This window comes from Podarcis melisellensis (assembly GCF_964234715.1).
Source record: "Podarcis melisellensis genome assembly, chromosome: 1".
Lineage (NCBI taxonomy): Eukaryota > Metazoa > Chordata > Lepidosauria > Squamata > Lacertidae > Podarcis > Podarcis melisellensis.
In genome coordinates this window covers 99,867,012-99,939,100 of record NC_138528.1, presented here as the reverse complement: position 1 = coordinate 99,939,100, position 72,089 = coordinate 99,867,012, and the positions used below count along the sequence as shown (strand labels likewise).

General features: G+C 42.2%; 1 long non-coding RNA gene across 2 annotated transcripts; it reads left to right on the top strand.

Annotated features, from left to right (window-relative positions):
• Positions 1 to 17,317: 17,317 nt before the first annotated feature.
• LOC309380338 lies at positions 17,318 to 48,256 on the top strand. 2 transcript variants are annotated; one of them, XR_014172839.1, is made up of 3 exons: positions 17,318 to 17,583; positions 30,452 to 30,631; positions 48,152 to 48,256. It is a non-coding gene; the product is annotated as an uncharacterized lncRNA (long non-coding RNA). The 2 variants fall into 2 exon arrangements; XR_014172840.1 differs by lacking the exon at positions 48,152 to 48,256 and having other exon boundaries at positions 30,452 to 30,721.
• The last annotated feature ends 23,833 nt before the right edge of the window (positions 48,257 to 72,089 follow it).

Genomic DNA, 72,089 nt, shown 5'->3' with positions numbered 1-72,089 from the left:
TATAATAAGGCCAGGTCTATCAATATACCATGAAACATGATGGAACCTCCAAATCCAGGGGAAGTCTATTTCTGAATGTCAGAGTATGTTATAACTTTTATACTCTACTGCTCACATGTTTCCCATAGGCTTCCCACTCTTGTAAATAGCCTGATGCATCGGGATAACTTGCATTTTTTTTCTGTTTAAAAATAATAGAATGCACTCATTTCTTTCTGTTTAAAAATAATAGAATACACCTATCATCTATTCCTTGGCCTGTTTGAAACTTTATATGACAAATTAAGTATAGTGGGTTATATTGGAAGCAGTGTGCAGTCTGAAATCGTTAAATGTTGCATTGCCTTGGTGGTGGTGGTTTTACAAAAAAATAAAAAGTTTCTAGTCCTAAAGATACGAAGATATGCTCGCAAATATTTGTGCAAAGCCTAATCTGAAACCAGGAAGATGTTGATGAGATTGCCAGAGGATAGAGCTTTGGTACTTTGAACAGCTTATTGTTTCCTTGAAGAAAAGACAAAATGAAATAATATGCCCAGACATGGTGTGGTCTATAAACAAAACAACATTGTTTTCCCTTTAAGGTTTTGTTGCTTTGCAAAGTAGCTGCTGCTATTATGCACGAAACTGAGGCTAGACTAGGAATCAGTGATCACCGTCTACACTGTAATATGAGCAGGGGTTCTGTCGCTCTTTAGAAGGCACTTTCCAGTAAATGTACTTGGGAAGAGGTGGAGGTATGCTTGAAAAGCAGCCCTACATAACTGTTCTGTGCCCCACTGAACAATTAGTGCCCACATCAATGATGGGTAGAGCACAGGGCCAACCGCCTCTCTTGTAACCCAATATCTAAACGACACACATTTTTGTGTGTGTGGTATTTTAATTGACTTGTTCAGGAAAACAGCTTTCTTTCTTTTGCAAAATAGGACACAAGAACACCCGTAGCAAAAGATGCCATTATATGTGAGAGCTGATTGCAACTCATCTGCACTCTTCCCTCTTTGGGATTGACTCACTTCGTGGTTCCCTTTTACTTCTGAAAAAGTAAAAACTGCAATATAAAGCTTTCCCTCCCCCTTCCTCATCTTGTGTACCATCAGAAGGCGGGGGGAGACTGACTATTATTTTATCCATTCCTGCCTATCATCAGTGTCACACTGTCTGAAGCTCCACACAGACTAGATCCTAAACTATTTTACTTGAAAATAAAATCTGCGGAGCTTCTCCAATATGCTTTTATATGGTTTTTTCCCCAGCCACACACCCCTTTTTCTCCCATAGGATGCATTTTTAAAGCTCTATTTTTATGTTTTCAAATGCATGTAACAAAACAAGGAAACAAAGATGCAAGAATCCGTGACACAGTCCAAGAATTACTACAAGTTCTGTATGTGCAAACCAATAGGTTTGTTGTCATGCTTTGCTTAGGCTATCAGCCCAGAACATCTCTATGTAACTGACCATGGCTAGTCTGCATCCATGCTGGTGGTATAGCTAATTAAAAAGGTTCCAAAGCTGCCCCTCAAAAATTGTCAGACTGTGTTCCTTTTCATACAGTGCCTACTAAGCATGTAAAAATACGCATTTGTGTACTTGTTTTTGAACCATTCTGGGAGGGGTGTTTCTAGGACTGGGTTCTAGGTGAAACAGTTATTCTCCGTTGTTATTTTAGCTATTGGATGTTGCGTGCTGTTTAAAGAATCTTGCTATATTTATAGTATTGAAATTTGGTTTCTGTATGTTGTTATATTTTTGTTTTCCTACGTTACTATGGAATTTTAACTATGTTACTGTTTTGCTAAGTTATTATGAAATTGGTTCTTAGTGTTTGCTTGAAAATGCAACGGTGTTTCCTTGCTGTAAGTCACTTTGAACATGACTGTTTTGTGGAAAAGTGGCATATAAATGAAATGATATGAATGAATGAACTAATTCTTCTTCACAAAATGTGAAGAAAGGCACCACCTGATTTGTAGCTGTGTTCATGACCTGCGTTTACGTTCATGCCTGGCACATGAAGTTGGTGTGCTTTAAAATGTAGACTGGGCCGATTCCTCCCAGGCTGTCCCTGTTCAAATGTATGCAGATCTCTGAAAGCTTAACCACATCCCACGTTCTATTCTCTTATTGCAAAGTGAAACACTGATGCTGTGTTTTTCTCTAACTTGTCTTATAAGTGCTGTGGCTTGATAATTTTGCAATAAAAGCTGCGGTGCTGTTTGTTACGCTGTGTTCCCATATTTGTAAGAGAGAGAGAGAGAGAGAGAGAGAGAGAGAGAGAGAGAGAGAGAGAGAGAATATTGAGTTCTTTCCGTTTCCCGGTGGCTGAATGCTTTTGTAATAAGGCACGTGCAGCCTCGCTGCAAGTTCACCGAAGGAAGTGAGCATTAGAGCTGTGGAGAAAGGCTCATCCTGCCAGCAAGTGAGCCCAGGTAAATGAGTGACTCAGTGCCAAACTGGAGCACTTAGCACCATTCACTCGGCAGTAGCGTGATGTACCACAAGCTGAAAAGTGATCATTCAGGCAGCAGGAAATCTAAAGGTTAGCAAGCACTGCAAAGAAAGCTGCTGTGATGTTAAGGCAACAGATGTGACTGAAGGATTTGGAACTGGCATGGCTGTGAATAGAGGTGAAAGAAAAATGGTTTGATTTCCTAGTAGAGCTGAAATTAATAGAATCTCCCCCTCCCCTTCCCTTAAATCATTCATTTCCTTGGAGGACTGCTCAGCTTTGAATTGGCATCATGTTTTGCTCTATAGCACTCAAACCAGTGATGGTTATCAGACTCACAGCTAAATAATTATAATAATATTGATGTATTTGTCAGCTATGCCATTCACATTTGCAACATGTAACCTCCTGCGGAAGGGCTGACAGATCTGTGGCCCTCTAGATATTGTTAGGCTACAACACCCATTACTGGCAGTGCTGGCTACAGATGATGGGAGTTGTAGTCTGGCATCACTGCTGCCAGAGGTTAGAGAAAGGTCTTTCACATTTTTCTGTTTGATTTGAGAGGAAATGCTATAGGAGAACAGGGAAGGCACATTGATTTTATTTTGCTAGGGTTGCCATATTTCAAAACATAAAAACCAGGACACCCCATGATGCTGAGATTAAGTGTCTCATTCTCTATCCTAGCTCAGCTACTGGAAAAGGGTCCTTTAATGGAGGCAAAATTTGAAAGTTGATGAGGGCTGGTGGAGGATTTTTCTAGTACTTTATATGTTGTTTTTTTTTAAATGCCCAGGTGAATATGACAGGTGATGGTCAGCAATGGCAGTACTGAACTTTGGGAAGACCCCAAAATTGTTGAGCTATTTTTTAAGAAACCACCAAAAATGTTGAGCTTTTTGTAGACAAAAAACACAAATTTTTGATGGACTTGCCTAAGATCCAGGGCAAAGCTCCGCCTTTTGAAAATTCCCCCTGGGTGTCAATTCCACATTTGAAATCTTGGTACAGTCCAGGAAAATCTGAAAGTATGACAGCCCTAATTTTGCTTGTTTAAAAGGGGAGGTTGTGCACCAGATTTGGTGAGACCTGAACTGAAATTGAGCTGATTAGTGGGGGGATCCCTTGAGTCAGGTTGAGGCAGCCTCAGATCACCTTGTGATCAGGGGAAATCCAGGGATGTCTATGCATCAGGCATGGAGGTGGCAGGCAACAAGAAGGAGAAACTGTGAAACAGCATAGGAGAGTGGGAGGTGCCTATGTGACCATGTCGTCCTGTGAGAAGGTAGGGATGGATGCTTTTGGATGAGGGGCTGTGAGCTTGGAAGACTTTGGATGCAAGGCTGGCTTCCTCACCTGACCTCTCCTCCTTCCCACCTAATGCCTCTTCCCCTAATGCAGCACCATGCAGGATGGAATCCTCTGCTTACCAGCTTGTTTAACTGCTCCTTCACAAGGGCCTTCCTTGCATAGAAGGCACTTGCGAAGGAGAAGCAAAGGAGAAGGTGCCAAGGATGAATCAGAATTGGGGGAAGAGGAAGAGGAGAATGGGAAAAAGACAGAAGATGAAGAAGAAAAGGAAGAAGAAGAAGATACAGATATATTATAGAGGAATGTGCATATCTCAACTGTGGCTTGCACAATCTCCGGGCAATCTGCCCACTCTTCAAGAAAAAGGTCCTTGGTTTCTATCTCTAATTCAGAGGTGAGCTAACCATTGCCCACAGGCTGAATGCAGCCCACTGTCTGATTCTTTGTGAGCTGAGCAGTGAGGGAAAGTGGTCAGGACGACAGCTTCCATTCCTCTGCTGTGCTGCACAGAAGTGACCATGGAGAGAGGTGAGGCTTAATTCATCTACCCCATCCTGATTTTTAAAAACCCATCCTGGCTATTAAGCTTAGGAAAACAATTAATAGCATTGTGGTGTGGCATTCCTTGGGGTTGCACGGAGGAAAGAGTTGACCTCACTGATTATCAGGGAACAACTGACAAGCTGGAAACAGGAGGCTGCAGCCATGGACTGTCTCCTGTTTTGCAAAGGGCTGCCCAGTCCAAGTCTAGTTTGCAGATAACAAATAAGGTCAGTCAGACCCCTTGAAGTTGCCTATCAACTGTTAGCAAGATAGCAGACAGCACAGAGGTCATATGGGCACTAGGCTTCAAGGAGAAGCTCAGTTTTGTTTACATTTTAATGAGAAACTGTCTTCTTCTTGAACCAACACACAAAGCAAAACACATTATCCTTTAAAAAAAAATTCCAAAGAATGTGTACAAACATGCAGATACCAAAATGAAGCGTGCAAAATAATGCATGCAGTAGTGAAAACCGTGTACAAAAATGCATTGTATCAGAAATTCATTGTAAGATTGTGTATATTGGGAGAAATTTGCAACTAAATGCTGATGACGTTGGGGTTATACTGCATCAATAGGCAAGCAAGCCACCTATTGGAGCATGCTGCCCCCTGCACAACCTTAGAAAATGATGTCCGCATTGTCTGACGGAATCACACATTGTCTTAAGTCAGTCTATCCTCAACCTTTTCGTAAACCACGTTGGTTTCTTTTTCTACAATCAAGCAGTAGATAATTTTCATGAAATAAAATAAATAAATGAATAATCCTTCCCTTGAAAATCAGTTCCTAGTGTCATAATAAGAGAGCCAGTGTGCTGTATGGTTAGAGTGTCGGACTATGACGTGGGAGACCAGAGTTCAAATCTCCACATGGTCATGAAGCTCACTGGCTGACCTTGGGGGAGTTGCTGCCTCTTTGACTGATCTACTTCACAGGGTTGTTGTGGGGATTAAATACAGGGGCAATCACAAAGACCACCCTTACCTCCTTGGAGAAAAAGGTAGGATATGGATAAATAAGCAGCCACTTTTGATCAGCTCTTCACCTTGGCTTCCTTGCACCTCAGCCTCGCCTCACACACCTTCTGATAATGGTTTGCTATTAACAATCTCCCCCCCACACACACTTTTTACATGGGGGTGGGGAATGAGTTGGACCAGAAGCAAGGTAGGGCTTCAGAGCTGGCGAAAAGAAAAGTCAGGCATGGATCTGATGCAAAGCTTTGAATCTGGCAATGGGAGTTACCTAATAATTATCTCCAGTGGATTTGGACAACTCACTTTCCATGCAATGACTGCGGCTGATTCCCCTGTACGCTCCTAAAAAATCTGTCTAGCTAACGAGTCCAAAAATCAAACACCTGTGTGTCAGGATGAACAGCTGCACGCTTGCCACCGCTCTCTCTCTCTCTCTCTCCCCCTTCTCTGTCAGCTGAAGATGCCACACGCCAGTTGCTGTACTTGGAGTGTTTGGGGAGGGCAATCCATTAGAGAGAGAACACAGCATAATTAAGAAGCAACATGCTTTCTGCTTCCTGCTGCCCTATTTTCTCTCTCCCCCCTCCCTCCCTCCCTCTCCCTTTTTTGCTTTGTTTAAACATCCCTGTCAACTTTATTGTGCTGTGCTTCAGGGTAGCAGCCAGGAGTAGCACTGAGCATATTTCTAACCCCTCTCCCAAGTATTTTTTTTTTTTTTTTTTGGTCAGCATGGATAAGTGGAGACACTTTCCACTTGTGGTTAGTTTTATGCTTGGCCCTCTATGTGGCGGCAGTGATGTGGTGTATTGGGGGGGGTGTAATAAATCACTGGAGAACCAAAAGATCCTAGAGATATACATCTTGCAAGCTGTAAAAATTACTAAGCTGAAAGTCCTTGCAGCAAAATATGGACAGCTTTCCTGAACTTCAAAACATTCCATGCAGCAAGCGTAAACAGCTATAGATTATGAGCATTATTTAATGGGCATGTGTCGAAAAGGAAAGCATCGCGCTAATAATGCATTAAAGCTGCAGTGCCAAATGAATTTGTTTTAAACTCCCTTTTTCAGATTGTATGTCTTTTTTTACTGTCTTTCACCATAATGTCTCTTGGTCCTACTGAACCTGCAACACACTTATTTTCTTATGAATAATTTGCACTCCCGATTCCTAATTTGCCAAGTGCAGGGCTTTGCGAGCCACAGTACCTTTTGTGCTCTTAATTCTCTCGGGGCTACCTATACTTGTCTTTTCTGCACGCTGGATCACTGCTAGTCGAGGCCTGAAAAAGCATCTCTAGCAATCTTTAATTCATGTGATTAAAAATTCAAAAGAAGCCCTTGTACCAGCTGTTAAACTATGTTAGTAAGCTGTAATTCAGAGTTCAAATCCCAGCAAATTGAAGGTTAGGTTAACAGGATCATTCAGTGGAACTGCATTATATCGTAGCAACTAGAACAGTAGGTGGACTGTTTTATACGTGCTCATTTGCGGCAGATAAACTAACGATGAGCAAAGGCATAGCCCAGCGAACCTTGCCACTAGATTTGATCTCCTCCTCCCTTATTTTCTGCAGCAGGCTTTAATTTCTCTTAAAAGAATGGCAGACGAAACTAACTGTGGACTTTGTTTAATCTGTGCACAGATAGGAGTGGAATAAAAATTAGCATGGAGTGTTTTGTTTAAGATTATCTGGAATCTTAGAAATATGTGTTTCATCTCTGCAACTAATTAGTTTAAATATAACAAAGGTGGAATGAGTTTGATGGTCTTAACTCTAATGCACTTTCCCCTTCAACTGAGAGTAAATTATCTGTATGAGACAAAAAAAAAGCCATGCTATTAGCACAGTTTGACTTGATTATTCTTTACTCAAACTGCTCCCAAGACAAATTTCTGGGAAACTTCTGCTGTAATTCCACATCATCATCACCAAAGCCATTTATTTCAGCTTCGAAAAATGCATAAATTAGGTTACAAAGTGATGGCGGCTATAGGTGTTTTTTGGCAAGCAGATACAAGGCAATGCAAAACTAGCTAATGGTCCATTTCCTTCGAGTGATTAAGCAAATGCCTGCTACAACTTATCTTGACTGCTCTTGCCATGGTACAACCTGGAGCAGGAGCAATAGGCTAGGTGAAGTGATGCCCCAAGCCAAACAGAGCCCATCCGCTGTGTGTTGTAGCCAGCCAGGTGCTTGGCAATTCATCTCCTCCTGCAGTTACTGTCAGGCAACAAAACTAGAAGGTTTTTCAAATCCCCCCGGCCCACTATGCACAGCTAGTAGGCTGTGTTCAGCTTGGTGGGTTATATACGAAGCTGTGGAGGCTTGGAAGAGTCAGATGGCAGGCAAAGCAGAATAGCAAGCAAACATGCCAGCCAATGAGGGCTGGGCGTAATGCACCGCCAGAGTTCATTTTGGTAGGCTGCAAAGATTGATCCCTTGCCGTGTGCTCAGTAGGCTTAAATCCCACAAGTGGTTAGGGAATGGCGATGTTGTTTGGCTGTGCTTTGCCAATTCTGTGAAATTCGGAGACGTGAGTCACCCAAAACCTCTTGGCATGCCAGGAAGTAAGTTGATACAATCCAGGTTGCCATTTTACTCCTGGTGAAGCAGTCATCTGAGTCACAAACCTTGGAGGAAGTGTTGACCCACAATCCATCCTTGTGGTCAACAATCATTGGTGTTATTTTTCACCACAAGTAAAACAGCAAGGCTTGCTTTCTTTCTTTCTTTCTTTCTTTCTTTCTTTCTTTCTTTCTTTCTTTCTTTCTTCCTTTCTTCCTTTCTTCCTTTCTTCCTTTCTTCCTTTTTTCCATATATTGCTCAGCAGAGCCCATCCATTGCTGAAAAGTTAATCTATGTTCAGATAATAGTCAATCAGTGAAAAGAGCACAGCAATTTACCCCTCTTGCTTTGCTGTGTTCATGTTGCGTCAGGAAAAAGAGAAACCTCGGGGATAGTACATTGCTAAGGGTGCTGGGAATTGTAGCTTTGTGAGGAGTCAACAGCCATACAAACTACAGTTCCCAGGATATTTTGCAGGAAGACGTGACTGTTAAAGTGGTATAAGAGTGCTTTCAATGTATGGTGTGGGTGTGACTTAACTCAACGGACCCAATCCTTTGGTAGAATGTTCCAGCTTGCTTCAAGGAAAGAACATGGAACAGTCTGAAAACAGAACTGAAAGTGCAAAAGTGAAAACTGAGAGCAGACCCTACCCTACAGCAACGCACACTTGCACTGCCCTTGGAGAGTTGCACTGTTATCTCCATGACAATTCTGATTAGATCAGTTACATTATTCTCACATGAAGAAATGCGGAGGCAGTGGAGGCGCATATGCTTGCGCTGCCCAGGGCGGGCGCTCTCCCAAGGGGGGGTGGGGCACGGAAGGTGCCCTCTCAAGCGCAGGATAGCCGCTCAGGTGCACGGAGCGGCACATGCGCCCTGCAGCCAGGGGTGGAGCAAGCCGCCCATGGGGATGGAGCGAGCCACTGATGGAGAACATTCAACGCACCACCTGCCTGCAACTGCCAAATGTCACCCCCTCAGTGAAGACACCCAGGGCGATCCACTCCCACTGCACCCCCCTTCCTCCGCCCCTGTGTGGAGGTGTGTCTTGCCAGCATACAGATGCCTGCTGCATATTTATGTGTGCACACTTATCAACCAAGAGTTGGATAGATGAGAGTCACTAGGTTGTACGGTCACCTTTTTTGCCAGATGGAATACGTAAAGATGATACGATCAGAGAAAGGCCACGTTGGTCCTTATATGGCAAACACAATGGAAGTACCAAGTAAGGTTTTTGTCTTAAGTCTCTTAGGGTAGCATTGGGGGAAAAAATGGTCTGGTGGTAACTTTACCAGTTCCCTGATGATTTAACCAAAAAGGGGGGGAGGTACAGGTGAGGATAACCTGCAACAAATGTTACTAATTTGCAGCAGTTCAACTAATGTGGTGTTGTTGTTGTTTAGTCGTTTAGTCGTGTCCGACTCTTCGTGACCTCATGGACCAGAGCACGCCAGGCACTCTGGTCTTCCACTGCCTCCTGCAGTTTGGTCAAACTCATGCTGGTAGCTTTGAGAACACTGTCCAACCATCTCGTCCTCTGTCGTCCCCTACTCCTTGTGCCCTCCAACAACAGGGTCTTTTCCAGGGAGTCTTCTCTTCTCATGAAGTGGCCAAAGTATTGGAGCCTCAGCTTCAGGATCTGTCCTTCCAGTGAGCACTCAGGGCTGATTTCCTTAAGAATGGATAGGTTTGATCTTCTTGCAGTCCATGGGACTCTCAAGAGTCTCCTCCGGCACCATAATTCAAAAGCATCAACTAATGTATCAACTGATGTAGCTGTAAAAGCATCAACTAATGTAGGTAAGTCCGAATAATAAATCTATATAACACATTTATTCTTTACTGGACCAAAATCCATGAACTATCTTTCAAAAGTCACCTTCATACCAGTTTTTCCAAGTCTTGCCTTTGCATTTTAAGAATGCAGCAACTGTATTGGAAACCTTGCAGGAGAGTTTCTCTACACTCTCTCAAAACATACAAGGGGAAAAGAGGTCATATCTTAATTTCCTGGGCTTTAAAGCAAGTTCATCTAACATGAATTGATCTTGATGGAAACTCCTGAACAACAAGTCACAAATTCTTGTCATAGATGATAGGGACATTCTTCTGGACAGATGGCTTGGACAGGAAAAGGGGGAGGCCAAAAGATATTTGGCCCATTGAGGTCACCAGGGATAGATGAATTATACCCAGGATATTGAAAGAATTAGGTCAGGACAGTTCCACACCCTCTGCAATACTATCCGAAAACTCAGGGACCACAATGAAGGTCCAAGATAACTTGAGAGGAGGAATGCTAATCTGTATATATGTGGGTGTGGGAACTGCAAGGAAGGCCAGTAAACCCAAAAAGATATTGACTTGACTACAGACACGGGGAAATTAATAAAATTAACCCATTAAACAATCTGGATGTGATAGATATTGTAAAATCAAACTAATGCTGAACAGAACCTCCCACCCATCCTTGGAAATATAAAATATGAATAGGATCATGCTGATGATGTAATATACCATGTTTTCCCAAGTATTTTGAAATCACTTTACTGAACTTTTTTGTTATCTTACCTTAAGGCAGGAGGAGACCAGTGTAGTGCCCTCCAGATATTGTTGAACCACAACTCCCATCATTCTTCACCATTGGCAGTGTACATCATCTGTATGGAGTGGATTATATGGGCTATTTATATTGTGGGCAGGAAAATGTGTAGAGCATTTTCAATATTTGGCAGAGAGGGTTACTGGACCTTTTCCATATGGAACTAAAGGCTGGAAGAATCTACTATTAAGCTAGTGCCTCAGTACCTGAGATGCCATATACAGATACTTACAGTGGTACCTTGGATTACATACGCTTCAGGTTACAGACTCAGCTAACCCAAAAATAGTACCTTGGGTTAAGAACTTTGCTTCAGGATGAGAACAGAAATCGCGCAGTGGCGGCATGGCAGCAGCTGGAGACCCCATTAGCTAAAGTGGTACCTCAGGTTAAGAACGGTTTCAGGTTAAGAACGGACTTCCGGAACAAATTAAGTTCTTAACCCGAGGTACCACTGTATTATGAATGACTCATTGTGACATGATTATAACCCTCAAACAGTGTTTTACCCACATAAAAAGGCCCTGGGCTCAACACTGGCCTAGAAAGCATTTGTGTTTGTTATCACTTCTCTTATAACTAGGGCACAACTCTGACATTCAAAAGTGTTTTTGAGCAGACACCTAAGCCTTTTTCATATGTTACTCATATGAAAGGGCAAGACAGAGACAGGGGGACCACAGAGCCACACCCCTGAGGTCACATGGTTTCTCCTGGCTCCTCACATGTTGAGGAATAACTTCCAGTATATAAAGTCTTCTCTCCCTGTAGGCTTCCTGTGTGATTTAGGATCCTGAAGTGATAGGGTTCCATGTTGTATGAGGATCTTATCTGGCTAGAACAGGCTCCTCATTTCAGACGTTAACCCTCAATTTTTGAGAGGAAGGGAGGAGTCATGTTGCACCTTGGGACAAGAAACACCTGAAGAATAATAATAATAATAATACTTTATTATTTATCCCCCGCCCATCTGGCTGAGCCTCCCCAGCCACTCTGGGTGGCTTCCAATCGAGTGTTAAAAACAGTATAACAGCAATACTGAAGAGGAATCTAGAGACCCCCAGTTCAGAAACAAGACTATGTCACTGGTTCAGTCCATTATTTTTATTAATGACTTCAATGGGAGGAACAGGGTGGTGTGCACATGCAGATTGAAAAGATCTGAACATTCTTTTTTTATTAAAAAAATGCAGAAGTTAGTTACAAAATTAAAAATTAAAATGGAAAAAGAATTTGAATAAGATCCATAAAACTTACGCTGCATTTGAGTTTACAACACAAGGCATATAAAGTCATTCTAAAGGAACTCAATATCTTTAGACTTGTAGGAAGGGGATGTTTAACAATCTTCAAATGTGTGCAGGGTGGGAAGAAAAACACCACAAATGAAAGGCAAGAGGCAGCGAGATACATGTGGGAATATTGCTAACTGCAAGAGACAATGGCCAAGGGACATGGTAGGATGGAATTGCTTCCCTTGGAAGTCTTTAAAAAGCATTCGGCAACCAAGAAAGGATTAGCTACATACGGAGCAGGGTGTTGAGGGTTAGATAAGATGCTCTGCCTTCCAGCTTTATAGATCTTTGACTCTCAAGATCACGGTGGAGTCCTAATCTGTGATCCCGCTCCATTTCTTCTGAGAGCCAATTGCTAGCCTTCCAATTTCCTTCCAACTTCAAGCTGAGAATCAAATCCTTCAGATACCAAATCAGGAAATGGGATGAAACTGCTGCCCAGATGTTCCAAGCCTATGCACCATGGTGGACTTCTACAAGCTGTTTTTACAAACAAGTGTGGTATCTTAAATAAGAATGTCATACCTTCCCTCACCCGCTCCTTTCCTTTTGTTTAACAGCACCAACCTCCTTTTTCTTGTTTTAACAGCGTGGCCTAAAATTGCATCTAATACATAGCTATAACTCACGCCACCCAACATCTGTCAGGTGAAAATTGATATAGTGTCATTATATTCACCAAGACAAGCTTTATATTATGGGTTGGCATGGCATGAAAGTGGCATAGGTACACTGATTCCATCAAATCCTGTGGTTGCCATCCCCTGTTAAACAAACAAAAATATCTTCAAACGTATTTTTCAATGCAGACAGACTTACTTTAAATATTTGGATACTGCAAACTGACTTTATCTACTGCCATCCCTTGGATGTAGCAACAAACATTCCAGTTGTGTTTTATGATTTGTATTACTATATCACTCTCTAGAGAGTGCCCTCCCTTCAGATGTCAAGGAAATAAACAACTATCTGACTATTAGAAGACATCTGAAGGCAGGCCTGTTTAGGGAAGTTTTTAATGTTTGATGTTTTCACTATTCTGCTGGGAGTCACTTTGATGGGCAGGGTATAAATAATAAACTTATTACTATTATTATTTCCACCTACTATTGCCTATTTCCAATCATCTAAAACTAATCACACACTGTTGTATTGAGCCAAACATGCCCAGTGCTGACATGATGTTCCATTTCTTCCAACTGGAAGTTGGGCATTTGGAAGCCCCTCAAGACTCGTGCTCCTCCCTCTTACACCTCCTCCTTCCTTTTTCACCTTTCAGGCCTAAGCACAATATTACATTATAGGTGCACCATGGCTGATGAAAACCATGGTTAGCATCAAACAAGGTTTGCAAATCTGCTTCCAACATTGATGTAAACCCTGGGTTTGCCTAATAATTATGTCTTAAAGGTAAAGGTACCCCTGCCCATGCGGGCCAGTCTTGCCAGACTCTGGGGTTGTGCGCTCATCTCACTCTATAGGCCAGGAGCCAGCGCTGTCCGCAAACACTTCCGGGTCACGTGGCCAGCATGACAAGCTGCATCTGGCGAGCCAGCGCAGCACATGGAACGCCGTTTACCTTCCCGCTGGTAAGCGGTACCTATTTATCTACTTGCACCCGGAGGTGCTTTCGAACTGCTAGGTTGGCAGGCGCTGGGACCGAACGACGGGAGCACACCCCGCCACGTGGATTCGAACCGCCGACCATGCAATCGGCAAGTCCTAGGCGCTGAGGTTTTACCCACAGCGCCAACCGCGTCCCATAATTATGTCTTAGCTGATGTTAATTCTGTGTCATTGTTAGCTCTCATAAAGGAATGGGAGGGAATTCGTGTGTGAGGAACAAGGAGAAGCGAGCGTGAAAATGGGGCATTCCTGGTGCAATGGGCAACTGGATTAGGCCACTTTGCCGGCTAGCATTTTGTATTTTTATGCCAACCATAATCCTCCTTCTGAATATTTGAAACTTTTGGTTTTCATATTGATTTTAATGAGATGAAAGTTGCATTCCCCGTTGTGTTACAGATGATGTGTTTTTAGTCATCAGCATGCTTCACTGCCGCACAAACAGTTAAGGTTTTATCAGAATTCCAAATAAGTGCAGTAAAGCAAACCCACCCCTTTGTTTGTAAGAACAGCATTGGCAAAATAATGTTCTAGCATATACTGGATCAAACCCTGTGTTTTTCACGGGAAAGCTTTGCATAGGATCTGAGTCCTTTACTGCCTTCATTGTGTTTAGTACATCCCTGAAACTATGGCCATGGCTAGCTTTTCGGTCATACCTTCCTTTATCTTACCTGGAAGTCATTGGCTGAAGACTTGCAACAGAGTGTATTGCACAAAATCAGCAGGTCACAATTGGCATAGATAGATGATGATAGATAGATAGATGATAGATAGATAGATGATATAGATAGATAGATAGATGAATACTGTGTATACATATAGAGAGAGAGGGAGAGAGTTACTACAGGTGCTCCTTTTTTGTGCCCACCTCCCTCAGCAACCCATAACAGTTGCATTGGACTGCAATAATATAACTGAAAAAAATTTGTCCTGGAAACACTGAAAGCGTACATACAAGGACACTAAGGTCCACACAGCAAGGATTGTGAAATAACCCATTAAAAATAAACATTTGCAACCACAGATAGCTGGACTGAAATCCCTGCTCTGATACAAATAACATCTGGACAACTTTTTGCATGCATCTTTTGGCATAAAACACCCTGGAGGGGAAAAAATAGAAAAGACAAAGGGCCACTAAAAGATTTTTATTATGCTTTGGGTGTGGTGCCATAAATTTCAGGGGATTCAGGCAACAATTGCCAAACCTGAATTTAAACAGCATGTTGTTTTTAAAAGCTGTAACATTAGTGATGAACAAGTCAATATTCTTACATAATTAATCCAGCGTGAAATAGAGGGACTCGAAGCCATCCAGTGGTTTAAAAATAACTCAATCATTTATAAGATCCCCAGTACTATAGGATTTAACATGAAGGCACAGGAAGTGCAGGCATGTTGGCACTGAGCAGGCTGTTTTAATTCTGCAAAAGCTTTATAAAGTCAGCTTAAACAAGCCAGCTTGCGCTGCAGAGAAGCAACTTGGGGGTTTCTCAATGGATAGGCAGTTTAATGATCCAGTAATGCCCCCCCCCCATGAAATGTAGAAAGTGTCAATATCTAGAGATGTCTTTAAATGGACCAAAAAGAGAGAGGATATAACAGGAGTGTGTGTGTGTGTGTGTGTGTTTGTGCATGTATATTTATTAATACTTAAATGAAACACTGAAAGTAACATGTAGGGAAAGGACTCTTGAACTGGATAGTTAATGAGAAGCTTCAGACAGTATGTAATAATAATGCTATGACTCTGAAAGCTTTTTAACTTTTAGTGTTTAGTCATTAGCCTTGTTTCCTATTGACCTGAAGAAGTAACAAATGTATGCCAGCGATGGAAGACAGCTGTGAATCTAACCTTAATGGTCAAGTAAATAACTAAACAGAAATGCTTATTTAGAAGTTGCTCTGCAATGCCACCCGCACTGGTGTTTTGAGTCTGAGACTTCTGGAAGCCGCAAAGGTTTCTTCTAAACAACCCAAGATCCCAGTGTGTTTAGAAATGGGATGCCTTGTGGATCCCTGGCACTAGCTCATTACATACCAAGGAGCCATCACCACAGACCTTCCCCATTATGTTTGTGATTCATTCCCAAAGGCTGTCATGGGTTCATGTCCTGAGTAAAATGCTGACAGACTCAGGAAAGGACATTATCCTTTGGGTACTGCCTTGTGTTGACTTCTAGGCTACCTTATTTACTAGTCAAGTCCAAGGAGTCAACATCAGTCAGGTTGTTGGGCAAGCATCGCTTTAGAGACTTTCTTCATTTCTCCCATGCCTACATAACTGCTGGTGCTTAGTTATACCGACATTGCCTATGTATTTCACAGACTGATTGTTGCTTTTATTCCAACCAACACAGGGTTGCAGTTGGTTTTCTCCCCTCCACTTTAAAAACAAAACAAAACCTGGGAAAACAGGGGCTGTCCTATCAGAAATAAACAGGACAGTCCAGAGACCCCCACTGTTGCCTGGAGAATGACGCTATTTAAAAGCACTTTTTGTTATTGGAGCAATGCAAATGATGGAAGATGTCACTTTTATTCCAATTTAGTTGTCATGGCTACCACCCCAAAAAAACCCCTTGGGAACTGTAGTTTTGTGAAGCGCTAAGAAATTTCCAGGAAAAAAGTCAAAAGACAACCATTCCCATTGCTTCCTAGGAGAGAAGGATGGTGATTGAACTGGCTTTTAAGACTGCACTGGGCATAATTGAGGGATCCAGTTCACAAGGAGTGACTAGGCATATGAAACAGACTTCCCATCTATAGATATGACCTCAATGGCTGGACAGCATGAGGGTGGTTCTGGCAGAAGATGTGATGGCAGGGAAGAAGTCATCAGACAGAGCTCCAGTATTTCTCCACATTACGTTAACTTTGTGGAGTAGATGACAAATGAAAGGGTCATTTTGGTGAGATACCTGTGAAAACCAGGTCCTATAGATTTGGCAGAAGTGCCAATCACGTCCCATGTTCAATTCCTGGCATCTCCAGGTATAGCCAGGAAGATGCCCTGACTGACATTCTGGAGAACCCCTGTGAGTCAGTGTAGATAATACTGAGTTAGATGGACCAATTTTCTGACTCGGTATAAGGCAGCTTCATATGCTCCTTAGGCACTTACTAGGCCTGAGATAGGCTCTCTGTATCCTATCTAGGCTTGGGCTAAAGCTGAAAGTGGCACGAATTTTTCTAATTCTTATTCACATGGCCAATGAATGGAAGTGGGCTCATCTCCTCTACCTGCACACATCAGTTGTAAGGACAGAAAAGATCTATAACTCAGGTGAAGTTAATGTTACTGTGTCTTCAGGATTTTGTTGCTGTTGTTTTCAAAAGTACCAGTAGCTGTTTTCAAATTCTGGAAGTTATTTCTCTGTAGGTTTCTATCCTCCACATTGTTTTCCAAAATGAATCTGTTGCATAGAGCGTCTGTGGGCTTCCTCCTATCCCATAAAACATCTCTCACAGATGTGAACAGAAGCTCCACATATGGGAAACCTGCATGATTATATTATGGGGCTAGAAGAAACTGTGTGTGACTTCGAAAGGGCCTTCCTGATGACAATACAAATCTAATTTAATTAAAACACTCCAGCATCTTGCACTAAATCCAACAATAAAGGGGATGAAAGAAGGGGGGATACTGAATGGGTACGCATATAACCACCAATATGATTAAGGGGGGGGGTGCTTGAGATATCTATGGGTTTCTACTTCTGAGTGAAAATGCTACATCCACTCCTGTGATTAAGTGTTCTGAACATGCTACAGAATCAGGAACATTTTTGTCTTTCCATGTGCAGGAAGACAGGTGTTCCATCTGGAACCTGTTTGATGAGAGCACAATGGATTCTGTGCCTCATTCTCTTGGCCCTTGGAATCTGCAGTGGGGGGAAATAATCCTTCTGTGTCAATAGTGGTCCACACTGCACCCATTTCAAGGGCCTTAGCTATACACAGGATTCTACCCACTGAGGTCCCTAAGATCTAAATTCCCCTTTAGGATCTGGATTTTAGTTTTAGGGCTTTGATGGTCTATGTACGAAATGTGCTTCAGACGGTTTCAGTTTTGCTGCATGCAGCTATTTCACAGGCTTACTACTGCTGCCTTTGATCCTCTTTGAGGTTGGCGTGTGGAAATCTCTGGCTTTCATGTGGGGAGAATGCAGCCAACTGTACAAAGGTAAGCGTCACATTCATTCCCCTATCCTCTTTTGCCTCAGGTACCACTCCCTACTGTCATACATCCCCAAGAAGAGGGCTTGTGATGGAAAGTCGACTTTAGGCTGAAAAATGTTGCCCAGCCCATCAATCAACCAACGAATGTACATGCATGTGTGAACCATACCTAAGGAAGAACGGGGAAGTATCCACTGAGTATTCTGTCATGTGACGAAGGTCTTTGAGAGCAGAAGCAGTAAAGGAAGCAGTAAAGCAGTCTGGAAATGTTGAGAAATGCTGTAAAGCTGCACAATCACTCTCTATGCTGAACCACTGTGACTCATCTTGAAGATGACTCATTCTCTGTATAAATGTATCTGCTTGCAGGCAGGCAGTTTGGAGCCTGTCAGTTTGGAGATAGCTTGGAGCAGGGGTCAGCAACCTAAGGTCCATGGACCACAAGTGACCCATGGGGGGTTGTTTAACCGGCCCATAGACCCCCGCCACCAGCTTGGTAGACTCTCCTGCAGCCAATGGGAAGCTGCGGACACCTCCTCCATGCCGGAAGGAGCGCCGGAAATAGCATTTGCACATGCGTGCATGCATACGCACACACTCCGGCCCACCCCAGCATCTGTGGGACCGTGAACAGCTCCAAGCCACAAAAACTTTGCCAGCCCTTGGTTTGGAGACTCTGTGGAGCCATGAGTTACAGTGGAGTCAGTGTGTGTATATGGAACCTGACTCAGAAGTGAAGCCTGTACTCTGTGTATGCACTGAAGCTAGTTTAAATCTTCTGTTCACTCTGCTGCTTATTTGCAAACAAGTTTTAACTCAGTAGAGCTTTTATTGTTTTACTGAAGAAGACTCTGCATTATTAATTTACACTGCGGGTCATATTCAACTGAAGTTTTGTGGCATAGATCCTCACTGCCACAGTCTGTGTCTCTAATAAAGCATTTTGAATAAAGGATCTCTGAAATACATATATAGCCCTGTGTAGTATTTAAATAAATGTGTTAGGAACTTGAGGTATGTGTATATGTATCTGTATATCTCCACTTTAAACAAAGCTGTAAAATGGCTAATCCTTTAAATTATCTGTGGTGCCAGCTTTAGAATTTGCCATCTAGTGGCATACAGCAAGTGATTTCATTTAAAAGTTGTCTTTTTGCTTCTGATTGCATCACATGCTGGAGTCTTCTCCCCCCCCCCCACCCCCATGTGATTATTAGAGTGACAAGAGATTAGTCTAACACAAATAATTTGTGATACTTGGTAGAGGCCAACCACATATTGCAGAGGGCTAGCTTGTTAAAATAACTTTCAAAACTTTCTGATCCCCTTCAGCCTTAGGAAACCTTTAACAAGCAGCAGCATACAATAAGGAGTAGCTCAGACTTGGGAAAACAAGAAACAAAAATGGTTAAGTGCAGCGTGGGAAAATAAAATGCACATATTGAAAAGGGGAGAAGACATGATGGCCAGGTATGTGAGTGAAAGGTGTTTCAAAGGAAAATGGAAACCACTGGGATGTAAAGGACGCCAGAAGTCTAACCACTTATTGTTGAAACTGGACAAGTTTCTCTGTTACTTCAAGGAGACCAGGTAACTCTGGTTAATAGCATCATTCCGACATTGTGTGCAACTTGGAAGGATGTGTGCATAACAGGTGCATAACAGATTATTATTTTTTAATCTTAAAATTATTGTTTGATTATCATCCCCACTAGTACAAATTGCTAGAAAACCTCTGTTAAAATTATAGTTCTAGACGTTTTGCTGGATGAAATCCAGTGCTACATTTCTGAATAGTCTTTTGCACTATTTCAAGAGTGACCATCATGTGATGCGGAAAAATGTACACCCAGGCCCTATTAAATGTGATAAATGCATCTGATGGGGATGGGTCAGGTGCAGTGCAAGGTATAAATAAGTACTAGGGGTGGGCATGGACTCCAGCATTGCCTTGTGTCTGCACGGTGTTTGTGTGTTTTAAATCTAATATATTTCTGAGTCGCTCTGTGCTCTCTCCACTTCAGTTTGCATTTTGGGTTCTGAGTGAACCTGTATAAAACAAGGCTATTAATGGAAAAATCTAAAAACATATATAACTTTTTTCTCTTTTGGCTAAAGTGAATGAAACTCACAGGTATAGGAGCCCCTCCAGAGTTGATTATGTCTGACAAATTGCAGACAAACAGGTCCAGGAGCTTTTGGTTGAGCGAAGTAAACATGATTTATTTTCCTTATGGGGGAGGGAAACAGGGGTTTGTCTCTTTTTTCCTTTATAATAATTAGGAGGCAGCTGAGTAGTACATATTGTTGCTTCTACTTTTGAGGATTTTTTTTTAACTCTGTAGCTTCACACCAGCCCTATTATTATTATTATTGTTATTATAATTATTAATTTGTTTGTGTCCTCTGATAGTCCTTTACAGGTATTGCAATAGAAGAGTTTGGATTTGATATCCCGCTTTATCACTACCCGAAGGAGTCTCAAAGCGGCTAACATTCTCCTTTCCCTTCCTCCCCCACAACAAACACTCTGTGAGGTGAGTGGGACTGAGAGACTTCAGAGAAGTGTGACTAGCCCAAGGTCACCCAGCAGCTGCATGTGGAGGAGCGGAGACGCAAACCCGGTTCACCAGATTACAAGTCTACCGCTCTTAACCACTACACCACGATAGGCTTTTATTGGTACCTGAAATACCTTACAATGCAAGCTGGCTGTCTAGAATGCTGCCTGACAAGTTCTGAAGAGGTCTGAGGTTCTTTTTAAAAAACTAAAGCAAAGAGAGGGCTGTGGGTGGGTGGGTGGGTGTTACCCTCTCTTTTAAATTTTTACTGCTCTGTTTAGCAACAACAAAACAGCCCACAGCTCTTTAGTGCTTCACAGGCAATACAACTCACATAACAACAGGCACTACCAGCACCAGGTTTCAGGGGACCTTTGACACAGTGCCATCAATGGGCCCACACCATCGCAACAGACATCATATTTTCGGTGCCAACACCACCACTTAGTGCCCTCCTAAGTGCAAAAAAGCAGAGACATCACCTTACCAACAAAGGTCCGTATAGTTAAAGCTATGGTTTTCCCAGTAGTGATCTATGGAAGTGAGAGCTGGACCATAAAGAAGGCTGATTGCCGAAGAATTGATGCTTTTGAATTTTGGTGCTGGAGGAGACTCTTGAGAGTCCCATGGACTGCAAGAAGATCAAACCTATCCATTCTTAAGGAAATGAGCCCTGAGTGCTCACTGGAAGGACAGATCGTGAAGCTGAGGCTGCAATACTTTGGCCACCTCATGAGAAGAGAAGACTCCCTGGAAAAGACCCTGATGCTGGGAAAGATGGAGGGCACAAGGAGAAGGGGGCAACAGAGGACAAGATGGTTGGACAGTGTTTTTGAAGCTACAAACATGAGTCTGACCAAACTGCGGGAGGCAGTGGAAGACAGGAGTGCCTGGCGTGCTCTGGTCCATGGGGTCACGAAGAGTAGGACACGCCTAAATGACTAAACAACAACAAGTGCACCCCTGGGTGACTGTTTTAGTGGTGGGTAGAAGGCAGTGTCACTTTTGAACAGGATCCAAGCTCAACTCCCATCCATGTTAGCCACCTGCCATTTTAATTTACCCAAAGCAAATGCCCCACCCACATGGCTGCCTGGAAGTCCAGCAAGGGGGATGCTGGAGTGATACAGCTGGCTTGGGCCAGCGTGGGACTCTGTTGAGCTCTCAGTCAGTGCCCAACCTGGTTGCACAGCAGTGCCAGAGACAGGGGCACACTTCAGACTTTCCCATAATGCCTGGGTGCCTTGAGGGCACTTGATGGTGGAGCATCTCTCCACATCTCTCCACCACTCTCTTCTCCACATGTGATGGTAATCTCATGAGGGGAGAATGACTGATAGAGCTATAAGCTGAAGCTGGTTCCAGTCATTTTTGTTCCTACACAAAACAGTCTTTTACAATAAAATTCTATACTTGGTAAAGAAGGGGTATCTCTTGAGGAGTGCAGATGTGTGTGTGTGTGGCCAGTAACAACCATTTTAATGTAATTGTATTAATTCAGAGCTTATTTATATTTTATCATCTTTCACCTCCAATAGCTAATTTTTTTCATACTGTCTGCTTTCATTAAATCCAAAATCTAGGCCAGTTTAGCTAGGTTTTATGGATCGTTTCATGTGACATTTGTAACTTGGCAGACACCGAGAGTGCGGATGTACGAAAACAGCATCCTCTGAAACAATAATGCATTAAGGTGTTCCTGCTTGTTTTGTGTGTGGTGGCCTTTGCCAGTTTAATATTGAAACCATTGCATTTAAGCTACACTCTGAACTTCATTAGCTCCAATATAGAGACCTGCCTTTTGGTGGGTCGCCTTGTGTGGGACAGTGGTCACCTTTTATTTCCATTGATTTATCTGGATTTTCCAAGCATATTATCCCATCGTGCAAATTTTCCAATTCTCACAAATCAACAAGAGGTAGAAGATTTTTTAAAAGGACATAACTTCTCTGCCAGTGAGATACGCTAGATATCCAAGTACTTTAGTTTTCCACCCCTTTTTTTAAAAAAAAAGGAAAAAAGGTTTAAATACTTGCCGTATAAGCCTAGACATCTTTAGAATACATTGCAAAGAAAAATCTCCAGGTTGGCCTTTGGGGTGCAACTGAGTGGATTTGAAACTCACTTGTTCCCATATGAAAGTTTTGTTTGCTTATCTCCTAGGAAGAATTAGGGCCCCGCAGAACAGATCAATAATTATGTAGGATACCAGAAATAGTTTCAGTTTTGCTCAAGAGTCTAGATTGTGTGTGTGTGTGTGTGTGTGTGCGTGCGTGCGCACACGCACACACATGCACACAGACACACACACACACACACGGGCATTTGCATATACACACACTTCACAGCAGAGGTCCACATCTCATTTTGTGCTTCTTTCACCTCACTTTATTTATTTTTGAAGCATGGGGATACCTGGAGACAAAATCTATGTAACCTGAGTAAAAGCATGTTTCTTTCTTTCTTTCTTTCTTTCTTTCTTTCTTTCTTTCTTTCTTTCTTTCTTTACTTAGTGTAGTAAACCATAACTTTTGAGTTTGCTCACCCAGCATTATTTGTTTAATAGAAATATTTTCCGTACCACCTGGTTCTGGCACAAAGTCAAAAATTTGCATTTATATGAGGTAGTTTATCAAATATAAGTCTGTTAAATACACATTGCATTTTGTTTGTGAGAAAATCTGTTCATATTTAATGTAGTTTTTTTAAAAAAATTAACCTTAATGAAAGCTTCTGAAAATTGTTGTTCTAAGCATTTGAAATATGCAACATGAACTGGTTGAAGACATAAACATGTTTTCCATTATATGTTATCAGATAGCCCAAAATTACTTCAAAGAAGAAATGTGGGACTATGTTAAATTAAAAAGATAAGAAAGCATTTAGTTTAAAAAGCAAAGGTTTTTAGAAGAGTAAAGCATCTGACAGTTAACCCCAGCATTTCATAATCTCCTACTGGGTGGGACAGCAAAGGAGAGCAGGGAGAGAAAAGATATTTTAGTTTTTATATATGCATGCTCATACCATCTACACCAACATACAGACATGCTGACAAATATAGCTGATCAGATATATACAAGGGGGGGGGGAGACACATTTGTTTTGTGTGGTGATTTCAAAATGTAATTATTTGCACATGGTACAATATTGCTACCTTTGAGCTCTCAGGTCCTATTGGCAGTGTGTGCCTCTGCAGAGCATGCAACAACCCCAAGAGATTCAAGAGCAGCTTTCCCCTGAAGTTCCAGCAACTGATTTAAACTTCTACCACGAATCTGAAGTCATCAAAATATCCCCAGCCATTTAACACACCCAAGAAGAGAACCTTAGGTGTTCTCTTCTCTGGAGTGATCTTCCATGACATTGTATGTCTCATCATTGTTGAGTTGTTCTATTTTGTATTTGAACATTTTCTTACCACAAATTAAAAAAAACTTTTTGGAAAATATCACCAGTTGGAGATTGGTCAGGAGAGTCAATAATTTTCTGGTTTTACTGTTTCCATGCTGAATCTCCTAAACTCCTTGTCAAACGTAAGGTTCTCTGCGCTCCTAAGAGAGAAGGCCACAAATGTGATGTGCCGCTGCCCCAGTGTGTTGTATCTCTTGGCCACAGTTCATGAGTTCTGATGAACATGTAGAATGCTGGGCATTCAGGATCTACACAATCCTTCCCTGTCGGCAAAATAATCCCCACAGTTATCATTTTACATGAGAGATGCGGGTGGCGCTGTGGGTTAAACCCAGAACCTAGGGCTTGCCGATCAGAAGGTTGGCGGTTCGAATCCCCGCAACGGGGTGAGCTCCTGTTGCTTGGTCCCTGCTCCTGCCAACCTAGCAGTTTGAAAGCACATCAAAGTGCAAGTAGATAAATAGGTACCACTCCGGTGGGAAGGTAAACGAAGTTTCTGTGCGCTGCTCTGGTTCGCCAGAAGCGGCTTAGTCATGCTGGCCACATGTATGCCGGCTTTCTCGGCCAATAACGCGAGATGAGCACTGTAACCCCAGAGTCGGTCATGACTGGACCTAATGGTCAGGGGTCCCTTTACCTTTACCAGCTAATGAGTACTGGAAGAATTATAGGCAGGGGTGGGCATCGAGAAACAAGAGCAGATGCCAGCATGCTCATGGGAAATCCAAGTTGCAGAAGTACTAATATTGTTAGGGGGAAAGAGGGTCCAATGCAGGGGTCAGCAACCTTTTTCAGCCGTGGGCCGGTCCACCGTCCCTCAGACCATGGGGTGGGCTGGACTATATTTTTTTTGGGGGGGGGGGAATTATAATGAATGAATTCCTATTCCCCACAAATAACCCAGAGATGCATTTTAAATAAAAGGATACATTCTACTCATGTAAAAACACACTGATTCCGGGACCGTCCACAGGCCGGATTTAGAAGGCGAATGGGCCACATCCGGCCCTGGGCCTTAGGTTGCCTACCCCTGGTCCAATGAGCACTGAATGCTGAATATCTCTTGGATAGAAGGCAAAATATGGAAAACTAGGAGTGGGTGAAACTGGAGTTTCCTAGAGAAGGGCATGAATGGCCAGAACCAGTTGTAGGAGTGCCCCATAAAGAAACATTTTGTTGCAGGACTTGCTTGTACAGTGGTACCTCAGGTTAAGTACTTAATTCGTTCCAGAGGTCCATACTTAACCTGAAACTGTTCTTAACCTGAAGCACCACTTTAGCTAATGGGGCTCCTGCTGCCGCCGCACCACCACCGCACGATTTCTGTTCTCATCCTGAAGCAAAGTTTTTAACCTAACCTGAAGCACTATTTCTGGTTTAGCAGAGTCTGTAACCTGAAGCGTATGTAACCTGAAGTGTAAGTAACCTGAGGTACCATTGTAGATTTGACGACCGAGAGGATTTTCTTTTGTGGCTGGCATCTGGGAGTCTAGTCACCTTAACAGACCTCATTCATATAATAACATTTGCTTCTAGAAAAAGCACAAATTACCGTGAAGACATATTAAAAGAGTCAATGCCTTCAAAAAACAATGATGGTATAGTGGTTAGCTCATAATATGCCCTGGATTGCCAGGTCATGTGTTAAATCCAGATGAGGGTCACTGATGCCTGGTGTTAGCCCAAATGAGTCCAATGTTAATACTGAGAAATCCTTGCAATGAGCTCACCACCTGTCCAGTGGATTGCAGAAATCCTACTTGTATAGGTTCAGTTTAAACCTGATGCTTACTAGGAAGCTTAAATTGGAAGTAGGTAATCTGGCTTTTGATTTTCATTACTGCTTGCAAGTATTTAAACTCTTTCCTCTTCTACCTAGATTTTTATGTTTTAAAAGGCCCCAAATCCTTTTTTTTTTTGCTATTATACACTGATATTCATATCTATGCTTTAAATATATAATCCATAACCCCATACCTTTCAGATCTATGTTATGTGATATGTTTGTAAACATGTACCTCTGGATAATTGTGCTATAATCAACCCCCACTTTCTGACAGGGGTAAACACCATAGATCTTGGTTTGATCTTGTCTGTATTTGGAATTAAATGTAGCAGGTACACTTGTTTACTTCCCCTAGGCTTCTGTGTGTGTGCATGTGTGAAATTATATGCACTTAGTTCAAACTCAATATGCTACCACTGCAGCTGTGATTCTTGTTCCAGTTCCTGAAATGAATATTTTTTTTCTCTCCAATTGGTACATATGATGATCTCTGTGTTCTGAGGGATAATCTCAGCAGTATTTACAATCCATAAGGATTCTCTCCCCCCCCCCTGTTTTGTTATCATATGTCCAAAGTTTCAACCCACTAAATACACACTTTTTGTAAGTGTATAATAGCTAACCTCAGGCCACTAATAGATTTAACCTTGCACGTTTTGTAGATCTTTTAAAGTGTTATGGTTTGAAGGTCAACTTCTCTGTCTTACTGTAAAGGAAAGCAAAGAAAGGAATAAAATTAGAAAGAATTAATTCTTCAAAAAGTTTATACAAATCAAAACCCTGCAGTTTCACACTGAGAACAAAAGAAGCATATTAAACACCAAAGTTTATCAAGACAAATTAGGTCCCAGTTTCAAATTTTCTTTAATCTTTTGCATCTGAACGTTTTTTTGCCTCATGCTGTTTTCCCTAGTTAAATGTTAAAATGAATTCTAGCCAATACCATTGACTTCCTCCTTTAAAAATATTGAGACACATAATAAAAAATTAATTACTTCCCCTAATTTCCGTGTGATTCTTTAAAAAGATGTAAAATTCATTTAAAGTAAGTGGTGACTTTGTCTTTGAAGATCACGACAATTAACATGGATCAAAGCGTAGGTTCTGTAACGATGATAGCTTATTAGCATAATGAAATTAACTTAGAGACAAGAATCTTTAATAGGTACAACAAAAACGCTTTAATAATACTTGAAGAAAATTATGTATTTGCTAGAAGTACAACAGTTTCAGACTTTCGATCCAATTAATAAGTTGTTAATTAGCTTTTTTCCCCAAACAATGTGCACTTTAAGTTAACATCTGGCCACTGGATAACACTGTTCTGTGGTACTTTTTGAGATGGACAGTAGAATTGTAAATCTGTTTTACTGGAAACACATTTGGGGGCTCATCTTTGGGAAACAGATCTCATATTCCATAATCTATTTCCTCCTATATCCAAGCCAATTAAAGGGGAGGATTAATTCAATGATCTAGAGGGAGGAATGGGTAATGTCCTTAATTGTAGCTGTAGTGTCTGGTACATATGTCTGGGTTTCTCTGTTATATAGTTTCTATATTCCACAGTTTGTGTGCTTTTATATGGTGCTTTTGTGCTCATACCTCCTATGGAAGTAATTCTGCAATGATAATACAAACACTTTCAAACATTTATCCAAACTTTTTTAAAACGTAAAAATACCCATTGGTTTTCATTTTTCAAATACTTCACAGAAGGTTTTGCTAAGCAGCTATCAACAGACTAGACTAAAAGCTGTTTGGGAGCAATGAACTTTTAGGATAACAGAGCAATTTAGCCTCTTTGCCTTCTGTACATCATTATATATAAACATAAGCCCTGTTCGCTTATTTCTTCTGATATGAAGAAAGGCATGGATGGAGGATTGGGGCCCTGCTGCAACCTCTATGCACTTATAGGCCCTTTGGTCACAGAACCTATCCAAAATCCATATCTTCTATTTGTCTAGGGCCTAGGCTAAAGAATCTTCATACAAAATCCTACATGCGGTGATATTGCTCCCCCCGCCCCCAACATGATGTTCTGCGTTTGCCTGTTAAGGATTAATCTGTAGCGCAGCGAAGTCAAACGCAGAGTCAAAATTCACAGTAAAAAAGAAAAACTTTACTGAGGCAGACAGACTTCTTTACAAACACTGTACAAGCAATAATGGAAGAGAGCAAAGTAAAAAGAAGAGCACACTGAGCCCATGTATTTATCCTTCCTTGCTCCATGTGACTTCCTGTAATTGAAACAATATCTGTATAAGGAATGAGTCAGAGTGAGTCAGCTAGAAGAATGAATCTGCACTTTTCAGCATTTCCCAACATTTTACTGCTTCTACTCTCAAAGACCTTTGTCACATGACATAATTTACCTACTGTAAATAGAGTACCAGGAACACAACGTTTTTAACCTACTATGATGGAATTCAATAAAGTTTTCCTCAGACTCACTGAAATCAATGGCCCTCAGACACGTCCATTAATTTCAGTAGGTTTAACTTTGAATAAAACTTAGTTGAATGCTGCCCTGCATTTATAAATCATTGATATTTTCCTTTTCAAATATGGCACAGCAAATTTATGATTGCTGAATTATCCCCAGCAGAATATTCTGCATTTGTTGGCTTCTCAAAGCAATGGAGCTACTCCCTGCAATCCAATAGCAAGCTATGTAGTGAGGCACCACTTTGGTCAGTCATGTCAGTCATGTCCCCTGGAGAGAAGGAGTGAGGCAGCAGTGAAATCAATGTGGTGCAAGCACACTGGTGGTGCCAGTCTGGCAATCCTGCCACTGTATTTACACAGCATTGACCTCACCACTGCCCCGCCCTTGCCTTCCGGTGAGCAGTAGCAACCTTCCCAACAGATTCCCCCCCCCCCTTGTGGCACAGCTTGTTTCTTCCCAATATGCAAACTAAGCAGGTGAAACTATAAGATCCCGCTTTTGTATACATAACTGAGGTTGGTGAACCTCAATAGATCAATATGGCTTCCTTTCAGTCTTTCAGTCCTTTGATTGAGAATGTAATCAAACCTCATGTGGGCAAGACATTCCCACCAAGAGGCAAGCTCCAAACCAGAAAGGAGATCAACCCAATTGGTCTCCTTTTTACTACGAGAGAGGCCAACCACTGTCCTTTCCAGTGGCCACTTCTGCAACCAACACAACAGCTACAAGCAGGCCAAAGCAGTCTAGAGTAATACAATCTCTGCATCTGATGGATTATTCCGCCAACTGTGAAGTACCATGGGTGGAAGCAACAGAGTCATTAAAACAGTACAGTGCCATTAGCTTCTCACTGCAGAAACGGGGGAGCCAAATAAGTTACTTCAGCCACCAGCCTAACCAGCAGCAGCATCTGCACAAAAGCCAATAATGAGTTAATGTAGATTCATAATAGGGGTGTCTTCAACCTTAGCATTAACAGTGCCAAAGACTCACACATGTGAAGAAATTGACTACGAAAAATCTTGATCAATTTCTACAAAATCCTGACTAGAAGTCCAATTCCAAAATAATTTCTTGCAGTTGAGAAATATTTTAGGTCAGTTTTTCATTTCCTATTCCCTTTGAAATAACCCAATTTCCCTGTTAATATGTTGCTGTTGATGTTACTCCCTGCCTTCTGTGGCTGCTCTTAGTTGTGTCCTGGATTTGACTTTTCCCTGATGGCTCCATTCTTTTAATGCTGTTCTTTTCTGTTTTTGGAATAATTCATGTTGTGTGCTCCCATTTGCATGGAGTGAAAACAACCACAAGTAACTTTGAGAAGGATTTCACACACACACACACACACACACACACACACACACTTTTCCTGCCATAAACTAGTTTCAGGGAACTTCCACATTGGCCCTTGTGCTGGCATTGATGCTAGGCTAGGGTATCTTAATTTGGACCTTGTAAGCCCATAAATCATGCTCAAATTAAGTAACAGGCCAAGCCTGGTTCAGGATTCCCATGGCTGGCACAGACTGATTGATGCACCATATCTGTAAACAGGAAAGCAAACGTCTCTTCCTGCACACACGAGTTGTCCAATTTGGTTCCTGGTTTTCCTGCAAACAAACCTGAAACAATGGATATCGCCCAAACACAAACACTTCTTCTAGCAGGAAGAATGGGAAGCCATGAAAAGTATAACTGGGTATGGAGGATAAAGCTGTAAGGGAACCAGAGGTGCCGAGTTGTGCCCAACATTGGGGAACCCCAACATGCACCTATAACACGTTTGGCTGTTGCATTGGGAGGATGCCGAAAGCGGGAGGAGGCTGAGCGTGACTGGCCCTGTAGAAGAAGTGAGCTCAGTAGAAGGGGCAGACTGGGGCGAGGCATGATGGGACTTGTAGTCCCCACTCACCCTGCCCCGGAGGCTGGACTGGGAGGTGCGGCAGAGGCAGAGATGCCGCAGCAGCATTGACAGGAAGGGGAGCTTTCCTTTTGCCGCCACTCCAGGCTTTGGGGGTTCAGGTATATGGTTGCCTCCAACTCAAGAGGCCCGTGCTCGGCCTCCTCTGCTCCCTCAGCATGTGTGACTGTCACATCAGGAGGAAGCTGATAGTTGGAAGGGGGCCCCTCAGCCCTGGCCTAACAGACATGGAGGGGGCTGAAGACCCCTCAGCCCTATAGAGTTGGCATCTGTGAAGGGAACAGACTAACACAGGGAATTTTTATCCTTCTTCCTGCCCAAAATCAAGTGCCTCAACCTAGTACAGGAAAGTTATGTTAACGTGAATTCTGGCCTGTGTGACAGTACTGTGGAGCAAAGGTGAACTTTGCACTAGAAGTCCTTTCCCTCCCAGCGTCCATGCGCAGCCATTCTGTCACATTCTGTCCTCCTATTGCAGACTTTAGCATATGGAACTAGGACTTTAGCATTTTGAAACAGGTTATAGCTCTATGGTAGAGCATCTGCTTGCATGCAGAAGGTCCCAGGTTCAACCCCCAGTTTTTCCAGGTAGGGCTGGAGAATTTGGTGAAATGGTGCCCTGCCGATTCTTTGCCTGCAAATAGGATGGAGACTTTTGAGAGTCCACTTCTGCACCGCTCCAGTACTAAATATAAACTAATGTCTTCCCATTCCCCCCCCCCCCCGGACTTCTCACAGGATCTCTTCTGAAAGCATTCCAAACAAGGATACAGCTACTACTGCAAAACATTTGTTCCACTGTCACCACTGCCAAGAAAGGACTGAAGCTGTGAAATCAAAACTTCAGAATCAAATTATGAAGTGAAAGCATTCCTGCAGTGCAAATCAGCTGTTGGGTGCTCTTTCTTTTGAGTGCAGGTAGGTTTGAGTGGGCAATGAGAGTAACTTGCCCAGATGCCCCCAGAAACCTAGCTCAGATTAAAGGAGATTAAACAAATTCAGACAGCATAGGTCTGTTACAGCCTCCCTCAGCCTGAAGTTTTGGTGTCCTGCTGATGTTTTGAACTACAAGTCTTATCACCTTTGACAGTTGGCCATGCTGACCAGGACTGGTAAGAGCTATGGTCCAACATGTGGAGGACACTAGGCTGAGGAAGCCAGATCTATTTGCTGCTGTTTGCCAGAACAGCTGAATGTAATCTCCAAAAGCAGAGACAGCATACTTCTGAATGCCATATGCTAGGGTTGACTTCCCCAACTTGATACCTTCCACATGCTTTAAACTACAACTCCCATCATCCCCTGACCTTTGGCCATGCCGGATAGGGCTGATGGGAGTTGCAGTTCAAACTTCATGTAAGGCACTACTTAAGAATCTTCCTCCAACTCCAAGCCACTATTTCAGAGCCCCAATAGTATAGTTTTCTTTACTACAATGGACCAGATAGGATAATATACTTGTGGGCTTGAGAGAGAGACTGCACCTTTCTTTCCTCTGCACCCTCTGTAACTATCCTCTGAAGTAGCTGGGCACCCCCAGATTTGCATGCTATTTGAGTGGGTAGTATGTGTGTAAAATCTGATGCGCAATGCCCCACATTCACAGCCAATTTCTCAATTTTACATGGGGTTTCAATTATACAACCAGGGTGAATGCATAATGGTTTTCACATGCACCTTTTTGACTGAATAAGTATGACAATGCCAATAGAGAAAAAGCAGGAAGACAGGGAAGGAGTCCTGTGTGTTACATAGCAAATCTGACAATACAGTCTGCCACCCACCTTCCATTTTACCAGCTAGGGTGTAGCTTGCAGCTTCGTTTCTAATACAAAAGGAATGTAATTGTTGAAATGTGAAGTTATTTAATCCCTCTGTATTTTCGTGTTATGTACTGGCATACCAAAAATAAAACAAAACATTGGGGGAAGCATTAAATAGCAAACCACGCAAGTTTCAGATATTGTTTAGTCCATGTTTTTAACATAACGACTCTACACATTTTCCAGTTAAGATGTGCAGAGCTGTAGTAGGATCATGGCCCCTGCTCTTGATTCCACTCCATACACACGTTAAGCATAACTTCTGGAAGGATCTGTCCATGTGCTCTGGAAAAGGCAAAGTCAGACCTGCATACACACACACACACACACACACACACACACACAAACACACACCAAAACAAACACAAAGACACATGTCTGTCTATGTGTATGGCGTTAGAGAATATCACAGTCTGGCAACTGTACTCCTTACTGATCTTCCCAAGTACCACCAGCAAACATTCAATTGTGGAAAGGTAGTTGTTAGGACACACGTGTGTTCGTGCATGCACACACATACACCCCGCCCCACCCAATAGGTTTCTCAACTGACAGCTGTAATAAGAAAATCCTCTTGGGATGTCCCTCTTCCCCTTTCGTGGCTTAGCATCTGAATATTAACTTACAAGTATCAAAACAAACCTTAATCAGGCAAGTTTCTACTATTCCCTTTAGGCCATGAAGAGACTGAAGGTGAGAGGAGAATAAACACTGGGTGGTATGGGACAGTAATTAACTCCAGGCGTAAGGTACTGAATAGCAAAATCCTTCAAATGCAGCTCACAGCCAGCTTTTCTTCTTTACGTTATAATAAGAAGGAAGTTGAATGGAACAAAAGCAGAATGGTCCTGAATGTCTAATGCAGCCTTGCAAATAACAACTCACAGTTACTAGCCCATTTTTTAAAAAAATAAAAAACTTTCCTGCTTGTCCACACACACTGATCTTCAGTTTTATGTGGCTCTTGAAGAGCTTTCCTATTTAATTGCCTGGAAGCCCATCATAGGCAAGTGGCTATTTGCAAACCTAGATTAATTCCATGGCCGTGGAATCTGTTACATAATGCTCCTAAAATGAATAATCCTGATCAGGGCTCCAGGCAGGTTGAAACAGGAACCTTGTAGCACTGTTCAGGCCTCTTTAGGCTGAAGCTTTTCAAGATGAAAGAACACTCTTCCAGAATAAAAATGACTACATGGTTTTACAATAAAGGGGCTACCTTGGACAACAGGAATCTGTCAGTGAAACAAGCAGACAGAATAGGGACTCATTTTTCTCTGAAGAATTTAGTGGTTGGTCAAATGGAATGTCATATATGAAATGTTTTGCCCATTTTACATCTGAAAATTGTTTTATTAGTGTGAACAAGCTGCTTCTTTAATGGAGGAATCCTTAGTAAATCCTAGCCCAGGTATCTTTTCCTTTTTTTGGACTCACAACAAAGTGTGAGGGAGGACAAAAGCTCCCAGTTATTTCGCTTTTCCTTTCAACATAAAGAGACGGGTAAATGCTTGGTTTCATCATATGCAGAGCCCACATAATATTATCTGTCATGTGCAATTTTTGCAAAAGTACAGTTGAACAGGCAGAAATAACCTCAAGTGCTTTTTACAGACAGAGCTCATTCTTTTAAAAAGTATCTCTAAATGATGATGATGATGATCATAATAAGAAGCACCTGGGGGAAATTATTCCTCCACTACCCCTGGGTCTCCTCACATGAATATTCTTCATCTGGCCCCAGTTCTTGGCATGACTAAAGGCCCACTACGGGAGTCTGTATTCCTGAGATTTGTTCCACACTAAGAGCTAGCATAGAAATGTCTCACCAGCTATTGATCTACAGCTAATAACAGGCACACAAATATTGAAAGTTGGATACTGTTAGCAGAAATGCGGTTGACCTCATCACAGCCAATTCAATGTGTTGGAAAACTGGTCATTCTTGGGAAATAAGTGTAGGGCAGCCACTTGGTTAAGTTCTTGAAACTGCCCCCGACATAATGTGTTTCTCCCCAGGATTTCTGTTGGAATGATTCCTATGGGGAGAAGCTTGCAGGAAATGCCAGGGCTAGCGAAGCCTGAGAGTCCAGATGGATTCTTAAAGAAGGTTTGGAAAGCGGGAAACTGGGCTCCTGCTGTTTCCTGCTTATGGAAGATTCCTGAAAGATACATGTGGATTTACAGCCATGTGTGTTACTCCGTGGGAATGAAGCACTCCTGTGGAGGGTAGAAAAAAACTTTTTATTTTTTCAGAATTGGCCCTCTGACAGTGCTTACTCACAAACGTGCACATTGCCAAAATGGCAAACTAGTTTAGAGTTTGAGCTGCTTTTAACATCACCTCTTTCACTTTTGGCATCTGAAAAAAGTTATAATAAAACAGTCTCAGAAGGGTTCCTTGCCTCAGGTTTTAAACAACTATAGTGTGAGGCATCAGTCTTGGCAAACTTTAACCCGTTGATGGACTGGTGGCATTCCAGCACCCTTGGGTTGGTATACAGATTCCTATAATTTCCAAGAAACCATTATTGGCACCAGAAATCAATCAGTACTGTGCCCAGAAATGGGGAAAGCAGCAGTGTGCTTGAACAGTGTGCTTCACTTCCTCTGACCAAGAGGCAGTTGTGGATTTTTGCTGTCCTGAGCCTCGGATGATCTGAAATATGTCCTGTAGAGGCTGGGGAAGCAGAATCAGAAACTCATGTTTTTAGCTTTCCTCAGGTCTGTGTTGACATGCAAACTGGGATTGTTGAGGATTCCAGAAAGATCAGTTGATTGCAAAGCCCAGTGTGACTGATTCCAAGTGCTTGGAACAATAATTCACCAAAAATGAATTTGCTTGTAGTTTATGACACTGGAAACTAAAGCAAGTAAAGAGTTCTCCTTTTAGGACATACCCGTCTTGCATTTTTTAAATGAGAGGCTTTCGGGAGAATCGCAACCATATAAGCCATGTGAAGAAAGCACTCCCAAATTCTCTACATGCAGAGTAGACTTTCCTCAACAGCAGGATTTAAGGCTTCTGGTGTAAACTGCTTCCTCAGCTGCTTTCCACATCTCCTTGGTGTTGCTGCCCATTGTGTTCAAAGAGGCCAAAGGAGTGACAAGTTTTATTACTGCTATAAGGAATGCCACAGAAACGGGACATAGTTCCCAAACTGAAACATTTCTTCATTATTTTGTAATGCTGGGAGTCTATCATTATTGCACTACTTGGCACATGTACACCTGGAAAGGATGAGTGACTCCCAATATTTCATCTTGACTTTACTTCTCTTCTCTCCCACACAAAAAATGGACATGCTGAGAATGATTTCTGGACTGTAATGTAGGGGAAGTTTGTTCATTCTCCACCTTGATGGCAGAAGTATAGCTCTAAAAGGACTTTCATTTTTTTTGGCTGGATTCATAGTGGCTGAACTGAGATCAGATTTTTGGCTCAGATGAATGACAAGTTTATATATTACAGGATAACATTGATTTTGCTTCATAGTTTTTGAGGATTATTTTTTTCTCTGTGAATTTTCCCTTTTGAATGAGAGACTGATTTGTTCTATGGAAGCCGAATTGTATTCCAAACTACATGTTTATTTCAAGCAGGCTGAAGTATCTAATAGAAAGTTTTCAGTTCTAGCATTCTTTTTCATTTTCATGCTATCCTCTTCCAACATTGCTGTAGCATGGCTAAGGTCCAGTGGTGTTACAGATTAAAGGTAGGTATATAAAGCACCCCGGATGGTTAAGTCCAGTCAAAGGTGACTATGGCGTGTGGTGATCATCTCGCTTTTCAGACTAAGGGAGTCCGTGTTTGTCCACAGACAGCTTTCCAGGTCATGTGGCCAGCATGACTAAACCATTTCTGGCACAATGGAACACCATGACAAGTGCCAGTGCATACGGAAACACTGTTTACCTTCCTGCCACAGTGGTACCTAATTATCTACTTGCACTGGCATGCTTTCAAACTTCTAGGTTGGCAGAAGCTGGAACAGAGGAACAGGAGCTCACCCCATTGTGGAGATTTGAACCACTGACGTTCCAATCGGCAAGCCCAAGAGGCTTAGTGGTTTAAACCACTGCTCTACCCAAGTCCCCTAACCCATGTTACGGATTAGGAATGCAGGGCTGCATGGCTCTAGGATTTTTTTCCCCAGAGCTGGAGTGATAATATCTGCTGCAGTAGGTCAAGCAGACGCCTGTGAATGTGCTACAGCCTCAGCCCCACCTCCTCCTCAGCTGCCTCTTCTTCCTCTCTCCCACTCAAGCCTGTTGCTTGTTCAGCATCCAACCACTTGTCTCCTCATGAAATCAGGTCTATGGTTACAAGGGGAGCTAACATTAGACTAAAGCAAGGGACCTAACAGGAGAAGAAGGGAAATGGGAGAAAACCTCTAGCCTTCCTCAACCTACCTGCAAATAGATAAATAGAGATAGATAGATGATAGATGATAGATAGATAGATAGATAGATAGATAGATAGATAGATGGATGATAGATAGATGATATAGATGATAGATAGATAGATAGATAGATAGATAGATAGATAGATAGATGATATAGATAGATTAGATAGATAGATAGATAGATGATAGATGATAGATAGATAGATAGATAGATAGATAGATAGATAGATAGATAGATAGATGATAGATAGATGATAGATAGATAGATAGATGATAGATAGATTAGATAGATAGATAGATAGATAGATGATAGATAGATAGATAGATAGATAGATGATAGATGATAGATAGATAGATGATAGATAGATAGATAGATGATAGATAGATAGATAGATAGATAGATAGATAGATAGATAGATAGATAGATAGATGATAGATAGATGGATATAGAGACAGACAGATTTGTTAGGGTTTTGCAGCCAGGTCTACAAATGGTTTCAGATTCCACGTTTACCTTGTAACACAGCAGCATTTAATCTATTTGTAGCATTCTGATGATGTCACCTATTTTTTCCATAAATTCTTAAGCAACCACAGTTAGGCTGATTAATTCCAAATTATTCTCCTGCCACCATATTTCACCTTCTGCCCTGTCTTAATTTGTTCTCTCAGAACAGCTGGATGTGTCCACTGGTTTTGATGAACAGAAAGTTCTGTTCTTTTTCATGCAAACCCTTTTCTTCACACACAGAGTTCTCTTACTAGTTTTTTTTTTTGCTTTGTTTTGTTGTTGTTTTCTGTTCAAACTCTCTTTTGTCTTCTGCTCCTATTCAGTCATTGCCAGACCACGGGCACTTCACCAGCACCAGGGATAGGAAACCAGTGGACCACCAGATGTTTCAGAACTTCCACTGCCATTCATCCCAGCCTCCATGGCCAATAGCCAGGGATTATGGAACTTGTAGTCCAGAAACATCTGAAGGGTCCAAGGTTCTCCATCCCTGACATGATCAGCTCTTTCATCTCCCCATCTCTTGCAGAAACTTCCAGGCAATTACTTGAACTTTTGCTTCTGCCACCTCTTCTCTCTATGGTCAGTTCAGTGGCAAAGTACACATATGGTGGAGATTCATAAATGCATCTCTGTCTCTTTAAAACATTTTCCAGTAGCATCCATGGGAGCAGTCTACTTCAGATTAAGATTGTGGCATGAGGGAGTGGGGTTCAACTCATGCCATTTCCTTGATTTAGAAATCCCCCTCAAGTGAAGCTGTTGTTGTTGTTGTTGTTGTTTAGTCGTTTAGTCGTGTCCGACTCTTCGTGACCCCATGGACCAGAGAACGCCAGGCACCTCTGTCCTCCACTGCCTCCCGCAGTTTGGTCAAACTCATGCTGGTAACCTCGAAAACACTATCCAACCATCTCGTCCTCTGCCGTCCCCTTCTCCTTGTGCCCTCCATCTTTCCCAACATCAGGGTCTTCTCCAGGGAGTCTTCTCTTCTCATGAGGTGGCCAAAGTACTGGAGCCTCAGCTTCACAATCTGTCCTTCCAGTGAGCACTCAGGGTTGATTTCCTTCAGTATGGAGACGTTTGATCTTCTTGCAGTCCATGGGACTCTCAAGAGTCTCCTCCAGCACCATAATTCAAAAGCATCAATTCTTCGGCGATCAGCCTTCTTGATGGTCCAGCTCTCACTTCCATACATCACTACTGGGAAAACCATAGCTTTAACTATACGAACCTTTGTTGGCAAGGTGATGTCTCTACTTCTCAAGATGCTGTCTAGGCCTGTCATTGCCCTTCTCCCAAGAAGCAGGCGTCTTTTAATTTCGTGGCTGCTGTCACCATCTGCAGTGATCATTGAGCCCAAGAAAGTAAAATCTCTCACTACCTCCATTTCTTCCCCTTCTATTTGCCAGGAGGTGATGGGACCAGTGGCCATGATCTTCGTTTTTTTGATGTTGAGCTTCAGACCATATTTTGCGCTCTCCTCTTTCACCCTCATTAAAAGGTTCTTTAATTCCTCCTCACTTTCTGCCATCAAGGTTGTGTCATCTGCATATCTGAGGTTGTTGATATTTCTTCCGGCAATCTTAATTCCGGCTAGGGATTCATCCAGCCCAGCCTTTCGCATGATGAATTCTGCATATAAGTTAAATAAGCAGGGAGACAAAATACAGCCTTGTCATACTCCTTTCCCAATTTTGAACCAATCAGTTGTTCCATATCCAGTTCTAACTGTAGCTTCTTGTCCCACATAGAGGTTTCTCAGGAGACAGATGAGGTGATCTGGCACTCCCATTTCTTTAAGAACTTGCCATAGTTTGCCGTGGTCGACACAGTCAAAGGCTTTTGCATAGTCAATGAAGCAGAAGTAGATGTCTTTCTGGAACTCTCTAGCTTTCTCCATAATCCAGCGCATGTTTGCAATTTGGTCTCTGGTTCCTCTGCCTCTTCTAAATCCAGCTTGCACTTCTGGGAGTTCTCGGTCCACATACTGCTTGAGCCTTCCTTGTAGAATTTTAAGCATAACCTTGCTAGCGTGTGAAATGAGTGCAATTGTGCGGTAGTTGGAGCATTCTTTGGCACTGCCCTTCTTTGGGATTGGGATGTAGACTGATCTTCTCCAATCTTCTGGCCACTGCTGAGTTTTCCAAACTTGCTGGCATATTGAGTGTAGCACCTTAACAGCATCATCTTTTAAAATTTTAAATAGTTCAGCTGGAATACCATCACTTCCACTGGCCTTGTTATTTGCAGTGCTTTCTAAGGCCCATTTGACTTCACTTTCCAGGATGTCTGGCTCAAGGTCAGCAACCACACTACCTGGGGTATACGAGACATCCATTTCTTTCTGGTATAATTCCTCTGTGTATTCTTGCCACCTCTTCTTGATGTCTTCTGCTTCTGTTAGGTCCTTTCCACTTTTGTCCTTTATTATGGAAATCTTTGTACGAAATGTTCCTTTCATATCTCCAATTTTCTTGAACAGATCTCTGGTTCTTTCCTCTATTTCTTTGCACTGCTCGTTTAAGAAGGTCTTCTTGTCTCTCCTTGCTATTCTTTGGAAATCTGCATTCAATTTCCTGTATCTTTCACCATCTCCCTCGCATTTTGCTTGCCTTCTCTCCCCCGCTATTTGTAAGGCCTCATTGGACAGCCACTTTGCTTTCTTGCATTTCCTTTTCATTGGGATGGTTTTCGTTGCTGCCTCCTGTATAATGTTACGAGCCTCCATCCATAGTTCTTCAGGCATTCTGTCCACCAAATCTAAATCCTTAAACCTGTTCCTCACTTCCACTGTGTATTCATAAGGGATTTGACTTAGATTGTATCTTACCGGCCCAGTGGTTTTTCCTACTTTCTTCAGTTTAAGCTTGAATTTTGCTATAAGAAGCTGATGATCTGAGCCACAGTCAGCTCCAGGTCTTGTTTTTGCTGACTGTATAGAGCTTCTCCATCTTTGGCTGCAGAGAATATAATCAATCTGATTTCGATGCTGCCCATCTGGTGATGTCCATGTGTAGAGTCGTCTCTTGTGTTGTTGGAAAAGTGTGTTTGTGATGACCAGCTTGTTCTCTTGACAGAACTCTATTAGCCTTTGCCCTGCTTCGTTTTGGTCTCCAAGGCCAAACTTGCCAGTTGTTCCTTTTATCTCTTGACTCCCTACTTTAGCATTCCAATCCCCTATAATGAGAAGAACGTCCTTCTTTGGTGTCACTTCTATAAGGTCTTGTAAGTCTTCATAGAATTGGTCAATTTCAGTTTCTTCAGCACAAGTAGTTGGTGCATAAACTTGGATTACTGTGATGTTAAAAGGTCTGCCTTGGATTCGTATCGAGATCATTCTATCATTTTTGAGATTGCATCCCAGTACAGCTTTCGCCACTCTTTTGTTGACTATGAGGGCCACTCCATTTCTTTTACGGGTTTCTTGCCCACAGTAGTAGATATGATGGTCATCCGAACTGAATTCACCCATTCCCGTCCATTTTAGTTCACTGATGCCCAGGATGTCAATATTTATTCTTGCCATCTCATTTTTGACCACCTCCAACTTACCCAGGTTCATGGTTCTTACATTCCAGGTTCCTATGCAATAGGAGTGAAGCTGTAATTTTTACCAATAGAAGAAGAAAAAACATTTTCTAGGCTTATTTTTTTGTGCCTGGCTGAATTCCAGTTCATCAAATAGTTTAGCCCACAGATTGTCCCTCCCAAACACATCTCCTTCCTCTTCCGCTATTCCAGGTTAGAGATAGATAACAGCTTTTCAGAGTGAAGGGTTTGTGAAACAGCTAGTTGGCAAACATGTTTGGGAGTTTTGCATTGCTTCAAATATCTCCGTGACCAAAATTGATAGTCCGACAAATTTCAGTTATCATAAACTATTGTCACAACTATTATCTATACTGTTTTGATGCCTCGTTGTGGATGAATAGACCAGAACAAGACTAAAGTGTGGTGGGTCCTTATCCAAGAGATGTTGCTATCAGATGACGCAACCTTGACACTCCAAAGTAGCTCTACAGAGACTCATCAACCATTTTGTCCAAGCCTGCAGGGCATTCGGCCTTACCATCAGCCTGACAAAAAACAGCATCCTGGGTCAAGACATCACCAGCACTCCATGTATCAGCATATACTCTGTGTTACAAAGATATCTGCAAACATGACATGATGCAAACATCAACCCACCGTGTGAGAATCCATTGTAGACAGCTGACTGGAGACAGGCAGTCAGGTTGTGTATTCATAGCAGTGACCAGAGGAGGAATGACCACACTGGGAGGAGCTCATAGAGAAGAAATACCATGGTGCATCTGCAGCAGCACAACCAGATGCCTTCATCTGCCCCAACTAAACATCTATCTCCCATATTGGTCTCTACAGAAACAGCAGATGCTGCAACCTTCCAACAGTTTGACTTCACCCCCAAAGGCACACTCCTCCATTGTTTCTTGAGACAGACGGATGCCAACAAGAAGTTTGGGATAATGGGTCAGAAAGGGAATGTATCTCCTTTCCCTCTCCCTCCCTCCCCCCCAAAAAATAGAGCTTTCAGATTTTCTTTTTCCTTCCTTTGGGGCATCAGAAATTTAAAACAGAATGAGGGGTGGAGTAGAGTTGTAGTCAATAAAAAGGCCTTTGAGAAGATTAACCAAAAATTTGCTTAATGCCTAATAGCCATTTCCTAACCACATTACGGTTATTACCCCTGAGTGCTGTGGTTTTCTTTCCTTTTCTTAAGTCTTCCCTGCGAGTGTGTGGCATGCCTCACTTGTCTGAGTCATCTGTTCTGCAAACACCCTTAAGCAGTGCATCTTCCTCTCCTGGCTCTTTGCTGTGGATTGCATCGGTTGGGTGATGCGAACCCAGACCTGCCTTACTCAACGGCCACCGTGCACCCAATGGCCTTCTGGACCTTTCCAACCTGATGATTCTAATTATTCTCCAGATGGGAGAGCTATTCATTTCCTTGGAAGAGCAACTCTGCCGTTTGAGGCTGCCTTTATAGGACTCGAAATTTCAGACATATGACTTTGCTGGCACCTGGTCCTGCTCTTTGAAAGACCATAAGAAAGAAATGAACTGCTTTTACGGGTTGCCAGTGCCTCTTCGCCCCCACCCACCCCCTGTTTGCAAACATTTCTTTAGCCGGTTGTGAAATAGCGCTAATAGTCACCAGCTAATATAATGAAAAGCAAACAGTTCTGATTTCCCAGTGTGGGTGGAAAGAACCTAGAGCACTGGTTTTGCTCTCAACAGTCAGAAAACTCTGCCATCTCTGAGCTGTTTAATTATTGAAATGAGCTGTAACAGGACACTGAGTTGGTTGCCGAGGTCACTGTAGACTACTGGAAGTCAACTGACAAGCCGTTCTTGAGAGAGGGCCTTCAAAGCCTGGGGCACTCTTTTAAAACCCACACACTGTTTCTCAAGCATTCAATCGCCGATAGGTAGTCTGATAAGTGGGACTGATTTGCATCGGGGAGGTCCAGTGGTGCTTTTCTTTTTTCTTTGAGGTTTTGTTTTAAGAGAAGCCAAAATACGCTCAAGTGGTCACCGTGATGCTGTGATTCCCATGCCCTGTCACATTCCTTCGGAGAAGATCCCAGGCTTTTATCCTCCCCCCCTTCCAGTTCACCCATCCCTCCCTCTGACCACGTGCCATCCAGGATGTAGACAAATTAATTCCAAGTGACCTACGTTTGTGGGAGTGGACTATTTGGAAGCAAACAAGGAGGGAGAGGGAGGACGTATCTCTTGCCTTCACATTTTCATTAGCTCGTTCCCTGGATACAGTTTATTCGTGGCAATAAAAATTAAAAAACTACACATTGTGTGATTCTGGAACAGTCTCGCTGCATTTTGTGTCGGGGGGGGGTAGGGTCGGTTATTTAACATATTTAAGGTAACACTGAACCGAAAGTCTCCTGGTAAGAATCTGGAGGTTAAAATCCTAGAACTGTAGAGTTGGAAGGAAAACCAAGAGTAATCTAGTCCTACCCTCTGCAATGCAGGATTGGCCAGGGCGGCAGTGAGGTTGGCTGAAAGTGGTTGAAGGGAGACCTCAGAGGCATATGGGGGAAAGTTACTCAAAGATTGGGGGTGGGTTACCCTGTCACAATGGCTTCCTTCTACCCCTTCATTTTTGAAAAAAATCAATAGTTGTTATTTTTTTTAAAAAAAATGCTCTTCTGCTGCTGCCACTGCCATACACAAAACCACAGAAAGTTATGCAAGGAAGAAGAGGGTGGAGTCTGCTGTACTCAGGTAAATTTCCCACAGTCCTTGGGGGGAATTTTCACCTGGCCCCTAAGTACAAGTCTTTCTGCTTGCACAACGGAAATTTCCCCATTCTCCTCCACCTGGTGCACCTTCTACATATGTTCTGGAGGTTTTCCAAACCCTTTGGAGCAGCTTTCCAGAGGATGTGGGGTGATTGCAGTAGGAGGAGAGTGAGGAAAGTTATTGTGCAAGCATAAGTCCTTGACTCTGGCTACTCTGGCCTAGCTCTAAGATAAATAGGAGGAGGAGGAGGAGTTTGGATTTGATATCCTTCTTTATCACTACCCAAAGGAGTCTTAAAGCGGCTAACATTCTCCTTTCCCTTCCTCCCCCACAACAAACACTCTGTGAGGTGAGTGGGGCTGAGAGACTTCAAAGAAGTGTGACTAGCCCAAGGTCACCCAGCAGCTGCATGTGGTGGAGTGGAGACGCAAACCCGGTTCACCAAATTAGGAGTATCGCTCTTAACCACTACACCACACTGGTGTATAGCAAAACTATAACCCTCTACAGGTTATGTATGAAGGTTAAATAACCACATGCGAGGGTGGGGGGGCATGGAGAGGTGCTAATTCCACCCTGTCACCATTCCAGTTGACCTCCACAAGTTTGAAGGGGAGGGGTCCTGTACTTGTAGAGGCCCCTTGTGCATTTTAAAACCCTTGCTTTTCCGGGTCTTTAAAATGTAGGGGGAGCCTCCAGAAGGATCCCTGCTTCAGAAGATCAGGGAGGGCTCACAAAAAGTGACGAGAGCACAGACAAGGTCAGAGCTGGCACACTAATCCTCACAGCCCCCTCAAGTGTTGGCTTAGTACTAACGCAGAATGTCTGAAGAGGGCTCAGGACCGTTGCCTGTGGGCCAGTGGCCTAGAGGAAAAGGGATCTGGTCCTAGCACCCAGGCACCGCAGGCCTACTACATTGGTGCTACGGCATTCGTGCCACATCTCACTATCGTAGCATCATAGGAACAGGTTATACAAATGTTTAAAAGTTAGTTTCTCATTGCAGCTGGACTAATAAAACCCTGCATCCATACAAGGGGGGGGGGACACCATCTTTCCACACAATGAGATTTAGAGAAAATTAGGGGGAAATGCAATTTCAGAATCTTCTCAAAAAGTAATGAACCTGTGGTTGTTTGACGGCACAGTAAAGTCTTCCAGGTTATCTAGGTGTGTGACATCAAGCTATGCGTCCACACTGGAACTTCTCTTGGACACTGGAGCTGCCGAACAAAGCCTTGAAGCCATGGAGAAGTGTACTGTAGTACTTCCTGGTGTCTATGAATGGGTCTACACTTTGAAAACCAATGGGTTCCTCGTGAAAGTACAAATCTGCAGACTTTGCTGTATCCCTAAGTAACTCCTACGGCTCATTGATTAATATTTTGGAGGTCCTGCCCTAGATAAATGAGATTGCCTTTAGGTTTTGACCCTGGCAAAGGGTAATGATTATTTTGATCGTGCGCACACTTCAATCCTGCGTCTCAAAATAAAATAAAATTACATTAAAGCTTTTTAATATCTGCAGAGCAGTAGTGAGTGTGCCAGGATTGGAGTGCTAAGGTGCTCATTTAGGTCTTGTACATCAGGCTCAGTGCTCAAATGAATCTGCACATTCTAGATATACTTAATAAAAAAAACCCCACAACAGTGCAAAAAGTCACTCCAGTAGCCCACAAAAGCTCAATAATGCACCTCGTTCATTTATTGAATTTTGCACTTACAACTTTTAAACACATCCAACATCCTGAGAAGTTCCAAAGTGATGGTAGTACACTTACTATACAATGGGATGTATATTTCATTTATGTTCAATGTCCAAGCCACACATTAAGCAAGACCACATTTTACCTCTTGTCTTTCCCCTCAACCGTAGTTTGGGATTCCCCTCCTCCCAAAGGTTTTAGCTCAGCACTGAATTTTGCACTTTTCAGGTCTGCCTATTAAAGGCAATAACGACCCGTATATATTTAGTTTTTCAAAGGAAATTAGGGTAACCTGATTTTTATTATTCCCCTAAGTCCTACAATCTCCAGAGTAATAACTTTTCCTGTTCTCTAATTTACTTTTACATTGCTGGAAACATTTACCATTTAGCTCAGAATCTCCCATGACCAATTGGGGCCTGGTGTTTGCTAGGTTCTGTGGAATGTAAGACCTTCTTTGCACAAGTTTACAAGAGACATAAAGGAGCTAATCTCTTTGTAAATTATGTGAACTGGAGTAAGTTCAATGCTTCATTCCCCCAGGTACCCAGTGACCACTCTTTGTCCCTGTTATTTAATCTGACAGTTAACCTTTCAAGGGCTGGTAGTCATTTTAGATTAACCTTTGTTTCTTAAAAAAAAAATTAGCAGGCAATTTCCTTCTGGTTAATTTTTTGTTAATTGCTAATTTTTCCATAAGCATCTGATGGTCACCTCAATTCCTAAACTTCCATGCACTGTGATGTGCTACAGTTTTTGCTAATCTTATTGTTTTTGCTTGGTAAGAGCTAGGGAGAAAATGTTTTTTAATGATATACATGTATTTATGGCATAATTTCCATTTATGATAAAAATTAATCCAGAAACCATTTCATATGCTAGAGATAGCACGTTAGACACAAAAATGAGTTTTTATAACAGATAGCCATCTCGAGAACACCAGAATCTTAGTAATTTATCAGTTTTCCTTTTAATTAAAACTCAAGTATAGTTTATGCACTGTTTGATTCAATGTCAACATATGGGATGCTTGCAAAGAGGGGGGGGGTTCTGGCTTTCTGCTATATTTGCTGCAGTTTTCAGGACGACCAAGTTTGATGGGGTTTTCTAAATTACACTGCTGTTGTCTCAGCATTCTCCGCTTAAAGCTCTTCTTTGTTATTTATATTTTATTAAAGCTTTTGACAGAGGTTAAACTTTTTTTTGCATGAAGTACAGAAATGAGAAACATTTGAATCATGCTCTTTGGTACCTGCTTCCTGCCTCCTCCACAGACCTTCTTTCTCTTTACCTGCTTTTACGGCATTCAGTTTCTTCAGTGAAATAAATGAATGAAAATAAGGACAAAGAGTGTGTACTTGCACACAGAGAGAGATTACAGAGTGGGATGGGGGCATATTCACATATACATCTAGTTTGATTCATTCAAGGTCTGTAAATGGACACATAGCAAAGTAGTTGACTTCAGCCCAAAGTAGACATCACACAAAAATGAGTGACTCATGGATAGGGTGTCTACTACCCTGGGTATGTTGTTGGACTTCAGCTGCCAACAGCCCCAGTCCAATGGAATGGTTGGAGTTGTAGTCTGGCAATATCTGGAGGGGATCATAAGACCCGACCCCTCCTTGATTTACAACAACATGAGAGTGGCCACCAATAATTAAACCCAAATCCTTCAGTGTTTAAAGCTTCCTTACTACAGTGGTAACTTGGTTTATGAACTTAATCCATTCCGGAAGTCCGCTCTCAAACCGAAACCGTTCTTAAACCAAGGCGTGCTTTCCCTAACGAGGCCTCCCGCTGCCGGTGCCCTTTCACTGTTCGAATTTCGTCCTTAGACTGAGGTAAAGTTCTCAGACCAGGACACTATTTCCAGTTTTGAAGAGTTTGTAAACTGAATTGTTCTTAAACTGGACTGCTCTTACTTCCCTTCCCTTTTTTATCCATTGTTGCCTTTACTGAATAAGCATGCATAGGGCCAGACACTATATTTTTCGATAAACAAATCTGAGGTGTAGGGAGGGGTGGAGACATCTGTCAAGGAGGAATAAGCAACACACACAAACACAATTTTAATTTCTTGAATTCCTTCAAGACTACAGAGTGGTGTCTATGGATCTGAAATTTAAACAATTAAAATTGTCCTCCAGTACTAGGTTTTTTGGGGGGTTCTTTTTTATCCAACATCTTCATACACCCTTATTAAGTGCATAATGTCAAGGCCCTGTGAAAAGAGCGGGATTTGACTGAAAATTACACTTCTGTTCCTTCACGTCAGCTCTACCTCTTGCTGAAGCGATTCCTGCTACACCTCCATCTTGTCACTTTTGGTTTATACTGGTAATCTGCATCAGCCAATTATACGCAGCTTAACAATTACTCTTACAAAATGCTTAATGTCTGATATCCAGGACATAAGGTTACGTTAATATAATCTAACACATATTGAGGAAGCCTACCACACACAGATCTTGCCAATTAGTGCACAATTTTAACAAATCAACATTCATGCAATTAATAGAACACTTCATATTCCCTCTAATTTTGAGCTCTGCATGGGAATATGTTATCAGGAAGGAATGCAGAATCATTTATTTATACCTGATATGTGTTCCACATGTACTGTGGAGTTGTTAAGAATTAGACTAGAAGTGCAGAAAGCACAGTTTTGTTGAGCCAACACTTAATAACCAACATGCCATTGTCAAGGCGAATTCACATTTGGAATTTATATAATGGCCACCATATGATGAAATGTAGCCAAACTTGTCACATGGGCAGTGCTTTGTTTGGTAAAAAAAAACATATGCCAATACTCATATATTGATAATAGTGCTGTGGGTTCCAACACAAAATGGCTGCCATGGGCAGCAAAAAGAAGTGCTGTTATTCTATACTGGTGAGTACTATCTCAAAAAAATATCTGCACATGGGTTTCACCTTCAAGTATTAGGCAATTTACTGAAGTGTAATTGAAATTGTTCATGACAATTCATCATGTGGTGTGATGACTGACTCAAATTTCACACAATCATGGTATCAAGTGATAACTGCACATATATGGATAACATGATTTTTTGTGAACTTGAGTCTATACATTCAGGAAACATAGTAATCATTTATTTTATTCAAAATATTTGTATATAGCTTTTCTACTTTGAAAATATACAAAGTGACATGGTTCTGCTGTGATTGCACCACCTCAAATTGCAGGGGAGATATGGCCAAATGCTTTTTGCATAACACAAACTCCCTGCCCATGGAAAGTTAGCATATCGGCGAGGAGGGTTACAGTCAAACCTCAGCTCCTGAACGCCTCCGTTACCATATGTTTCGGCTCCCGAACGCCGAAAACCCAGAAGTGTTCTGGTTTTTGAATGTTTTTCAGAAGTTGAACGTCCGACGCGGCTACCACTTTAGTGCAGGAAGCTCCTGCAGCCAATCGGAAGTCACGCCTCGGTTGCCTAATATTTCGGAAGCTGAATGGACTTCCAGAATGGATTAAGTTTGACAACCAAGGTTTGACTGTATATCAAACTGTTTCTGTGTTTCTGTATATATATATTAAACCCCAGCTAAAACAGATAGCCTTCAATGCCTTTTTGACCAGCCACATAGTCCTTGGGAGGGGATTCCATTAAAATAGGTACCACAACTAGAAAGGACTTGTCTCTATTGTTTACCGGTCCTTCTGCTCTTAACAGCAGGACAATATACATGGACACATGGATGAAGGTGATCCATAAGAATCCATAAGAGCTCTGTTGGATCAGGTCAAAGGCCCATGCAGCCTAGCATCCTGCTTTCAATTATCCAACCAGATCCATATGGGAAGCCTTCAAGCAAGACCCGAGTGCCATACATCAAGGAAAATCCTGACATGTCCTGGTTTTCGGATGTAAAAATGGCGTAAGAGGGGAATTTCTGCAAACCGGCAAAATGTCAGGGAAAAACCGGAGGTAACACAATGGAAAAAGCAACAGAAACAACAACAAAAAAATTCAACAATTTTCATGGTTTGCTACTCTTTGAATGGGGCCTGAAAACATACTGGTAACCAGTGCAACTGCTACAGTATCACAATATGATCCTACCATCTGTCCCCAAAAGAGCAATCAAGTGGCCATATTTATGTACCAGTTGAAGTTTTTGAATCGTCTTCAAAGGCAATTTCACATTGAGTACAGTACTCTAATATGGATATGAGTGTTTGCAGTATTGAGGTGACACACACGTGTGTGTGAGAGAGAGAGAGAGAGAGAGAGAGAGAATATAAGTAACATTCTAATGCCTTCATCTCATTAATTTCACCACAAGAGAGTGGGATTGACAAACAGAAGTGATGGGAAAGCTTTTTCAGGAACAGGGGGGAGCATGGCAGAAGACCCAGAGATGCAAGCAAAAGAATGGAGTAAGAGAAGACAGCATTGGTGCCTGAACCAATTTCACCACATGCTTTCCCTTCCTTCTTCTTGTGATAGGCTAGCCTCATCCATAGGCTCACCATATATCTCTTCAGTGAGATTGTTAAAGAGCTGTTTTATGCCTCAGCCTCCCCTGCCGCCACTGCCAATAGTAGAAACCGATGAAGCTGCGAGGACTGCAGATGTAGACGGTAAATCATTTTGAATTTTCCTCTTTCAGGATGAACTCCTGAGAGAATTCAGGCTTAGCACACTACTGACATGTTATTTATGTGTTGCTTACAGAACGGGAGTATAGTGAAGATTTCCTGTGTATAAACTGTATGCATTAAACATGTCAAAAATGCAGTTGCAATTTATTTTCCCATCACCGTCCTGCTGGAAGAATGTTGACGTTCGCAACACTATGGCTTTTAGTTCTCAAAGACACGTGAGCCTCCGTTTCCTGCAAAGGAAGCAAAGGTATTGTATTTGCTGCGCATTCACATCTTCCATATACCTTTTCTAGCTACCCATGACCTCAATAATTTTTTGTAATGGTGTTTGTCATGGAAAGTTTAATAAGAGTTGGATGGCAGTTTCATTTAGAAGTTGTCTACAAGTTTACGCAGACTTGAGTTTTAATTAGCCATGTGTCCATGGTGACATCACTCCACACTGTATGACACGTGTTCAAATGCTAAGTCTTAATTAGACCACCCTGTTCCCTACTATCATTTATCATGAGAGCAGCCATAATCCAACAGGCCAGTTTACTTTATGTTTCGCTAGGACAAAAAAGTGATCACTGTCCAATAATGTGTAACTTGATTGTGTCTGTCAATAAACTATATTATTATTATTATTATTACTACTACTACTACTACTACTTCTACTACTATTACTTCTGGGGATTTCTTGGCTAGGATATAAAGATACAGAGATTGCTGGCCACATTTTAAATGGATGTTTCCTACTTTATATACCACTTCAATCACACACACAAGCCTTTTCAATATACATGTGTGTGTGTGTGTGTGTGTGTGTGTGTGTGTGTGCGTGTGTGTGTGTCTGTAGACAAAACTTATACTTTTCAACACTTGTTAAAGTACTCTGACAAAGTATCCTTAGTCTAGTCCTCCCAAGTGTTACTAAACAATGCTTTCCCCTACAAGTGAATTCTATAGTACATTCCTGTGCATGTTTACTTGGAAATTAAATCCCCTCAAATCAAATCTGTCCTCAAAATTAACTCTTTCAATATATCTCTCTGGAACCATGCCCTTAAACAAAAAGTATGCATTTTCTTTCCCTGTTTTCTCCTGCCTCTACTTTACTCTCCTTCTTCTAGCCCCTCAATGTTGAAATGTAGATTGCAAGCTCCTCAGGACAGAAACCTGCCCTCTTACAGTTTGCATAGCACTATGCCCATTGATGGTGCTGAATACATAGAATAGGTAAAAAAGGGTAAAGGACCTCTGGACAGTTAAGTCCAGTCAAAGGCGACTATGGGGTTGCGGCGCTCATCTTGCTTCAGGCCAAAGGAGTTGGCGTCTGTCCACAGACAGCTTTCCGAGTCATGTGGCCAGCATGACTAAATCACTTCTGGCACGACGGAACACTGTGACAGAAACCAGAGAGCATGGAAACGCCACTTATCTTCCTGCCACAGCAGTACCTATTTATCTACTTGCACTGGCATGCTTTCAAACTGCTAGGTTGGCAGAAGCTGGGACAGAGCAATGGGAGCTCACCCCATCATGGGGATTCGAACCGCCGACCTTCTGATCAGCAAGCCCAAGAGGCTCAGTGGTTTAGACCACAGCTCCACCCTTAATACATAGACTGGGAGCCTCCTGGCAGGAGCATCCACTAGGGGGAAGTTCTGTTGATACAATGCTCCTGCCAGTGGAAGGCTGTGACTTCCCTCTTCAGCCCTTGCCTGGCCCCCCAATCTTCTCTGAAGGGGGGACCCACTAGAGAAGCATAAGAAGGGATGTGGAGCAATTGGCAAACATTGACTTCCTTCTGTCAGAGGGATCCTGCAATAAATCCCAGTTCCATCCACAAACAGGAGGAGCCCTTCCATTTGCAGAAACCTAGTAGGCTCCAAGTCATAATTAATAATAACAATAATTGGAAGAAGCGTCTACTGAGTTAAATGAGATTTACTCCCAAATAACTGCCCATAGGGTTGCAGCCTTAATTGCAACTAATCTGCAAGTAAAAGAGGTATTGCTAATGTTCATAAAAATAGAGGAAGTGGAAAAACAGAATTTCCATTAGCCAAGCAGCTGTTGTATGAAATTCCTACTTGCCTCCCTGCTATCTGACACCAAATATTGGTGGGAGTTTAGGAAACACCTTTATTTATTGGACCTTCTGACCATCTTGATGCTTTGGATGTCCTATGGGTGATTAAGATACATGAGGTTGTACGATAGGTGATTTCACTTTTGCTGATAGCATTTGTCAATATGTATTTTTCTTAACTACCCTCCTCTCTGCCCCCCAAGGATTTACTGTGCAAAGATCCAGAGGGAAGTTGGATTCATATAACTCTGTAGTTGGGGAATTCTCTAAGATGTGTAACCATGGCACCCTTGTCATTGGCAATCAAGTAATCTTGATTTTAAAAAAGTACAGTAATTAGCCTTTGGAAAAAACACACACCCATAAAGCTAATTAAAAATGACAACTTGGTCATCTCACCATAAAAGAAAACAACAGCAGAGGAATACTATAACTTGTAAAAGTTTTGTTTAAAAAAGCTTAATAAAGCATCACTATGTATATATTTCCAATATTAAAACAAGTAATTGGGGGGGGGGAGATTACAGAAAATGGGCATAACACAATATAGCAATATCTGGGCTCCCAGCAACATGATGAACAAATCCGAGCTCTCGTTAAATGTTTATTTCACTCTATAGAGATGTACAGGCTTCTCCATGTAGTTCTCCTTTCAGATCAGGCCCTGTACACATAAAAGGGTGCTAAACAAAGTACAGTATCTCTTCATGCTTGTACTGCATATGCCTCACTCATATGCAAGGCTTGGTCAGCACCATTTCCCAGTTGGGTGAAATAGTGAGTCTGCATACCTTACTTCCTTGCTTCCAAAAGACAATCAAAACTACCTCCTCTGTTCAGCATTTGGATGGCCCTGAGCCCCAAGTCTTCTGTTATCCCTCCCCACCCAATGGCTTCATGTAGATTCTCAATAGCATTGAGGACAAGGTAAAACCTTTCAGGAACCCACATCACAATTGACAAAGCACTGAGCAGAAGTCATCCAATGCCAGTGCCCGGAAACAGTCGGGCAGGTAGGAGTGGAACCACAATAACAAACTCTATATCTCCAATTCCCAACCCAAAGAGTTGCTGCAGGGAGGTATCATGGTTAATAGTATTAAAAGCCACTGAGAGATCCAGGAGAATCAAGAGGGTCCCGATCCTCCTGTTTCTTTCCTGGTTGTCTCTGTGCCAAACCCAGGCTTCAATAACCTATTTTATCAAAGCACACCTGAGGATGAATGGCCACCATCCTTTGAAGCACCCAGCCTCAAAAGGGGGACAGTAGTGATTGGGTAGTACTTTTGACACGCCTCAGGGTCCAGAGCAGTGCTCTTGAATATGTGGTGTACCCCCATAATTGCGACCACCATAGCTAGGTTTTAAAAGCCAGGATGGGCAAGGGTCGAGAGAGCAACTTGTAGGTTGCACTCCTTCTAGTCTAGTGCCTTATCCCTTCCAAACAACATGGTACTCTTGGTGCCTCTTCAGAAACTGTTAACTGCTGTAACGGCTGAAGTGAAAATGACTGGCCTTATCCTCCTTGCAAGCTTGTCCCAGCAACTAGAGAGCTCTGGTGTTCTACACTGTGAACCAGGGCTCACTAATTCCTTAACCACTCTAGAAAGCTCTGCCCAACAGCTACGAGAGGTCATGATGATGGTAATGAAGGCAGCTCTCTTCACCACTGCAACTGTCATACAGTAGCCACCATAGCTACTGTGTGTTTTCTAAACTTGCATTTGGTTGGCTTCCGTTCAATATTTTTGCCAGTTGCACTCAAGCCATCACCTGAATTGTTTCATCACCTGAAGCTCCCCAGAAAAGCAAGGTGCACTCTGGGTTCCACATTGCCAGAGAGAGGATTTAGGAGCAATTGTGTCAATGCTCCTCTTCATCTCACCTTTCCATTGTGATACCACAGTCACAGCAGGAGTGCCAGATATCTGCAAATCAATATCCATGAGTGGGGACCTAAGCATAAGTTTAGATTTACAAGCATATAAGCTGCACACATTTCCCTTGCCCAATAGTTGATCCAATATTAGTGCAGGTGTGCAATAATTTTATAGAAATACTTGTGTGAGGATGAAACTTCTAGACTTGCTACTTAGTCACAAGTAGCTCAACCAGACTGGACAGGCCGAAAGCTGGTTTAGACTAGAGCTCATGGGAGGCTTCAGGTTTCCTGCCTCTTGCTGATGGCTTATAAACCTCAGAGGGATTTATGGAAAGGAGGAAGGGGGCAAGAGAGAAACCTGAGGAAGGCAGAAGTTCTCTCTTAAAGGAAACTGGTGGGGGGGGGAGTAGGTGTGGCCAGGCTGACAGGAATATGGAGAAGGATGTGCAGCTGGTACTCCTGAAAGAAGCAAGGAGCTGGGACCTCCAAAAACTGTGACAGTGTATAAAATAAAATGGTTTTTTAAAAAGTAATTGAGGAAGCACTGGCCTTTCCATAAATCTACTTGAAGCGGAAGGACAGGTTGTTGGGCCTGAGTATCTTACGCATTGTAGTTAACAGTGCATCAGGGAAGAAGAAAGGTAGAAATCTTGCTTCCCTTTCCTTGCTTGCCTGCTTTCCCTCAGCAAAAATTAAACTTTTACAGGGATGAGGTAGTGATACGCTGCACCTGCAGAAATGTCCATCTGCATAAACTTTTAACCCAGTATTTATTTAACCCAATATTTTCTGACAAACCTACGGGGTCAAGTTGGAGTCGAGTAACCAAACTTCAGAACAGGATTTAAACAAAGCAAGGTCTGTACTATTAATTGGCACCACAATTTGTATTTTTTTTATAAAGTTAATTGATGTGAAGTTTCATGCTGATGTGAAGTCGGTATAGACACCTTATCAGATATGTTCTATAGTTTAGAACCCACACCATGGTTTGATCTTCTAAACATATAACAGGCAACCTGCTTTGCACTGCAGCATCTTGGTTTCATGGAGACCCTTGGGGGTTCCCGCCACACCCTGCCATTTGAATGGGCCAATCTGCGGCGGCCTGGGGGCATGGCCTAGTGAGCAGGTCTGAGGGGAGAGGTCTTCACTCAGGTCCACCTGCCCCCTATATAGCCGGGCTGACCCTGCACTCCACAGCCCAGTCAGCCAGGAGTGTCACTCACCCTTCCCCTCCCTTTAGTTGCTGTTGCCTTGTGCCTAACCAATTTTTTCTTTTCAGCTAGGAGGGCTTTGCTGTGGTCTTTGGACAGTTGCTGTATTCAGGAACCTGGAAAGAATTTTCCCTGAACTACAGGATTCGCCTTTCCCATAACACTAGTCGCAACTTTTGCAGTTTAGGTCTTAGGCAGAATCCTATAGTCTTTCATCTGATCAGGGTACAGTGAAGTGGTGACTCACCCATCCCCACTTTCTCTGCGGCGATGGTAACAGGGTAGCCTGTTAGAGGGGTCTGGAGGGAAATCTCTTTCCAAAAGAGCCAGTAGTGGGCCATAGAGCTTCCCTCAGTGTTGGGGACCATCCACATAAACCTGTGTTTTGTGATGGATCCATCCCCAAATAGACCCCGTCATGTTCCAGCCCCCCAGGCGGGGGGGGGGGACTGAGAGGTATATACGCCCAATGCCTATGCCAAGGCCTCCTACATCTGAAATCAATAAAGTTATGGCCAAATTGAATCCCAGACCGTTGCCATGTCCAGTTATTTCACCCGCTTGGGTTCAGCGCGCCGGGGCGGAGGGCTCTGTGGCTGGTCATGCAATTGTTTTTCAAGTAGCCCAAATGTAAAAAATCCTATTCTTTTGCACTGAGAGAGCAAAAACAACCCGCTGGCCCCCATTTTCCATCCAAAAGGTGATGGACCCTATAGTACATCAAGCTGAAGCCTTCTGAGAAACAAATGGCACCTGGCCATGCTCTATCCTGCACACATGTGCAAGATAAGTACCTTCTCAAGTGTTTTGGCTATTTCTCTTCTGCACAAACCCTTCCATTAGCTGAAATAGTCATCCTCATTTTGCCATTTCACTTTGCCACCTCCAAGCTGGGCAGCAAAAGAGGAAAGCTCGCTTGGATCCAGTCCTTTCCTGATGCTTCTCATTGCAGAGAGAGACAGGTTGTGGTAGGCCAGTTGTCTTAAAGGGAAGCGTATCCATCTTAAACTGTTCTTCTTGCTCCTGATAGACTTCTGAAGAACCTCAGGTTCCTCGGACAACAGTTTGAAAACAGAGACCTAAACAGTGCCTCAGTTCAGATAACACACTAAACAAGGAATCCCTATTCCTTTTCAGGAACCATTTAGGGCCAAAATAGTTCAGTCAAACCATTTTAACCTAACCCTAGGGGTGCTGCAGACTACTGTAGAGAATGTGGGTGGGTGTTCTAGAGTGCTCTCAGCTACCTCACCACTACAGGGATAATCAGTAGGACTCATCAGCACTCTTAATGAACTATGTACTGTATAGTATATGAGAGCTTCCCAGAATTCTCTGCAACCTATAGGGAAGTCTCAGTGGAAAAGTCAATATGGATTCCCAGGAGGTAGAAAGTTTGAAAATAACTTTCCCTAACATTAAGTGGAACAAAGAAAGTGAGCAGAAATATCAGGCCATTCTAAGACAGGAATTGCATTAACTATCATGACAAAGAGCAAACAAGGCAGCTGGCATGTCTCCTCCCTTGTGCTGGAATCGGAAACAAGCTTACCTCCCTTCCATTCTCTGCCTGATGCCTTTCCAATATTTATGCATAAAGAAAATAAAAATACTTGTGCAAGTGAGCTGGTTCATAATGCAGGGATAATTGAACAGGGAGGAATCTGCTAATTCCAGATGGACTGGGTCCATTCCCATGACACTTATTTCTTTTACCAAATGTTTAAAAAAGCAAACATGTGACCTAGAAGACTTCGTAAGAGTGGCACCCACATAAAAGTTCTTTAAACATCACATCTCCCCCCCCCCTTGCCGAACCATATTTGTTTGGAAAAGAAAATATTAACCATTTCAGTATACTTATGCAGGCAACTATATGGTATATGTGAAGCAAAATTCAAGGAATCGCTCATTAGAGAATCAAAGAATTCAGCTAGGATTTGACAAGACTAACGCTCCGAGATTTACACATACTGTATATGGCTTCGCTCCACATATCAATAGCCTTATTGGGACAGATTAATGCTTATCTAGCTCAATGACTCAACTGGCAATGAAAACAAAAGTTTGAATTATATCCTCTTAAATCTGGCAAAATAGGAGTCAGGGTGCATTCAGTGAAATGCCAGTTTCTGAAGCATCTATCTAGTTTTGGCTAGATTTAAACACCTGGTGTTGTGTCTCCCACTTCAACTGCTCCAGAGTTCAACAAGACAGTTCAGATTGGCATTCCTCCACATTCATATCTCCAGAGTTCAATGAAAATTTACCTATCAGTTTTGCCTTCTTTCTTACAAAAACCTTAAATCCAACTGATGCTTTGCGAACTTTCCATTGGGACAAAACAGTGCAATATAAATATATATCAGCTTGAGTGACTTTGGTAGCGATCCAAAGAACAATTGAAGAAATGCTGCATGTCCAAGTGTATGTTTGCGTGTATTAAAGCTTTCCGTTTGGTTATAAATAAGCATGTGGGTTAACTGATCAGGGTTGTACCCACTGGCCTTTTTGACCTTCACACCTTCAAGAATTTCATTTGAACATGTGTTCCCCTTACATATGATTCAGGACCCTGGAAAGGAGGAGGTACCCAGAGTCTACAAAGCTCTAAGATGTACATGCATAGACAATGGAGGACAAATTGAACACAATGGGAACAATCTTGACTCCTATGGGAACCCAATAGACAAAGTATCATAAACAAGTGCCTCTCAGCATCACCTCTTGGAATCCATCCCTCACCCATAACACCACATTACCAAGTCCTATCCTGGAACCTAGTCCCAAATGATGCCATTGTTGGTGGTACCGAAAGCTGCTGAGAGTTTCAGCAGAATCAGCAAAAATCTTCTCCCCCTACCCACCCTGTTCCCAGTGTAGGTTGGTCACCCACCCACACCAAATGACTAAGGCTACTTGCACCCCAAAACTGGGGGAATATTTAAACAGATTGAGGAAATATGTATCAACCAGGAAAAAACTGGATCAGAGAAGTCATAACACAATCATAAGTTTTATTCTGTTATTTTTGTGATTCTGACTTTTCCTTACTTTGTCTATGCTCTTTTAAAATGTGTTGGGGACGGGGGTTATTGGGTTGTTGTTTTTTATTTTGATTATGTATTTTGTGGTTTTATATTCTGATTTTATCCTGTGAACTGCCCTGAGACCTGCAGGTATAGGGTGGTATATAAATTCGAAGAAGAAGAAGAAGAAGAAGAAGAAGAAGAAGAAGAAGAAGAAGAAGAAAGCCCTTTTTGAGCAACTTATAGTTATCTAGAATCAAAGCTAGATAATCAAAAACTAAAGGGGGGGAAGGAGAAAATGCTACATGGAGCTTTGCCTGTTTGTTTATTATTTTGGATTCTAGCCTGCTGTTCACCAAATTAATCATCCAGAGCAGGTTACAATCTAAAACACAGCTACCATAAAACAATACAGCATATTTAATAATAGACTACGATTAAAACAACACAGTTGTAGTTAACAGAGCAGAGAAACAATTAATTAATTTGTGGCTGGACTCAGTTGCATCAATCCACTGAAAAGGCCTGAGGAAAGTGTGTTTTCAACTGGTGCTGAAGACACCTACCTCAGAGGGAAGGACATTCCACAGCTGTAGGGCAGGATATGGGCCTACATATTCTGTATGAGTACAGTGGTACCTCGGGTTACAGATAGTCTGATGGTCTTGAAACCCTGAAACACAGTGATTCAGAACTTCAAAATCATTGGCCAAGAGTGCCAGTCAACAACTGACATGGGAAATCATATACTTAGAGCTGTACAATGGTACCTCAGATTACAGACGCTTCAGGTTACAGATCCTTCAGGTTACAGACTGCACTAGCCCAGAAATAGTACTTCAGGTTAAGAACTTTGCTTCAGGATGAGAACAGAAATTGTGCGGTGGCGGTGCGGCAGCAGCAGGAGGCCCCATTAGCTAAAGTGGTACCTCAGGTTAAAAACAGTTTCAGGTTAAGAACGGACATCCAGAATGAATTAAGTTTTTAACCCGAGGTACTACTGTATATGGGCAGGATGCTGTAGAACAGAAAATAATTTACTGAATTATTCTGCATACCATATCACAAGAAAACAGCTACTCTCCCTGTGCTTGAAATAGATGTTTAAAAGAATAGTGGACAAGATGAAACCTTGCAAGATCCCATAGCTATGAGGCTGAGCAGAAATCCCCAATAGCAATGCATACAAGAACAGTATCACTATGCTTTCAACTCCCAACCCACTGAAGTGGTCCAAGAGGATCCCATGGTTGACCGTATCAAAAGCCACTGGCACATTAAGAAGAATCAACAGGGTCACACTCCCACTGTCTCTGTCCCAACAAAGGTCATTCATAAAGGTGGCCAAGGCTCAGTGCCAAAACCGGGCCTGAAGCCAGATTGAAATGTGACCAGATACTCCATTCTGCAATTGCAACATTTCTTTGTCCGCAATGAGAAATTTCATCACAAACAGGAAAAATTAAACCCTTGCCCTAGTCCTAGAGTAATATATAAGCTTCACTGTGTTTATATTATAATAATAGATGAGTCACCTATTCACATTGAATTATATCTGTTACTGTGAGTCCCAGTTTTAGACTTCCAGATTAACGCAACTATCAGATTTCATGAATTAAAAAGGCCTGAATCTAGATACAAAATCAATGTGCTACTAAGAGCTCACTGAATTTTTGGAATAAAATGTTTGAATGTAAAGGGCAAAGAAACTTCAAACAAGAAGAAATTACAAATCCGAGCAATTCCTCCTTTAATTGCTGGTACTGGAGACTTAACTTTCAGCTATATGAATATCAAACTGATACAGCCATGAAGTATCTGTAATTTGGATGCTGCATTTAATATTTTTAAAATATTACAGGAAACTGTGGCTTATCTTCAATTTGGAAGACTAAGCAGTAGCATGACGAAGCCACAGTGGTCACCTGACCTCCCATTGGTTGCACTGCTGCTGCGTACTGGGAAATAAAGGGGAAGGGACAAGTTTATGGCAAAGTCAGCATGAGGCAAACTTTGCTGCCACCTCACTTCTCCCCCATCCCAGTAAGTACGCAGCAGCAACAAAACAAATCAGAAGTCAGCTGAGAACTGCCCACCACCACAATCCACATAATCATATATATACTTGTAGAAATCTCAGTTCATTTTCCAAACTCAAGGCATAGTATTTAATTCTGCTCTTCAGTCCCCCTACCCACAATGTCAGCGGCTTACAAATTTCAGTGGTAAAATAGGTTGCACCCTCAGGTTTACTATCAAATAAATCCAGCTTTCCCTGGTTTGATGGTTGGATCCTGGGTTAGCCTCCTATTGACCCAAAAGCCAATCAGGGCTGGCTGGAGTGTCATGCAATCAGGAGAGACTGGAGTGTTGAAAGTTAGAGTCTGGCAGTTTAACTGACAGGGCTTGACTGTCTATTCGAGATCAGATAGGGCTTGGCTATCAGGTTAAGGCTTGGAAGCACCTGGATAGGGTTGTGTTTAGAGCCTGATTAGGGCTGAAATAGAGGCAACCCAAATTGTTTCCCTGAGGGGGAAGGTAAAGATCCTACAACTGCCTAGGAGTGTTTTACCTCCTTTACCTTTACCTTTGACCTTTCCTAGCAATTTAAAAATTATAGCCATTCTAGGGGGAATCTGAAGTTAGAATTTTAAGAAATGTCTTAACCACCTCTTTAAAGTTCATCTGAAATGAACCGTTGTGCCTTAACAGAGTAATCATTAAGAGTATAGTCTCATTGAGTATAAATAAATAAAGTTCTAGTTTTGTTCCCAAAATGTCTCATCCTTACTTTAATCCTCTGGGTGAGGAATAAGTGTTCACAGGTTCTCCTTTCCCACAACTGCAATACCAGCAATGCTGGTTTTAAGAAATGCTACCACATACAGATAATAACAGACCTCCTAAATGTTCTGACTGGGAGAGTCTAACTTTTAAAACCACCCCGATCTTAGTCATGCTACCACATTCCCATCTTTATTGCGGTAGGTTGCCACACCTGGGTCTAATGTTATTCATGTAATGTCCGGTGTGGAAATGAAATAGCAATCTAGGAAAGCCAATGTAGGATCCAGATTGGTAAGGAGGCCACTTAATTCAAATATCAACTAATTCAGCAATGTGGGTGTGTTTCCTCATTTAAACAAGGGTTGATAGAAAATGGCATTAGGTAGCCAGATGTGATTACCTTTATGCTACTGTGGCGTCACCACATTCGCTACAGCTGACACACAACTGGAGACGGGACAGAGGTGTGTGTGAGGACCCATCCCACAATATCCCCTGGTGTGCAAATTGCTCTTCAGATCTTCATGCAATTAACGGTTAATTAAAGGCTGAAGAGCATTTTTGTGTGCCTTTGAATGTACTTTGAAACTCTCCTCAAATCCTGATAAGCCAGGGTTCCCACTTGCAGAGAGGTTTCTAAGTGTGTTTAATTGAATGCGCTTAAACAGGCTCTTCAGACCTTTTGCAATAATTCCGTGAAGATCTGAAGAGCAGCCAGGCGCACTGTGGGCAAAGTGGGGGTGTCTTGCCTGTGTGCCTCTGCTCCAGCCCCACTTTAATCCTTTGAACACCTGAACACAGCCTGATTGGCTAGGATCACTTAGTGATGAAGAAAGAAGTCCTAAAAATGAAGCAATAACATAAGAGGCTGAAAACAGACATGGGGGGAGGGCGGGCAACCCAAAAGATCACTTCTCAGGTGATTTCTCATACCTTTTCAAAGCCTCCTTTTTGCCTCAAAAAGGTTTTTGTGCACTCTGAATGCAGTGCTAGTCCTGAGCGATCTCCTCCTCCTGATCATGATTAGAAAATCTGCTTTTCCCCATGTAGGTCTCAAGGTGGCTTATAAAAATGCAATACGCAAAGTTTAACGCATAAATTAAACCTCTCAAACTTTAAAACTTCAGAAACTGAAGATCTAAAGAGAAAAAGGAAAAGGAAAACATCTGAGAAGCAATTGGGGTCCACGGGCCTCCTAAAAAATGTTTCTTTAAAAAAAAAGTTTTGAGCAGACATCTGAAATGGACAGGAATGGTGCCTGTCTAACTTCCTGAGAAAGAGAGATCCACAACACTGAACATGCAACTCCTTATTTGACACGAGTCTTGCTTCTGGCCCATAGGGAACCAGTAGTAAGCCTCTATCCTGCCCTAATGATCTCAGTGATTAGCTTTGGGTGTATAAGGTAGGGCAGCCGTTAATGCAATCTGGGCCTAAGTTATTCAGGACTTTGTACACTAACGTGAGAACCTTGAACTTGGTCCAGCAGCAGATGTCTGTTAACTCTGGTATCATGTGTGGGTGGTAGTCCCCAGTCTAGCCATAGCATTCTGCTCTACCTGAAGCTACCAGACCCAAGGGCAGCTCCACATACAGCATGCAGCAATGACCCATTCTTGAGGTTACCAATGCATGAACTACAGTGCTCAGGTTAATCCTATCCAGGAATGCCCGTAGCTGACATAGGAGCCAAAGCACGTCAAAGGCACTCGTAGCCAGAGAGGCTACCTGAGTCTCAAGGAGTGCCACCAAACTACATACCTGCTCCTTCAGAGGCAGTGCAACCCCATCCAGGGCAGGCAACTGGCCTGTATCCCAGATCTAAAAACCACACAGAAGTCCTCTGTCTTCCCAGGGTTCAGAGTCTTGGTCTTCCAGTCTCATCTGAATTAGACGTAGTGGAGAAATGGAGCAGGGTATTATCAGCATGCTGATGTCACGTTCCCCAAGATTTCTAATGGTCATTGTCAACAGCACTGGGGACAAAATAAAGCCCTGCAGGAATATGTCCTGTTGAAACCAGTGAAAATTACTTCTGAGAAAGTAAGGACTGCAGTGAACATCTGTCTGGGGTTTTCAAGTGTGGGAGCATGCACGAATAGAAAATGCATGGGAAAGTTCTCCCAACAGTTATATGGTCACCTATTGCATGTACACAGTTTTGAGATACCTTTGAAACTGTCAGCAACAATGTAAACAGAGGAGGTCCTCTTCCCCTCCCTTTTAAAGAAAAATTACAAATAAAAGATTCCCATGTTTGAAAGGTCAGAAGAAGGAGGGGAGAAGAGAAACCATAATGCACTCACAAAGAGACAACATCATTAATTCTGTTGTTCTTGGCCCAGTCAATCGAAGAAACATAAGTGCTGTCAACAGAGGACTGTGAGATAAAGGATAAAAAGTGGGAATGAAATGTTTTACTGCAAGGACTGTTCTTTTGGTTTGAGAACATTTCTGGAAATAACCTGAGCTGAGAAAATGTTCCCTGTGAGGAATACATGCTGTGGGAAACTGTGTGGAAGATGAAGTTTGGGCAATGACCTTCTCACTGTGCTTTAATCAAGATACACACCAAAGGACCCAAGTTTTGTTTTTGTTTTGTGTTTTTTTAAAAGAAGGAATACTGTGCAATTTGAGATGCTTTACCTTTCCCGTGTTACATTAACCGAACCAGAAAGCACAAGGGTGCCATAAATATGTATTCCAAGCTTGTGTGTGTGTGTGTGTGTGTGTGAGTGTGTGTGTGTGTATAGAGATATATTAACACTTCATAACTCTCTGAAAATGTTACCTTTGTTTAATTGTCAGGACGATGAAGTGTGTGGCAGTCCAGTACACTTTAATGGGATATTTTAAGATGATGAAGTAGAAATGTGTGTGGTATAATAGAAACAACAGGGGTGACATTATTGGTTGTGTTGCAGTACAACTAAATGTGTGTGCTTTTCTTTCTTTCTTTTTTTAAAAAAGCCAAGGCGAAGAAATAGAAAAGCCAGAGTCATGCCCCAGCACAACTTTGGGAGCTAGATCTTCCCATGCACTACTTTGCATTCTACAAAAAGCATAAAAAGTAGAGAGACGGGCTTTTACCATTAGAGAGCTACCTCAGGTGACAGATTTTGCGAGTGGGTGAGCAGAGAGCAATGGCAAGAGGTTAGAGCAGGTCTAGGGGAAAGTTTGACCCTTGGGATGTTGTCAGATCCCAGCTCCCAGCAGCAGCCGCCAGCATGAACAATGGTGATGAATGATGGGAGCTGGAGAGCCAAGGGATCCCCTGTGCTACAAGATGGAACTATGTGCTTCACATGACTTGCCCTGCACTAGCCTGCCTGCCAGGGCCTTCATGGGGTATTAACCCACAAGTGTCATTTGGGTGTTAGGTTTTTATGCTACCTGTTTTAATCTGCTCTTCTATGGATGCTGTTTTAAATATTGCAGCCTATCCTGAGTTCTGGAGATGAAGGGTGGGAATGCTTCAGCAGATGGAAATATTGGAAGAGAGTGAGGCTGAATTCAGTGCTAGAAATGACTGCTTTGTGACAAGGCAGATATCCAGGGCAACTAAATTATGAAATTGAGCAGGGTTGGATAAGCTTTGTCCACTTAAGGGCTGGGGTCATAGTGAAACCATGCTGCATAAAATGGCATAACACTGCTTTAAAAAATATAGTGTGGATGGGGCCTAAGTGTTTAACAGCAAACGTAAGTATGGGAAGCTATGCTGACATTGCTGCATAGCCAAGCAATGTGAGGAGGCATGTACTGTGATGAAGCAGTGCGTGGGAAGATGATACTTCACCCTGCCCCTTCCTACTGTTTTTCCCCTGAAAGCCACCTCAATGCCAACACCTATTTTGAAGGAAGGAGGGTTTGCTACAAGAGACACAACTGGCAAATGTCCATTAATTCACATTATCTTTTGTGTGCAGTCATGATTCCCTGAGTTGTTTCAGTGATAATCAGATGTATGCGCACATAGAAACAAATGCAAAATTAACTCTTGCTGTGCCTACTTGACCTTTTAGACAGCTTTGCATTTGTTTCTCCATGCTTCTAATTAAAACACAATAATTTTGACACCTTGTTCCTTTTGCACTCCAGCCCGATAATTCCACCACTATTTTATGAGCTGTGTCCTAGGCCTAGTGCAGCTATTCCATGTAAAGTCAACTGCGAACCTACAGAGACTGAGGCTGCTTTAAACCAAAACCACCTAACGAGGAACTACTGTTATCCATCTCCTCTTTGTAATTTAGCTTGGTAACTTATCGGTGGGAACTATTTCAAAAGTATACATTCAGAGAAATTCATAGACCACATGATGTCTTTTCCATATGGCATCTCATAATTATTTGGCTGTGTGCGAACATGATGAAAACAGTTTCCTAAATCTCTGAGGATCAGGGTAAATTATTTCAATTAGAGATATTTCAGAGCAAACATTGCCTTAGGGCATATTAATAATAGTACCTGAGAAGGAACAGCTGTCTCCCAAGCAAAGAAATATGTCAGTTTCTTACTGCCCCTGTGATAGGACCTATTTTGTTAACTTTTGAAAAACAAAACAGCTTTTTCTCATGCTTTACCTAAACAGAGAACTTGGCAGTGGAAGTCTTGATTGTAAACCTCAGCAAGGGAGATGGTGGGTGGATTTTATTCCCTCCCTCCCCCTTTCAATAAGCTCTTGTATAAAATCAGCCAGTCTCCTGGTATTTGTTTTCTGCAATGTTGGAAATCACAGATCCAACAAACTACGTAAAGACATTTTGTAACTTCCTGAAACTTTCTCGGGCAAATCAATCCTTTGTTCTGAAAGGCAGTTCCCCACCTAAGAGGGTAATATCACCAAAATCATAGAAGAGCTTCCTTCCTTACATGTAACCCTTGGCACGGTTACTGTAATGCAGGCATGGCCAAACTTGGCCCTCCAGCTGTTTTGGGACTACAACTCCCATCATCCCTAGCTAACAGGACCAGTGGTCAGGGATGATGGGAATTGTAGTCCCAAAACAGCTGGGGGGCCAGGTTTGGCCATGTCTGCTGTAATGCAATCATGAGGTAGCTGATCTACCGAGGTGTCACATGATCCTGTCTCTCAGGCCTATCATCAGCTAACCTGTAGAAACACCATTTGGTAGGGCTTGGGACAGCGATAAGAGGGAAGGTATTATTTGTGGGAAATAGTCCTATCAATGTACAGCCATGCTTGCTGCAGAGTGGAGATGCGCTTAGAACCCACTCCCGCAACTCCTTCCCAAAACTGCATGTTGAGTGTGGTTCTGTGCACAGAAATCCCAATGCATGGCCAACTGCTTTCACGTAGGGGCTCTGCAGGATCAGGACCTGACTCTCTTAGGCCAAAGAGAGGCTGAGATGCTGAACCTTTAGTCTGAGAGAAAGCGACACTAGTTTGGTAACTGGACTCTTGTTCTGGGATAAAGCTTTTACACAAGGGCTTCTGCTAGGAAACTTACAAAGTTTCAGAGGAGTTTCACACTTACAAAGTTAGGGGGGTTAACATAAACAAAAATCTTAATTTTGCCCACTCCTGGATTTAAGAGACTCACTGAAATGCTTCCACACACCCCAGAAATGCTGATGCACAATTCAGGGGAAGGAGCAGACTTGCAATCTTCATGGGGACTGCTAATGCTGAATTCAAGCCAGTACTTTCTTTCAGCACTGCTCTGAAACCTGTAGAAGAAGAAGAGTTTGGATTTGATATCCTGCTTTATCACTACCCGAAGGAGTCTCAAAGCGGCTAACATTCTTCTTTCCCTTCCTCCCCCACAACAAACACTCTGTGAGGTGAGTGGGGCTGAGAGACTTCAGAGAAGTGTGACTGGCCCAAGGTCACCCAGCAGCTGCATGTGGAGGAGCGGAGACGCGAACCCGGTTCCCCAGATTACGAAACTACCGCTCTTAACCACTACACCACACTGGTTCAAAAATGACAGGGTTTATCACTGGAATATGTGGAGCTGGGTGGCCTTGTATTCTACTTTACAGAGCTCTACGTAAAGGGTTACCTGGGACAATTCACTGTTTCAAGGTGACCCCTATTTGAAGGGTTGTCCAGTCCAAGTCTGGCTTAAAGATAAAGAAACACAGGAAGGGGGAGAAGGAGGGGCCTTGAAGTTGCCCATCCAACTTGAGGTTGCCCATCCAGGACAGCAGAATCAGGACACACACTCTAGGCCACAATGCAGGTTCTAGTAACCTCAACAGGGCATAGGCACATATATTAAAGACATGAGATCCATCGCGCCCGCCCCCCAAAAAGGCAAATCTTGCTGTTTCATTCCTAGGGATACAGCTGACATACAAACCCCTTGTGAACCACCTAAAGCTCTGCTTCTGATAGAAGTTGGTACCAAAAGGAAAAGAAAAAAGAAAGGCATGGTCCAATTAAACATCTCCCCTTGTCTGTCCTATTATTTTTTAAACTACGTCACAAACAGAGGGAATAGCAGCTCCATACTTGTCCTCTAACAAGCAGTCCACTTGTGTGTATGCTTACTGCTTGACTGAACATGCATGGGACTGGGCTACACATGGAATAACACATGTTTTATCTAACATCTGGTTTTTAATATTGATGAATAGAGAAACCTGGAGAAAAATCTCTTCCCGCTCCCCAATTCACCTAAAAATAGAGGACTGATGTTATCAGAACTCAGATAATTCCTTTTATTGCAAATTTAGTCTATCCCCTCCCCTCTCTTTGCACATCCAAAGCACTTTTGTTTCATCTCCTGTGCCTTTTATGCATCTAAGAGTCCTACACTTTGCTGAGCTGGCATTTTCATATTACTTTATTCTTTCCTCCTACAGGTACCCAGGCCAGACAAGATACATTTCAAACCACAGAGATATTTTTCAGTGTTAAGAACTCAAAGAACACAGCATCTTTTTTATTAAAAAAATTAAACAAAGAGTTCTTTTTAAAACCAAATCAGAAAATCACACTCAGTTATTAATTAAATAAATAGGATTTACATTAAGCGGTCCTATTAGTTTTTCACAAAACTTTATGGAATTATTGTTTTATGATTTGTCTGGTTTCCCTGCAAATCAAAACCTATACAAAACCATATTTAATTTTTTTGGTTGTTATCACAGCTCTAGGTAGATTCTACCTGACAGATATTTGAACCATCGACTTGGTCGGGGCCCCATATTTGCTTGGATAAATGGACAGCTCATTTGTAATTTGATGGACTCCAATGCTTGTTTCCAATTTCTTCCCACTGGTTCCTGCTAAGACTAATAAGTAATACTAATATGGTGCTTGCTTGCTTGCTTGCTTGCTTGCTTATTTATTTATTTATTTATTTATTTAATATCACCTTCCACATGAGTCTCAAGGTGATTCACATTTTTAAAAGCTTTAAAAACGGAACGGAACAACAACAACAACAACAACTTAAATATCAGTATAAAACAATACAGAGGCCTTTTGTACAAAGGTGGAAAAGCTTGTTGAAATGAAAATGTCTTCAGTCGTTTCCAGAAGGGACAGATAGTGGGTGCCTGACCTATATCAACAGAGATGCTGTTCCAAAGGGCAGGAGGAGCCACACTGAAAGCCCTGCTCTGAGTTGTAGCAGAGTGGATTTCTGATATTTTAGACCCTTGAAGGACAAGCTTTCCTGGGCATATGGTGGATATGAATGTCCACACAGGGGCAGACTTTGGTAATCTTAGGTAATATGGCACCCTGAGCAAGGCCAAATCCCCCAAATGGATCTTCACAATGTTGACTATTCTCAGTGAGGTGGGTGCCCCCTCAACTAGGCGCCCTGTGTAGGGGAACCATCCACACCGCCCTAAATCCTATGCTGGTCCACATGCTCAATGGAATCTGTGTGCATTTTTCAGATGGCCTTCAGAAATTCTCCCAGCTGAATGAGAGGTCCTTAAGCACTTTCCCTTCCAATGTGGTACCAATTGTGGTACCATGAACAACTCACACACAGCTACAACTCAATAGAGTTATAACTACTGTGGAAATTTCTCATGAGCCAGGTTTTTTCTGAGAAAAGTTCTGAGACTTCTCTTTCTCTCTCTTTATTTTAGAGGTGAGGGAAGGCCATATTTCAGAATATACTTTGTTTGTGTGTACAGTAGCTAACACCACCACTCAGCCACCCACGTAGTCTGGCTATAAACCCATTCTGGATAATAAACAGGAGCATTCCAATTTCAAAGCCAGTTGCCCCAATCCACTTAATCCCTGTTCACTGGAATAAGTGGGCCTTAATTTAGTCGCAACTAATTTAATTCACTGATGGGGGGGGGAATACAGTGGTATTTAAATGTGGTTAATTTCCCCAGTTTCTAGGATTTTAATTATATAAATATTCTATGTGCACAAGTTCTTTAAACACACAGAGACACAACCTAAACATTTAGACTGATACTTGCACAGAGATCTCTGGGTGTGTCTAATGCAGTCTCACTCCCAGTATAAAAAAAGTGATTTAAAATAATAGTAACATCACTAGATTTTCTTGCAAATTGGTGTCCTTCAGTGTTTGTCCTGGTCTATGTAAATTCAGCAATGATAATCTTCAGACATTTGACATTTGCCACGCCTATCCGGTTCCAGTGCCGGATAAAGTTAAGCTGAGTTATACATGGCACCCTGCTTATTTAAATGACACTTCTTTCTTTTTTTCTCTCAATCACTAAGAGAAATATTGGATGTCTTAGCAGCCCATGTGTAGCGAGGCTCAAGGCCCATCTCGACATTTCATTTGCCTTCTACAGAGATGAAATTTTCCTTGACGAAGGTGATTATCAGGTATTAAGGGCTAATCTTATAATAATTTTGTGAATTGGTAAGCCTATTTCTTAAGTAGTCAAAAGCAAATCCCTTCTGCTCATACCTTGTTATGTTCATGTTGTGTGCTATCATATCACTTATATTTAACTGTATGTCAGAAAGAAATTTTCCCCAAAGAAAAAAAAAATGTTCATATGCAGGGCAGTGTGTTTTCTGGAATATATATATATCTCCAAGTGAATTTTACTGTGAGATAAAACCTTTGCATTAAGTAAAGAAGTGTGTGTGTGTGTGTGTGTGTGTGTAAATCAGACACACACACCTTTTCCATACCACACAGGTATTTCCGGCATTTACAGCAAAGTAACTCTGTAACTCCAAGTAAACAAAACCTATTGGAAATTGTACTGAATTTCATCTGACATTTTCTGTATCTACATATTTCAAGGCTGCAATGTTTTATATGTATAACCATCTGCCAATTATAAAGCATTTTAATATGCTTTTTTTTTTTACCATTCTTAGCCCATTGGCAGCTCCACACTCCTAAACATGTTTTCTCGTAAGAAATCCCTATGACTTACTTTCCTAATAAGCATGCCTAGGCTTGCCTCCTCATGCTATGGCTCTCAGTTTCTAAATTGCAACCATTACCTGCCTCACCATAGGCCCAAACCTCAGTTGGGGGGCTGGCCCTTAGGCATCCTCAGATTCTGGGGGTGCAGAACAGCAAGCAAGTTGTTGGAGGGCTGAACTGTGTGCACCACATGCTCTTCCATGCAGTCTCTAAGTAGCCTGGAGGATCCCCTTTCCCCAGCAACATTAAAGCAATTTTTGTATGTGGAATTGGGGGTTGGGGTGCCATTTTGCTCTTCAATTCAGGCAGCAAGCCCTGGACACACAAGTTATGTCATCCTGTATCCTCCCTGCATGTCAACATGTTGTAGATGAGTTGCTTGGCATAAATTCATTGGCAACTACTTGGAAGGGGCAAAGAAATATTAATGTGATCACACCACACATTCTGTTCAAGCACTGACCAATCTTGCCATAAAACAGGGATGGGGAACCTATGCCCCCCCCCAATATTATTGGACTACAACTTCCATCACCCCCAGCCCCTGCCCATGCTGGCAACAATATCTGGAGAGCTTGGGATTCCCCACCCTTGGTTTATATAGTCGTAAGTAACATTTGGGCCTTAGCATTTTCCACTTTGCCTACTACTACATCATTTGGATCATAAATATAGTGGGTTGCTCAACTTCACCCAGAATTTTTCCCATGGGGTATGAACAACTTATTCAGTTTGAGTCGAGTGCCCATATAGCAAATATGCCATTTCTTCCTTTTTCAATAATAAGAAAGCAAGAGAAAGCTGAACTCATTAATTGGTATGATCAATCTTGCCATCATTGATTTAAGATGTAGACTTTGCTTGGGGGGGGGACTTTTTTGGAGGGGGGGAGATGTCTTCGTTTATCAACAATCCCCCCAAATATCCAGATAAACCTAAGTTCTAGGCATGCCTGACGTTGATACTGACATCATCTGGCTGGTCTCTCCGTGGATCACAGATGCCTCAAATATTGAAGAGGGGCCCGGTTATCTACTAAGACAGACCTAAAGGAGGAAGTGACAAAGGTGCTCGCATGCAAATGAACCATAAAAGAAAAACTCACCAAATGAGGCCTACTTGAATGAGATGCTAATTTGGGCGATATCAAGGAGCAGGACCTTGGGGAGGTTTAGATCAGCTGCTGCTCCCTATAGCTTGAGTGCAGGGCTTGAGTCTGGCCAATCTGTACCCCAATGTGGAACTGAATTATGCATGTGAGGGTCTGAAGCAGCTTCTACAATTAAATATTGATTTGTTGGTCTTCTGCCATTCTGCAAAGAATGTGCACGTCCGGACCCACCTGTCTGCTGTGGTTGTCATGGCAGCTCCCCGAAGAGCTCACGAGGCCTACTGCCAACCAAAATAGGTGTATCTGAAGAATATTATTCTTTCAAGTGTAATTTATTCCACACCCTTGCTAGAAGTACAAGTGTTCCTGGGTCTCTGTGGAGATGTATTCAATAGGGAGCTGTCTGTCTACATTTGATTTTACATTTCCTTCAGCTAGCTCAAAGATTCATAAGCAAACTCCAGCACTTGGGGACATCCTGGAGGATTTTGGATTCATAAACTATAAATGGCTTACATTAATTCTTAGATGCAGGTTTTTATCTGTGGCAGATACAAAATGGATAACAACCTTTGTATAATAACTATTCATAGCATAATTCAATGTTGGTTATTAATAAGCGTTTTCAAATATCTTTTTTAAAAGAAAAGAACATTCAACAGTCTGAATTTCATAGAAAGCAAAGGGCAGATAATTGGAGAAAATGGCTGTAGATTGGTCATCATTTCATTCAGAGTAGGAAAATAAATAGGGAAATGTGGTCAGAGTATGGATGGATGGAGCAGTCTGTTGCCAGTCCTCATTATATTTGCATGTGCCCATTCATCCCATGTCCACATTAAAGTGCAAACACACAAACACAAATTACATGTAAATAGGACTTAAGTATGCAGTTCTATATGTATTTTCTATTAAAATATAATTTATAAATGTATTTTTTAAACTACAAGTACGTATTTTACAATACAGTCTTTTATTTATTTATTTTTTCTAAGCCAAGGGAACTGAATCACATAATTCAGAGAAGCATGAAATCCAAAGAATGATTATGTCCCTGAAGAATTCCTACATCAGAGTCCCATTCTTCCAAAATACAACACCCATACACTTAACTCTCAATTTATCCTTGCTGTGAAAGCAGTGCCACTTTTTCAGATCTGCTCTAGTTCTGCTTATGAAGTTTTGATGCTTCATGCATTTTAAACAACAAATGAGACCTTCTCAAATGCAGGATGCACTTCTTAGGGTGTGACGTTTGGAACACATGCCCACCATTGTTCCATTTCCCTTCTCTTCACTTTCTACAATTGAAGTGTTTGAGCCAGTTCAAATAGCTGTGCTTTATGTGGTAAAACCACCCAATGTTGACTAATGATATGGTGGCCTGCTCTTGCATATGCTCAACCACATATTATGATGACAGTCTGCCACATCCTGGAAAACCTCCCAGGTTTAAGACAGGAAGTGATGAGTTGTGTTCAACACTTGTCAGAATATTCACAAGGCCAATCAATGCGCCATAAGAAGAGAGTTTG